The sequence below is a fragment of the Peromyscus californicus genome, unplaced genomic scaffold (assembly GCF_007827085.1).
Source record: "Peromyscus californicus insignis strain IS unplaced genomic scaffold, ASM782708v3 Scaffold_139__1_contigs__length_107683, whole genome shotgun sequence".
In the NCBI taxonomy this organism is placed as follows: domain Eukaryota; kingdom Metazoa; phylum Chordata; class Mammalia; order Rodentia; family Cricetidae; genus Peromyscus; species Peromyscus californicus.
Window position 1 is genome coordinate 36,622 of NW_026294423.1, and position 71,063 is coordinate 107,684.

At 39.4% G+C, this 71,063-nt stretch overlaps 1 protein-coding gene and 1 long non-coding RNA gene across 2 annotated transcripts; both read right to left on the reverse strand.

Moving 5' to 3' along the window:
- Positions 1 to 41,424: 41,424 nt before the first annotated feature.
- Positions 41,425 to 42,603, reverse strand: LOC128108179 (zinc finger protein 844-like; the record flags this gene model as incomplete). Its single annotated transcript, XM_052734397.1, is given in 1 exon segment — positions 41,425 to 42,603. A coding segment is annotated over 1 exon segment (1,179 nt), but the record flags the coding sequence as incomplete, so codon positions are not given.
- Positions 42,604 to 44,114: 1,511 nt separating this feature from the next.
- LOC128108178 (uncharacterized) lies at positions 44,115 to 60,332 on the reverse strand. Its single transcript, XR_008217355.1, has 3 exons — positions 60,218 to 60,332; positions 45,233 to 45,342; positions 44,115 to 44,560 (listed from the first exon to the last, which is right to left on the reverse strand). It is a non-coding gene; the product is annotated as an uncharacterized LOC128108178 (long non-coding RNA).
- Positions 60,333 to 71,063: the final 10,731 nt, after the last annotated feature.

A 71,063-nucleotide genomic window follows, 5' to 3' on the forward strand; every position in this document is an offset into this window, starting at 1 on the left:
TAAATATCATCTAAGGCCACGTCACCAGTTACAGAAGTGAGGATTATAACTGACATGAGTGCTTCTATTGCATTTTCTTAATAATGTATTTGTACAGATATTTGTATGTTCTTTCCATTTTCTTATCATATGTTATAATATCAATTAAGAGAATATCAGTGATTATCAGATGTAAGTTTGAAATACCAGAAAGATATCCCCCAAGAAACATTACCACTATTCTAAATATATAATGCATTCACAATTGTAGGATAGTTACATTGTGTTTAGGAATAATTATGACATGGTTATTATTTTTCATTTGGAAATTAATCATGACATAAGGTGATATAATTCTGTGCCAAGTTGACAAGGGGTGGATCGTGATGGCTATTTTTGGTTGTCAACTTGACTATATCTGGAATGTACTATAATTCAGAAATGGAGAGCACAGTTGCCCCCTGGATTTTAAGGCAAGAAGACAACATGCCTTTGATCCAGATCCTGAGGCTGAATGACATGAACCTTTAATCCAGACTTTCAGGCTGGAAGCCACACCTTTAATTTGGGTCACACCTTCTGCTAGCAGGACAATGGAAAAAGACTGCTTTCCCTCATCTTGTCAGCACATTCATTCCTGAACAGACATTGAAGCCTACTTCTTTTTTTTTTTTTTTTTTTTTTTTTTTTTTTTTTTTGGTTTTTTCGAGACAGGGTTTCTCTGTGTAGCTTTGCGCCTTTCCTGGGACTCACTTGGTAGCCCAGGCTGGCCTCGAACTCACGGAGATCTGCCTGGCTCTGCCTCCCGAGTGCTGGGATTAAAGGCGTGCGCCACCACCGCCCGGCGAAGCCTACTTCTTTGGGATTCCAGCATATACAAAAAGACCAGCTGAGACACCCAGCCTCATGGGACTGAGCAACTACTAAATTCTTGGACTTTTCATTCACAGCTAGCCATTTTTGGATTGCAGTCTGTAAGTCATTCCAATAAATTCACACACACACACACACACACACACACACACACACACACACACACAGAGGGAGAGAGAGGGAGAGAGAGAGAGAGAGAGAGAGAGAGAGAGAGAGAGAGAGAGAGAGATTTATTCCATAAGATTTGTGACTCTAGAGAACCCTGACTAATACACTGGGATTTCCAGTCAATTAAATTTCTATATTTTTAGGTCTTAATTTTTGATTTATACTCCAACTACACATCTGAAACATTTTTATCAAATACCTCCGTACCACATTGCATATATCTACAGAAAATAACCTTTCCTATTGTATAAAGCTAAAGAATATGGGAAACAGTGAAGCATAGGGTTGGGTGTTATGTCTGATAAAAAATTTAAAAAACAGTATGAAACATTAGACACATAGCAAGATTTGGTTATTTGTTTTGATCAGACTGATAGGTACTTGCTACTTGGTGGATAGCAACTTATTTATTAATTTAATCTTGTAGGCATTCGTTCTTTAAACCTATTAAAGTTCAAAAGTTAAGTAAAGTGATGCTTAAAAGGGAAACACCATCATCAAAGCTCCAATCACCAAGGAAGGAGAAAGTAAACTGTCTCCAGTTCTAAAGCTACCATTTAGAATTGCAGTTAAAGGACTGAATGATGGGGCTGGAGAGATGGCTTGATGGTTAAGAGCACTGATTGCGCTCTTCCAGAAGATTGAGGTTCAATTCTCAATACCGGTGTGATAGCTCACATCTGTCTGTAGCTGGCCAATCAGTGATTTATTTATTTCCCAATCAGAGCAACACATTTGACATACAGACCATCCCACAGCACTAACCCCTAACCCTAACCCTAACCCCAACCCTAAACCTTAACCCTAAACCCTGACCCTGACCCTAAATCCTGACCCTGACCCCTGACCCCAACCTTGACCCCTGACCTTGTCCATGACCCCTCACCCTCTGACCCTGACCCCTGACCCTCTAACCCTGACCCTGACCCTCTGACCCTCACCCTGACTCTCACCCTGATCCTCTAACCCTGAACTCTCACCATGACCCTGATCCTCACCCTGACCTTCTAAACCTGAACCTTCACCCTGACCCTCTAATTCTGATCCTCACCAACCCTCTAACCCTGATCCTCACCCTGATCCTCTAATCCTCAGCAACCCTCTAACCCTGAACCCTCACCTTGACCCTGACTCTCACCTTCACCCTGAACCTGACCCTAACCCTGAACCGACTGTGGTGATATATTCCTCAAAATATTGTGCACTCTAATAAACTTATCTGGGGTCAGAGAACAGAACAGCCACAATATTAAACATAGAGGTTAGGCAGTGGTAGCACACACCTTTAATCCTAGCATTCCAGAGGCCTAGATCCACCTAGATCTCTGTGAGTTCAATTCACCCAATACCTGGCATCAGGTTTGATTTTTATTAATAAGACCCTTCAGGATTCATGCTACACCAGACCCTGACTCTAACCCTGACCCTATACCCAACCCTAACCCTAACTCTTCCAACCCTGAACATGACCCTAACCCTTCTAACCCTGACCCTAACTCTTCTGACCCCAACTTTAACCCTGACCCTAATCCCTGACACTGACACAAACAGTGGAATGGAATAGAACAGAACAGAATGAAATGGAACAGAAATGGAAAGGAACGGAATGGAGGCCTAAACCTAACCATAACCCCTAGCCCCTAACCCCTAACCCCTAACCCCTAAACCCAACCCTAACCCTGACCACCCTGACGCTGACCCTGATCATCACCCTGACCCTTATCCTCTAACTCTGATCCTAACCCTGACCCTGACCCCACACCCTGACCCTAACCCTAACCTCCTAAGGCTGCTTGGGTAGGTCATGTGTGTACAGGTCATGGGAGTGGGATTGTGTAGATGCATACCCAGGGGTGGGATTATGTAGAGAGGATAATAGTGGAATATTTATTTTTGTTTTTGTTTTTTTTGAAGGGCATAATTTTATTTTAATTTTTCTTTATTAAGAAATTTTCTACTCACTCTACATAAATATCCCATCTCCTCCCTCCTCCCACCCCACAGCCCTCCCTCCCAACCTCTAACCCTAACCCTCTAACCCTAGCCCTCTAACCCTAACCCTAACCCTACACAAACCCCTAATCTTTACCCTAACTTTGTTTAACCCTAACCCCTAAACTCTCAACCCTAAACCCTAAACCATAACCCTAAGCCAGAAAACCCAGTTGCCAAGAGAAAAGGAATATGAAATGAAAGTTACAGTGAGCTCCATTTCTATGACCCTGTTCTGAACTGTAAAGTGTTGCCATAAGCTAATAGTGCTGAATTCAGAAGACTATGAATAAATGGAAATATTCCAGAAAAAATATTGGTCCCACTTTTGACACGTGTGTGCGTGTGTGTGTGTGTGTGTGTGTGTGTGTGTGTGTGTGTGTGTGTGTATGTATTAACTAAAAGCCAGATGTCAACTTCTAGTGTTATTACTCAAGAGACATCCATGGTTTTGGGTGTTTTTATTGTTGGTGATGATGTCCATACATGTATTTAGAGTACTTGCTTATAGCTACCCACCACTATCTCCCTCCAACTCTTGGATGCCATACTATTTTTTGAGTCAGGGTCTCTCACTGGGACCTGGACCATGTAGAGTTGACTAGTATGACAGGACAGTGACTTCCAGTGATTGTGTGCCCTGTGCCTCCCCAGAAATAGGGGGTGCACATTATCATGCTCAGCTCTTGGTGTGTGGATACTTGTACCATGAATCTTAAATGGTCTTATTAATTAAAAAAAAAAACCAGAGCCAGACATTGGGGTGAATGCTGAAAGATCAGAGAAACAAAACAAGCCATGGCCAACCTCACCTCGCCAATTCCTTAGCCAATCCTGTTTCCATGAATTCTCAGACTGAAAGCCTCTGAGTCCTCACCCTTGAGGGTCTTAGCTGAACTGCTGCTTAGTTCCTGTCTCCTCATGCCTTAGTTCACTTCTCCACCCATCCACATCACTTCCTGGGATTAAAGGCATGGTGTGCTTCCAAAGCAAAGACATGAGATCTCAAGTGCTGGGATTAAAGGTGTGTGCTACCACTGCTTGACCTATATATTTAATAGAGTAGCTAGTTTTTCCTCTGATCCCCAGGCAAACTTAATTTGTTACAGCACAAATAAAATATCACCACAGATACTAGACACTAAACTCAGGTCTTCATGTTTATAGGGCAAATACTTTACTGTCTAAGGTATCTACCCACCTCACCCCATTTCTATTTGGATTCTATTGAAAAGTAGAACTGATTTCTAAGGCCTCAGCCACTCCATTATTGCACATGTCAACAAATGATTATCAGCAAATAAATTATACCTCCTTATTTAAAAAATAATTTTATCTAAAGCAACAGTGGCTGCAATTACTCAAATTCAGTACATGCACTAGTCTATTCAATTGCTAACACCAGTTAGAAACTTCTCTATTGCCAGACATTAGCTAGATGCCTTTGCCACAGTACAAAGTTCAAAATTTAAGATGGATACAAATTATAATACCATCCATTGGTATAGGCATGTAACAGGAAAGTCCTTAAACTTTAAAAAATACAGAACACATGTACAAGCAAATAATTCCTCTAGTGTGAAGGTTCCACATGATGACAAATTGGGAGTTCCTCCTTCTGTGAAAACCTCTAGAGCAGCAGATTATAAATATCTACATTAAACCCATTTTATTTAAAATTCCATTTTCTAGGTTCCATCTCCTAACTGCTATGAATCAGAATAACTCATATGTTATTGAGTAGGCTGTAGTAAGCTCTTCTTGCTCTTCTGGACTAGCAGCCAAATTTGGTTACTATCATTCTACACATGTTGAGTTTTTCTTTTTAAACGCCCCATATCAACTATCGCAAATGTGTGAATGGAACAATGGATGTGAACAAATGCCCTCAGTCTCTGCAGCCTCTGTTACATAGCTCTCATTGGCTGAACCACTTTCCTTTCTAACTCTACAAGAAGCTGTAAACCTAGCTCTTCAGATCTGATGCTAACTTTTAACTACTCAGAGGACTACATGTCATATTAACCCCAGCACTCAGAAGCTGGGAGGAAAACTGCCATGAATCAGTGGCCAGCTAAGGCTAGATAACAAAACAATAACAAAATTCCACTCAGGATAGTAAAAGCAGGCCTAAGAATTTCAAGTCGCTGAAAAACTCTTAAACCTCAGAGTGGCTTGAGCTCAGCAACACTTTAACTAGATCACTCTGGTTCCTGGATAGGAAATAGCTATATAGCAAAATTGGGGAAAACACACCCAGGAGCTCTCACAGAATCACTATAGGAGGTAGCAGTGAGGATGAAAATCACCCCACTTTAGATACTAGGAAGGGTTCCACCTGAAATATAATCCGAGGGCAGAAATAAGGTTTATGTACAAGGAAGATTCTAGTTTGATACTTTCAACAATAGTGAACTAAACAGTTTGAATGATTTCACCAGTAGACCAGGACAAGCAATAAAGGGATTTCAAGGGTGGCTATGTGATCAGATAAGAATGAAAAGGGACTTTGCAAATATCAGATGAAACAGAAACCCTTAAAGGAGACTGTACATAGAAACCTGAACTACTAGGCACTGAAATGAATGAGAATTCGTGTCACAACACTTGTTATAGTTTCTCAAAGGTACTAGCTTAGTGTCACCCTCACTCTACCCCAAAATCACACTGCATACACACACAAGAAGAGCTGTTTTCAGAAAATACAACAATCATAACTGTCCTATGGTGATATTTTATTTGTGCTGAAATGTGATTTTATTTGTATGTTAATAAATAAAGTTGCCTGGGGATCAGAGCTAAGAGCAAGCCGTTTAGCAGAAGTCTAGCAGTGGTAGCGTATGCCCTTAATCCGATCACATGGCAGGCAGAGTCTGTGTCTTCAAGGACATAGCCAACTTGGAGACACACACCTTTAATCTCAATTACCAACCATAGAGACCTGGAGGTCTGTATAGACAGGCAGTGACAAGGAGGTCATGTGGTTGGGTTTACAACCAATAAGAAGGCAGAACAGAAAGTCAATAAAAATACAAACATACAGGAAGTAGGTCTCTTTCAGAGGGGAAGGACAACAGCGGCAGTGAGGGCTAAGAAGGCGGTCTTAGCTCTTGGCTGCTGCTCGATCTCTGAGCTTTTAACTCTGCATTTGGCTCTGTGTTTCTTATTTAATAAGACCATTCAGAATTACATCTACACTTTCCTGTAACTTATAGAGCAGAAACCCTTAAGTACATTACACTAATAGTTTTAATCTAGCTAAATAGAAATTAGTTTAAGATTGTCTTAAGCAGTAAAAGTGAACCATCCAAATGTTTGTATTATAAAACAGAAATTCAATAAAATAGTGCTCAATAGCAATTTCTCTCAAAAATAAACCAGAAACTTACCAGAGTTGAAACATCAAGACATTAAGAATACAGACTGTGAATATGCTTCAGCACTTCAAGTGTAGGTAGATGGATCAGGAATTCAAGGACAGCATGTGACACTGTTTCAAAAAGATCAAAAAATAAAAGCATTACTGAGAAGGCTCAGAGGATAGAGGGGCTTGCTGCCATGCCTGGCCTGAGTTCAATCCCCAGGTACTGCATGAAAGGAGAGAGAGATACACACATGCCACCAACACACAAATATGCAGCTGCAATTTTTAAAAAAGGAAAGAAATAAGGACAATAAAGCAGGAGAATCAAGACTAGGTAAGGCTTGACATAATAAAACCCTGTGTCAAGAAAAACCAAAATAAAAAAAAATCAGACTACTTATATTTCAGCCTCTGTTGATTACAAAATATTTCCTGTAGTTTTCTTTTTTTAACTCAAATGAGATTTAATGAATGCAATTCTGTATTGTTTTAAAGCATGATTTTTTAAAGAAAGAAAAGTATTTGTTTTCAATAAATCAAAAATACTTATTAGTCAATAAAATTATTGAAATACAAATATTATTATATTAAATTCTGTACCAAATTTTCAACTCCCTTTGTTAAAATGTAATAAAGAAGCTTTATCCTAAGAAGAGAGAGGGTTGAAACATCTTTTTAAATAGAAAACACCAGCATGTAAAAACCTGGCCTAGAGCTATACATGTGTACTGTACTGTAATGTCCATAGTCCTATTTCTGACATTACAAATTAGTTAGGTAAAAACTAACCACTGAGGAAAGTTTAATGAAGGCATTATAAGGATCAAAGCCAAGTTCTAAACTAATTCATCCCACAGTAAACACTACGAAATGTGTTCAATTTGTCTCACTTCTGAGTTTAGAACTTTCCAGCATAGAGAGAATTTCCAGACTTCACTATCAATAGTTTTCCATTTTATTTCCTTCTTTGTATAATTGTAATAATAGTGATACTATTTATGCTACTTTCCAATGTCAACATAAGGGTCAAGTGTATCTCAGTGGTTTCTACTGTTAGTTCAAAACACTGTTTAAATGTACCTCAATGAGCATAAGTCCACACTGAATACTATCTATTATAAAAAGACCCAGACATTATTAAATTATATCTAGAAAATTTAAATTATTTCCAATGATCAGTACTGAGTAATTCTCCAATATGTTAGTGTGTCACACAAAAGTTTTCAGCACTTTCTGATATTTGTGGTTTCTCTTTGACCTTTGCCAGCTGAGCCTGTATCACCCATAAGGCTTTTCAACATTTTGACAGGATTTCAGATTTTCTGATGAGGTATGTTCAAAATAGCATTGAATATATTAGAAGATGAGAACACAATTCCAGAAGAGATGGGACAAAAAAATCATATAGCTAGAAACTTAAAAATCCTTAGAAGCAATAATAACTCTCTAAAACATGCAGTTTTCCTATATTCTAAAAACAATTTCCAATTTTAAGTAATGAAGTATATAATTTACTGAGGTCTCACAAATTCAGGAACTAATAAATAGTCAACTAAAATATTGTTCAACATAAAAAAATGCCACCTACCACATACTCCAAATATACTTCTTCACAGTAATTCCTGGAGGGTTGGAATGAATATTTCAAAACTGAAGTTCTGTGAATTGATTCATGGAATCCCTACAAAGACACCACAGCATTCTCTCTTACACTATTTGTATAATTCTTAAGTTTCTTGTTTAAGTTTTCTAAAATTGTAAGAATCCTCTCAAGACTTTCTTTTCTTTTGCTTTTGAACACAATGAAAATAAAAACAGATCCAGAAACTGTGGATCATTGCTCTAATCCCATAACTCAGCAGGCTGAGGCAGTGGGGTAATCACATAGTAAGGTCCTATCTCAAAGAAAGACAAAGATATTATATATACATGTATAATGATCTTCAAAGATAAACTGAGTTCTAGAATAAAGAGTGATTTTATGAGAATCAGGTGAGTCTCTGTGAGTTTGGGCCAGCCTTGTCTACAATATCAAGATCCATTCCAGCAAGTTCTATTCTAAGAACCAATTTCTGAGTAAAATGAAAGATAATTTTTATGATATGTTTCATTCCGATTGTAAAGACCTATGAAAGAATGGAATTTTGGTATCTGTTATATTCCAGGAGAAGATAGATACATGGTGGAAGTGAATTACAAAGTGAGGTATAATTTAGCAAGTGACTAAATTTGATAAAATGACTAACAAACTGCTTGCCAAGGGAAGTAATCAACAAGGATACACATGAAAAGGAAACAAAAGCCAACAAGTACTTATGAGTGCACTTATGAAGGAAAATAAAAATTAATGAAAAAAATACAAAAATGTAAGCAACTAAACCACCATTAGGCCCAAGTGCTCAGTCAAAAATTTTAAGTTACAGCTCCTTTCTCAGGACAGGTAAACATGTCCAAGATCTTCAGCCTGACCCTCAAACAGAGACATGGTTTTGACTCAGGTACCATATATAATTTTTTTTTGGTATTTCAAGACAGGGTTTCTCTGTGTAGCTTTGCGCCTTTCCTGGAACTCACTCTGTAAGACCAGGCTGGCCTCGAACTCATAGAGATCCTCCTGCCTCTCATATATAATAATTAACCCGAAGATTACTTGCTAGGAATGACTAGGAAGCCATTAATGAGATTTCCATTCTTTCCTTTAACATGCCACAATTACAGTCAACAGATTATGAGATTACTAGGGATATTGAGACCCTGGGAGGACAGATAGCCAGAGTCCAATGTTTATCAGCTGTCCTCAAAGCAGACACCATTGCCTATACCCATAAAGTTACCAAGTTTAAAAAATGTGACTGGTAGGATATTTAGGACACAGAGGACACATCTGTGTGAACTGTGATTGAAGAAATTATTTCAGGAACTGTTTTATCTCCATGATAATACCTCAGGCCAGAGATACTGTATTCCAGATTCTTGGTTTGGCCACACAACGCCATTGCCATTTCTGCCAAAACAAAGGATTTTGGTTTGGTCCAAAACAGAGATTGGTTATCCACCACAGATAGATAGCTCTAGAGACTCAACAGACTTCCTGATGCTTTATCATATGTTTTTTTTCATAATGTTAACATACAAAAAACTGAGAAACAACATTGGATGCTAATTATGAAGATTCTTAGTTGCTCTTTTCATTAATAAAAAAAGAAATACCTCTCCCATGGCCATGAACCACGTGCTCCTACTTGACAATGATCAGGTTAGAATGATGCTATACAATGATTGGCTTAGCTCAGAGTCTACAGCTCCAACCCTACTATAACCCCCTTTTACAATATTTTTGTTTGAAAGTGATTGCATTTCCTTTTATTTCTGAATGTGTTTTCAACTTTGTGCATACCAAACCTGGAGAAAACATACATTTGGGAAAATACATATATACCAGAGGGATCACAACTATATTCTTTAATCTATATTGTTTCAACCATTTTGCTTAGTAATTGTATGTTTTAATGCCTAAGATTTGTTTTCCTGCATTTATTTGTCTATTATTAATTTGAATATATATTGTATGCTTTCTCCTTTTCCTGTTGTAGCCCAAATTTGAAAATTGCTGTGAAATTGTTAATTCTTATATGTTGTCCCCATTGGTACTGTGTATGCCTCAAGGACTAGGGGATGGAATGTAATGGGCATAAGGGGAAAAAAGCCTTTTCATTTTGTTTTTTTCCTCTTTTTATTAAATTTTTTCATTTATTTTACATACTGACCATAGTTTCCTCTCCCTCCTCTCCTCCCATTCCCTCCCTCCCCCCACCCCTTCCACCACCATCTAACCTCCACATCCACTCCTCCTCCATCTCCTTTCAGAAAGGGGTAGGCTTCCCATGAGAGTCAACAAAGCATGGCATGTTAAGTTGAGGTAGGACGAAGCTCCTCCCTCTATATCAAGGCTGGATGAAGCAACCCAGCATGGGTCCTGATCCTACTGCTAGGAACCTCACAAACAGACCAAGTTATACAACTGTCACACACATGCAGAAAAGCTAGATCAGTCCCATGCACACTCCCTAGCTCTTAATCCAGAATCCATGACCTCAGGTCAGCTGTTTCTGTGGCTTGATCCCCCTGGCTCCTCCTTTCTCTCTTCAACAGGACTTCCAGAGCTCAGCCCATTGCTTGGCTGTGGATCTGTATATCAGCTTCCATCAGTTACTGGCTGAAGGTTCTCTGATGACAATTAGGGTAGACACTAATGTGATTATAGGAGATGACCAGTTCAGGCTATATATCCACTATTGCTAGAAGTCTTAGCTGGGGTCATCCTTGTGGATTCCTGGAAGTTTCCCTGGCACCAGGTTTCTCCCTAATCCCAAATTGAACCCACATCAAGATATCTCTTTCATTACTCTCCCCTTCCTTCTTCCCCCAATCCAGCCAACCAGATCCATCATTTTCGCATCCCCCTCTGAAGTTCCAAGTTTACAAAGATCTCTTATACTGTACCCAGCAAAACTTTCAACCACCATAGATGGAGAAAATAAGATATTTCATGACAAACCCAGATTTAAGTAATACCTATCCATAAATCTAGCCCTATAGAAAGTACTAGAAGGAAAACTCCAACCCAAGGAACTTAGCTGCACCTACAAAAAGACAGACAATAGATAATTTCACACAAGCAAAACCCAAAGAGAAGAAATAAACACACACACACACACACACACACACACACACACACACACACCTACCTATCACTACCAAAAACCCAAAAAATAACAATTAACAAGTACTGGTCATTAATATCTCTTCATATCAATGGATTCAATTCACCAATAAAAAGACACAGGAGAACAGAATGCATATGAAAACAGGATCCATCTTTCTGCTGCATACAAGAAACATATGTGAACATAAAGGACGAGTAAAGTATTAGAAACAGATTTTTCCAATCAAATGAAAGCAAGCTGGTGTAACTATCCTAATATCTAATAAAATAGATTTCAAACTAAAATTAATCAAAAGAGATGGGTTAAAAGTCCATCAAGATGAAGTCTCAAATCTGAACATTTATGTCCCAAATAAAAGGGTACCCACATTTGTAAAAGAAAAATTACTAAAGTTTAAATCTCACACCAAACCACACACACTAACAGTAGGAGACTTCAACACCCCACTCTCACCAATGGACAGGTCTGCCAGACAGAAATTCAACAGAGAAATAAGGAAACTAGCAGATGTTATGGCTCAAATGGGCTTAACAGACATCTATAGAACATTCCACCAAAACACAAAAGAATATACCTTCTTCTCAGCACCTCATGAAACCTTCTCTAAAACTGACCACATACTTGGTCATAAAGCAAATCTCAACAGGTACAAAAAGTTGGAATAACCCCATGTATCTTACCAGATCACCACAGGCAAAAGTTAAAGTTCAACAACAACATAAACTACAGAAAGCCTACAAACTCATGGAAACTGAACAACTCTCAACTGAATCACCACTGGGTCAAGGGAGAAATAAAGAAAGAATTAAAAGAATTCCTAGAATTCAATGAAAATGAATCCATAACATATCCCACCTTAAGGGACACCATGAAAGCAGTGCTAAGAGGAAAGTTCATAACACTAAGTACCTACATAAAGAATTTGGAGAAATCTCACACTAGCGAATTAACAGCACACCTGAAATCTCTAGAACAAAAAGAAGCAACTTCACCTAGGAGTAGATGGTAGGAAATAATGAAACTGGGTGCTGAAATCAATAAGATAGAAACAAACAGAACAATACCAAGGATCAGTAAAACAAAGAGATGGTTCCTCAAGTAAATCAACAAGAAAGAAAAACCCTTATCCAAACTAACCAAAAGGCAGAGAGAAAATATCCCATTTAACAAAATCAGAAATGAAAAGGGGGACATAACAACAGACACTGAGGAAATCCAGAAAATCATTAGCTCATACCTCAAAAACCTGTACTCAACAAAGTTGGAAAATCTAAAAGAAATGGACAATTTTCTGGATAGGTACCACATACCAAAGTTAAACAAAGACCAGATAATGTTCCACAAAGCAGAAATGTTCCACACAACAGAAACAGAAGGAACACTGTCAAATTCTTTTTATGAGGCTACAGTTACCCTGATACCCAAACCACACAAAGATGCAACAAAGAAACAGAATTACAGACTAATCTCCCTCATGAACATTGATGTAAAAATACTCAATAAAATACTGGGAAATGGAATGCAAGAACATATGAAGAAAATCATCCACCCTGATCAAGTAGGCTTCATCCCAAAGATACAGGGATGGTTAAACATACAAAAATCTGTCAATGTAATCCACCATATAAACAAACTGAAAGAAAAAAAAAACACAATCATCTCATTAGATGCTGAAAAAAAGCCTTTTAGACATGTAAAAACAGCTTAGTCATGAACCCCACTACACCCATGGCTGTACCCGATGACTAGAACCCAGTGATATCACTCACTCCAGATAACCACACACAGTCCTAGAACCACATGGACACTGGACAGTATATAAACAGAGACCAGGAGCAATGTTCTACTCTGGACATGTGGAGGGATATCACCTTGATCAGCCCTAAGGCTAGAGAAGCTATCCCAGGATCTTGACCCTTGAATCAGAGATTTCTGTTAGAGACTGGACCTGAACTTTAGCTCAGATACATTGCACAGGTAAGCAGCCTTTGCAAGATAGGCATAGGATCATAGCTGGGAATTTAGAGTGAACCTTGTCTGTTCAGCATACTAAAATAAAACTTTTGTTATACTAACTATACTTTCTTGCTCACAAAAGTTAGGATCACTTTCCTTTAATTGATGATTAGATGTAAGTCTGCATCACAGTGAAGAAAGGAAAACTTTTCCAAAATAAATGCAAGATAACAGATTTTTTAAAAACAATGTATGATTTTTATTACACACTGGAAGCAACTTGTTTTGCTCTAATTGCTTTATAAGTCACAAAAACTTTTGAAAACAAATTTATCCACATTTTTTATGTGTATGTTTGTATGCTTGAGAGAATGTCTTCCATTTGTGTACAGGTGACACACCAGAAAAGAGGCTATCAGATCCCCTGAAACTGAAGTAGCAGGTGGTTATGAGCCTCCCAATTTAGGTGTTGGGATCTGTACTCAGGTCATCCCCAAGAAAAATTTACCAAGTACCAAGCAATGTACCAAGTCCCATAATATTTTTTATACAATAATCTAAAAGTCTTTCATAGGTTAACAGCAACAAAACCTAAATAAATAAAGTATATAAATGATCCTTGGGAACATGATGCATTAGGATTAAAATGTTGTGTATGGTCAATTTGCACAATGAATTGAATAAAATCCAAAGACAATGCCCAACAAGTTATAACAGGAAAGCTGATTCTAAAGTTACATGCAAATTGGAAACACTCAGAATGCTCAATGGAATTATGAAAAAACAGTATACACATTGATACAATGTAACTTCTATATTTACTGAAAAAGCTACAATAGTCAAGAATGGATACAGAATTTTTGAAAGAATAAAGAGGATGGAGAGAAAAAGCCAAGAACAAAAGCAGGAAAATTGAGTCAACTTTTAATCAAAAGACCAAAGGAAACTCAGCCAGGAAAAGTGTGATCTTTACTGGTGTTACCCAGCTAACTATGATTCTATGTGTATAGAAATTAAATAAACACAGATTTCACAACTCCAACAAAATTAACTCAAAGTGATCCTTAAACTGTTAACTTTCTGACCTTCCAGCTACTGGTATTTTTTCCAGAGAGTCCCCATGCTGTATAGCCCTTCCCTGCAAATGGAAGTGATCTCCTCCAGCCTACTATGGCTCTACAGAACCACATGTCACCCTGTGGTTTCAGGCAAACCCAGCACCAATGGTGGACAATCACAAAACAATGTTGAAGAATAATTTAATGTCTGCTTCCTGCAACATGGATTGTGCCACAAGATGTGGCATCTGCCCTATTTACCTGCCCAAAACCATGCAAACCTGAGATACCTCTACAGCTCAGAAACTCCTTTTGGCCCCTGCAACTGAACTTCACTGAATCACACCATGGAGGCTGACAGTAGCAGGAAGTTGACAACATTCTAATCCTGTATTGCTGAAGGAGGATGCCCATCACCTCCTTTCTACCAGTTTCTACACTATCTGTAACATTTATAAGACAAACCTAAACGTGGAATGAAACATTCAGAACTTCTAGAAACCAGGCCTTCAGTTTTCCAATCTGTCTTCCCACTGTATAACAAAATGCCTGTGTGTGCACAATGGACAGTGATATTACAAGCTCACAATCTCTCATTCCAGGATGGCAGAGCCTTCCCCTCCCCAGGGAATCCACACTCAACAGAGCTCAGAAGCCAAAGGCCACTGCCCAGGTTACCACAGGGACCAACAGAACCTCAGTTTGGCCCATGGTCCATACCAGTCCAAGCAGTTCAGATTCTGATAGCTCAGCCAACCTGCTCTTCCTGGTCTAGGAACAGTGGCCTATACACTCACCACAAGCAGGCTTGTGGTCTTCCTTACAGCCCCCTATAGCAGAACAAGAGAATCCTGGAAGGAATTTGTAAGCTACCTCCTACTGGTGCTCCTGATGGCTAAGCCTTCCCAAAGTTCCTCATTAGTTAAGACCACACACCTAGGCTTAAGGACATGGGCAGTTACCCTACTGGGTTAGCAGAGATCAAATGGTTCAGACTGCACAGGCACTCACAGCTTTGTCCTTCCACACTGCGGTGGAAGGACAGGGCCCTAATCTGGGAAATTTGTAGTTTAGTAAAATTTTCTAATCTCCCAGAGCCCTTCCTATTCCTCTTCCAAGGCACAGGATCCTATGCATGCAGATTCCATTACACTCAATGTCCAGTACAGCCAATCCTTTGTTTCATAGCTGAGAGGTCCTACAACCAAACACAGGTCACATTCAAACAGTAACTGTTGTTAAACAAAAAGAGACCAAGGTCTAAGGGAGGGCTTGGAGACAGGAAAGAGATAGTGGAAATAATGTAATTATAACCCCCCCCCAAAAAAAAATCTTAAAAGGTTGAAACAGGCTTTATGGTCATGTGCTCCAGAGACTAGGGATTTGTATTAAAGCACAAAGTATTACTCATGCCATTTCTCTTGGGGTTATCATCTTAAACCTGGAAAACAGTCACGATAGTTAGGGACACAACATTTTATCTACTTCTATTTAGGTTGAACTGGTGTAACTACAGCAATTTGGTTTCATGATAAGTTCAGTTCTTTATCCAGATTCTTGATTGCCTGGTCTGTGGACCCAAGAAATGGCCAGTCAGAACATTTATTGATCATCTAAAATTGATTACCTCAATACTCATTGCTAATGTCAACTACTGTAAAAGCAGGGAAGTTTTCACCCTCCTTCTGGCCTATCCCTTTCTGTGCTGTGACTACACCTGCTTTACAGGTGGTCAGTGAATGCAACATTCACACAGATCTCACTTCATTTTTAAGTTCACAATAAACTCTAGAGAACTTGGTGAATACTCATTCACTGGCCCATTTTTCCTCCCCACAGACAAGTCAAGTCCAAGCCTGGAAGGAGTGGCAGGACTGTCTTTCCAGCACCTGGCAGCAGAGGCAGGATTAGGTGTTCAAAGCAATTCTCAATTACATCGTGTGAGGCATGCCTGAGCTACAGGAGACATTGATCAAAACCAGTGGTTGTCAATCTTCCTAATGTTGTGAATCTTTAATAGATTACACAAGGATGTGGTGACCCCCTAACCATAAAATTGTTTTCAATTCTACTTCAATCTCCAGTCAGCTCTAAATTACTGGTCAGTGAAAGACCCTAGCCCTTCAGGCTTACACCCCCAAGCCTCAGAAAGAGAGAAACTTCAAGCACCAGGAAATGAGAAACTAAAAATCTAGTTCCCAGGGCAACCTGACTCAGCCACTACTCAATCATCCCTGTAACAATATAACAATGTAAAAAGATTTCTGTTAAGAGATGTGCTCAACTGTGACTGGGATAGTTGCAGGTGTTCCAGGAAGGACCACCGTGACCTGTGTGTAAGCTCCACTCCTGCCCTGATACCCCCCTTGAGGTTTATGTAACTGTACCCACTCTGTGATCACTCTGTGATCAGACCATGTTCTTGTGAAATGAAATTGTATGGGAATTGTAATCTTATGGCTTTTGTGGGTTTTTCCTTTAAAAGCACCCATGTGTCTACAGTAAGATGCGGCTCTTGCTCTTAGGAGCAGAGTTTGCCCTTCTATATAGAAGCTTAATAAATCCTCGTGCTGTTGCATCAACTGGACTGGAGTCTGGGTTCTTGGGGCACCCACTTCAGACCCTAAACTTTGGTGTCTAACAGTCAGCTTCTGAGTTCATCTACACATCAGCAGATACCTTCAGATGGGGGCCGACTCTCAAGAGGGCTACTGATTTTTTCCCCTTCAATGTTAACAAGGCTATTTCTAAGCACAGTGCTGCTCCCAATACTCTCTCTGCACAGACACAGCACAGAGAGTAAAGTTATTTAGAGACTGCCAGCCCAGCCCAAGGAGTTACAAGGACCACATATGATCACACTGGACCAGGCAGGAACATGCCAAACAGTGTCTGGCCACTGGCTCCCACCCAGCCAGGGAAGGACCCACCAAAATGGCTCCCAAACCTCAGCCGGCAGCTCCACCAAGCCTGGGTCAGTGGACACTCACTCACCAATACCAGCCACTCTTCCACACCTGGGGACAGCGGCCCCTCACTCACCTTGGCCCACCACTCCTAGTCTGTGGAGAGCAACCCCTTGCTCACCATGACATGGCTGCTGAGCTGACCCACGTTCTGCCCACAATGGAGCCCAAGGTGCAGATCATGCAGCAACTCCCTCAGAAAAAGAACTGAGCCAGAAGACTGGCTCCCGGAAGAACCCATCTGACTGGCAGGCCCGCTGGAAGTTCTGATTGGCTAGTGAGGCTTGAGTGACAGGACCAGGTGAGCAGAAGGGACACAGCACAGCGGTTCCCAGCCTTGGCATCCAATCTAAGGACAGACCTATTCCAGATTGACTGGAGATTTGTGCCAAATTCAACAGCAAGTCTCTTGTTAATGTGAATCAGTGGGTCCAGTTTTAAAAGGAAGTACACAAATTCAAAAGGAGGCTAGTCAGACAATGTTGCACCAGAGGCACACAGAGTAACTCAAAAACATTATAAACAAAATCTACAGTGGCATGGAGACTGATAACCATAGCCTCTTGTGTGGAAAGTGTTGGGTTCTAAGAATCTTAAGCAATACCTTTTCAAAACCCTGGCCCCAGACCACTACCAACTCTCCCAAGCATATTCCCAGTATTAGAGATGGAGCTCTGTTTTTGCTCTGTACAGCAGGGCCTTAGAGAAACTGCTCAAAGCCTAGGCAGATTGTCAAACTCGTAGAGACCTAGTTTCAAATATCTTCTAGAAGTTATGCATTTTGCTTTTGACATGTATATGTAAGATCCATTTGTTGTTAATTTGTGGAGGTTGTAAATGGCATCTCATGTACTGGGTAGTACTCCACTACTAAGCTGTGATATAGAAGAGTACAACTGGTGATAAAAAGGATTGACCAATGCTTAGGAGATAGTAATTTACGCAAAGTAGAATTTAGCTAAGGGAGGGCTGCCTCTGAAATACCCCCAAAGATAAGTAGTATGTTACCTAGGGCTGTTAGAAATTTAGATGCTAAGATGTAAATGTTTCTTCACCTTTTATGTATAATGTTATTAGTCATAGGTCTGTAGTTAAAAACAGTGAATGGGTTGCTTATCCATGGAGAGGATAGAGAGACACTCTGTGTAAAGATCTCTCTATAGTAAGCTGGGGCATCATAGTTTTAAGAAAGATTTCTTAGTTGTGTTATACTGGATGCTGTAACATCAATTCCATAATGTTTTGTTATGTTTTTGCTGTTTCTTGGTATCAACTGGATAATCAAATTAAAATCCAAAAGCATGGTTATAGTAGTGATTCCATGTATTATATGAAGAAAGCCTTGTGCTTTCTCTAAGGTTTAGTTTAACAGATTGTACCTATATTAATTAATTACATTATCTTACACATAGTTTCTATCCAGCTGTCTTTTATTTAATTGTTGTTGCTCAGCACTATCTTAAGACAAACAACTAGCACCTTCCTATGATCAGCTGTGCCTGCTTACGAAGGATGACAACCACCAGGTTTTCTGACTGTTGATATTTCATCATGGAAGGAGGTATCCCCCTCCTTCTGAGTATAAAGCCTCTTTCCCAGGCAACTGTATGCAATTCATCCCTAATGACATATGTGACCTTGTGGTTGGGGGGAAGGAGATAAAGTACATAGCCTGGGAAAGACTTGGGAGGAGGTGGATTGAGTGCTATCAGGCTCACTTTGTATGTCCACTAAGAAATGTAATTTAATGGAGAGTATATAGTCAGTGGAAGAGTAGAGAGAAGATGAACTCCACATATGCAGCTATGGGAGAGCCATTGTACATACTGGGTGGAGACATTTCTGTGTGGCTGCTTTTGGGTATCTTAGTTAGAGTTTCTATTGCTGTGAAGAGACACCATGACTGCAGCAACATTTATAAAGGAAAACATTTCCTTAGGGCTGACTTACAGTTTCAGAGAGTTTAGTCCATTATTGTCATGGCAGGAAGCATGGTGGCATGCAGGCAGACATGGTGCTAGAGAAAGAGTTGAGAGTTCTACATACAGATCAGCAGGCAGCAGAAAGTGACTGTAACACACTTCCTCCAACAGGGCCACACCTACTCCAACAAGGCCATACCTCCTTTAGTGCTATTCCCTATGGGAATTTGGGGGCCATTTTGATTTAAAACACCACAATATCAAGACCCTTGTAAGTATCTTTTCAACCATGTTAAGTAAGCTCAATAAACTCATTGGTTCCCCAGGATGGGCTTTGGTGAAATTGTACTTTGTGTTGTCATTGGGACTTATGGAGATGGGATAGACATTGCTTCCTTCCCCTCCAGAGGGGAGAAAATTCTCACAACAGATCATAAATATATTTGTTAATGTTCCTATGTCTCATGGTATTAGAAAAAGGAAGTAGTACAAAAAAGAATGTGTTAGAAGAATATAAGTGGAAATGACTTAGTAAAGAAGGACGTAGATACATGAAGATGATGATGACTGGATGACTCCAGAATAAAGAAGACTGAAAAGGTTTTGAAAGTTATGAAGGTCTGAGTAAGTTGTTTAAGGAACATAAAGGATGATATATAAAGATCATATATTTATTAAAGATGATAAGGTCAGATGTTGCTGGAGAGTTTCTCTCCAGCTCCCACCAATCCCCGCCAGTTCCAGAGCCCACTTATAAAATAAACACACCGACTCTTATATTGTTTTAACTGCTTGGCCATTAGCTCAGGTGTAGATGTAACCAACCTTCTTATTAAATAAGAAACATAGAACCAATGCAAAGAAGAAAGCCAAGAAGTCAGAGCTAAGAGTTAAAACCTTACCCTTCCTCCTGCAGTGGTCCTACCTCTCCGAACCAGAGCTACCCCTGTGTTAAAGTCTTTATATAGAGTTCCTGTTCTGCCTTCTCATTGGTTGTAAACCCAACGACATGACCGCCTCGTCACGGCCTGTCTGTATAGGCCTCCAGGTTTTCCATGATTGGTATTGAGATTAAAGGCATGTGTATCCAATAATGGTTGTATCCCTGAACACACAGAGACTTACCCAGCTCTGCCTACCAAGTGCTGGGATTACAAGCATATGCCACCACTGCCCTGCTTTCCTATGGCTTGCTAATAGCTCTGACCCTCGGGCAACTTTATTTATTAACATACAAATAACATTTTAATACAAATAAAATATCACCATATTTCCCCTTTTCTATTTTAATAAAAAGGAAAAAAAGAAAAAGCTTATAACTAACATAAGAAAAACTATATACAAAAGTACAAAAACTATATACAATATATACAAGTAATAAATACCTAAACAATGTCTAGTTCATTTGTATTTGACAAATTCAGAGAAAATAATTCCATTATCTATTCTATTGTATCTAATTCACTTTCTATACTAATCAATCTTCAACTATAACTAACTAATCTTCAACTCCCTCAGAGACCCAAGAAGGAAACAATATTAGCTAATGAAAAAATAAAAACAGGAAGTATATGCAAGCAACTTCCAAAAAATTGTGAGTTGACAGAAACAGCCAGCTGCCTGGACAATCATCTGAGGTTTCTCTGCAGTGTTGGGGCATCATCTTCAGCCTATAGGCTTAGCGTATCTGACAGACTCATTTGTGAAGTGGGATGTACACAAGGTCAACAGTTCAACCTCACATTGGGTGAGAGCAGTCTATATACCAGAAACACCTGAATTCCACTAGTGTCATGTCATGATTCAGAATTTTAAATTCTGGAAATTGTTGATGTTTTTTGAATTCAGCTGTCCATTCTTCTTGGCTATGTGTGTATGTGGCTTCATTTCAGCATCCCGTTCTTCTCCACATCCCTCTATTAAATGCCATTCTACTGTTGAGAGGTGTGAGCTTAATTACTCTTCAAGAATAACTGTTTCAACTACCTTCCCATTGCACATTAGAAGCCATCGGCCCACTGCCTGTTAAGCTGCCTTCGAAGAAAAGGGCACTGTACCTTTCCCGGATTGTGAAGGCCACTTCAGGGATGGTGCCATATTGTCCTGGCCTCAGAAGATGCCTTTTGATAAAGCCATAACCACACTTGTTTTGACAAGAATCCGTAGTCCTTTGTTTCGTGTCCTGTCTGTCCTGTTTGTCAGCAGTTGATTCGAGGATACTTTGTTGGCCAGTGGCTAACTTTTGACACAATGAAAGTTAACTCCAATTGCAGTTTTTTCAATGCCCATATTTTCTCTGAAGTAGATTGGTACTGCCAGGAGCCGACATGTCTCATAGTCATAACAAAAAAGAAAAATTTTCTAAGTTATGAAAACATTTTAAATGCCATATTCTGTAGATCTCTGAAGGATTTGAAGATAACCTGTCTATCTAAAATATATCTACTCAATCTTGAAAACATACCTAATATAACTACAAGTTCTATTATAATGTCTAACTACTAACTTTCATTTCTTTATATCCTAATAGTTGGTAATAACAACATTCAAGGATCAGAAAATTGCATTACATTGTTAAATGAATGGTACAATTAGAAATATACATATAGCATTTTCTAACAATATCAATTTCAATATATATAATTTGTATACAATATAAAATGATCCAATCCAATGTAAAGTATTTACATTTTTCTTTTCTTTTCTTTCTTTTTTCTTTAATAAGAACCTTAAATCTAATCTCCTTTGCTTAGCCCTTTTCCTATCCCTTGACAACAACTTGTAACCAACCCCCCAATCAATGAAAATTATTCCAGACCCAAAACCCATTAAAAGACCAAAAAAAACCAACCGCCCCACACCACCTCTTTGGGAATGTGGGCGTCATATTCTTGAAATTGCTTCCTGCTGGGTATGGGCGAAGGTATCTTTATCCTGAAAAGAAAAATTTTAGGTTAATTGTCAAATTCTAGGAAAGGTAACTATATCCTTCGTTATCCAGTCTGTGTATAATGCCAAAGTTCAGGGTTTATCTCAAATCCTTATTCAAGTAGTCTTTGAGACTGGATCATCTCAGCTAGCTCTCTCAAAATTGCTCTGAGCACTTTGTAGTTCAAAGCTGATCTGTAGATGATGTTTGTCAGCTTAGTGATGTTATTATTGTCCATGTGGAATTGTTATTGTTGTGGGGCCCCATCTTCTTCCTGGAGAGTTCAGTTGATGTTAGGCCTGACCGTGAATTCCTGCAGAAAACTGATAAGAGACTCAAACACAAAGACATATACATGCAGCTAATTGAAGCCTTTTTCCTAGAATTAGTTAGTACTCTATATGACCATTCATATCTTAACAAAGTTTAAAATGTATATATATCTATATATATTAATCTTGTAAATTTTGATATAAAATTTATACTTTAAGAAAAGTTTAAAGAATCAGAATAGAATCAAAGAGTTGAGATTAGTAATAGAATAGTCCCTTAATTAATTTGGCTTTTCTCCTGTCCCATAGCAGAAAATGGCTCTTTTCTTCTGGCATGATACAGGGAGTTTGCATTTTCCTTTTAACAACATGCTTGAGTTTAAAGAAGGAGAGAGCCATTCTCCAACTTCAAAGTCAGCTTTAAATTTTAATTGAACTGGGACTATTAGAAGACCAATAGTGTTAAATCTTTAAAGAAAAGCAGAAACAAACATTTAGGAAGACATAAAATTTTTTAGATAACATACCCATACTCCATTTCACTCTGTTTCTTAGGATAGATGATTTGTCCCTTTCCTTCAGTTGTCTCATTTGTCCAGTGTTCTTCAAATTCCTTAACCTTCATTCTCCTAAAAGACAAAAACAAAAACCTTTCCCCAAGGTTTTCTTTTGGGATGTTCCTTTTTGGCAAGTTATTATCTGATTAAATGAAAAGGCATGTGTTACTGGTATAAGTTAGTTTAAATTGGATGTTCATGATAGTTGATGAACTATCACCTCCTCTAATTAAGAGGTCTCTCTTGTTCAAATCGAACCTTTATCAATTTTGATGGTACCCACAGCTTATCTTCTCCTGTAGAAATAAAAGCAAAACCTCGTCCCCAATGTAACACATATCCTGGTTTCCATTCTGAGGTCAGCACATCCTTAAAGTATATAGGTTGATTTAATTCTGTAGTTTTTTCTATTATCCAATGTCTCTCTGCAGCTGTTGTTCCTTTCTCATTGGCACTGAGAAAATTCAAAGTTAATAGAGCATTATGTAGTCTATTTCTGGGGGTTTTTGTTACTCCTTTTTGTTTATTTAGCATATCCTTTAGAGTTCTGTTTGATCTTTCTATAACTGCTTGACCTGTATGATTATGTGGTATACCTGTAATATGGTTTATATTATAATAAACAAAAAACTGTTTCATTTTAACAGAGACGTATGATGGAGCACTATCAGTTTTGATTTGTGCAGGTATACCCATGATGGCCATAACTTCTAGCAAATGAGTGATTACAGAATCAGCTTTTTCAGAACTCAAAGCAGTTGCACACTGAAATCCTGAATAAGTATCAATAGTGTGGTGTACATATTTCAATTTTCCAAATTCTGCAAAGTGAAACACGTCCATCTGCCAGATTTCATTCCTCTGAGTACCCTTTGGGTTACATCCTGCTGGTAATGGCATTTGATTGTAGAAGGAACAAGTAGGACATTTCTTTACTATTTCTTTGGCTTGTTGCCAGGTTATGGAAAAATCCTTTTTTAAACCTTTACTATTGACATGATGTTTTTTATGAAATTCTGAGGCCTCCAGCACATTTCCTATCAATAATTTATCAATCTCATCATTGCCTTGTGCTAGACGGCCTGGCAGACCAGTATGGAATCGGATGTGAGTTATATATAAAGGATGACTCCTTTTTCTGATTGTATCTTGTAATTGAATAAATAGTGAAGTTAATTCTGAAGCATCAGGGATAAATTCTGCAGTTTCAATATGTAATACTACTCTTTCAGCATACTGAGAGTCGGTTACTATGTTGAGAGGTTCTGAAAAATCCATTAATACCAACAGAATAGCATACAATTCTGATTTTTTAACTGAATTATAAGGACTTTGAACCACTTTACTTAAATTTTCTGATTTATAACCTGCCTTTCCTTGTTTGTTGGCATCTGTACAAAATTTATGAACTCCAGACATGGGTTTTTCCTGTACAATTCGAGGCAAGATCCAATCAGCACTCTTTCTAAGATCAATTTTATTGCTTTTGGAATATTTGCTGTTAATTTCTCCCAAAAGAATTACTGCAAGCTCTTTGCCAAGGTTCACTTTCTATCCATAATTTTTCAATGTCCTCCTTAGTTAAAGGTACGGCAATTTCTGCTGGGTCTATTCCTGCTAATTGACAAAGTCTTAATTTTCCTTTCCAAATCAAGTCAGAGATTTTTTCCACATAAATTTTTAATTATTTATTTGGTTTATTTGGTAAAAATATCCATTCCAATATAATATCTTCCCTCTGCATTAATATTCCTGTAAAAGAATGCCTAGAAGGTAAAATAACCAAAATGCCATCCAGCTTTGGATCAATATGATCTACATGCCCTTCATGTACTTTCTTTTCTACCAAGGCCAATTCTTTCTCAGCTTTAGGTGATAATTCTCTTGGACTATTTAAGTCCTTGTCACCTTCTAAGGTTTTGAACAAATTATTCAGTTCATCATTTTTTACCCCAACAATTGTTCTTAGATGAGAAATGTCTCCAAATAATCTTTGAAAGTCATTAAGAGTCTGTAGTCGATCTCTCCTAATTTGCACATTTTGGGGTCTAATTTTTTGTAACTCTATTTTATATCCTAAATAATGAATAGAATCTCCTCTTTGTATCTTTTCAGGAGCAATTTGTAATCCCCAGCAAGGCAAAATTTTCTTTACTTCTTCAAACATTCTCTCTAAAGTATCTGCATTTGAGTCAGCTAGTAAAATATCATCCATATAATGATAAATTATAGATTTTGGAAATTTTTTACATACCACTTCCAATGGCTGTTGTACAAAATATTGGCACAGGGTTGGGCTATTCAACATTCCCTGTGGGAGAACCCTCCATTGAAATCTTTTAACCATTTGAGAATTATTATAAGTAGGCACTGTGAAAGCAAATCTTTCTCTGTCTTTTTCTTGTAAAGGTATTGAAAAGAAACAGTCTTTTAAATCAATAACTATGAGAGGCCATCCTTTTGGTAACAGAGTAGGCAAAGGAATTCCAGATTGTAGAGAGCCCATTGGCTGAATTACTTTGTTAATTGCTCTAAGGTCTGTTATCATTCTCCATTTACCAGATTTCTTTTTAATAACAAATACAGGAGAATTCCAAGGGCTGGTTGATTCTTCAATATGATGAGCATTTAACTGTTCTTCTACCAGCTCTTCTGAAGCCTGGAGTTTCTCTGTTGTTAAAGGCCATTGCTGAACCCATACAGGCTTGTCTGTTAACCATTTTAAAGGTAGAGCTGTTGGTGTCTTTGGAAGATCATCAATTGTTGTGCCCTGTTCTTGTATAACATGGATGGCTGGTGACCACTCTTTAGAATAATATCTTCTAATATTTCTCTCAGAAACATGTGCTAGTCTATGATTTGTTTCTGAGGTTGGAGGGATGTTAATCTGAGTATTCCATTGTTGTAACAAGTCTCAATCCCACAGGTTCATGGCTATGTTAGCCACATATGGTTTTAATTTTCCTCTCTGTGCTTCTGGACCTATACATTCGAGCCATCTTGCACTCTGTTTCACTTGAGATAATGTCCCAATTCCTAACAGTTGAACATTTACCTCCTGAAGAAGTCAAGTTGGATGCCAAAATTCTGGGGCAATTATGGTAACATCTGCACCTGTGTCTACCAGACCAGACAACAAAACACCATTTATTTTTATTGTTAATTTTGGTCTTTGTTCATTAATAGAAGTTTGCCAAAAAATTTTCCTTATATTTTCTCCTGAATTTTCTATTCTCTTTGTTTCATCATCCCAAGCAACATGATTTATTCCAATAGGCATTTGGTTATTTAATTGCTCTGAGTAGGGGTTTCCTCTATGACTATAGGAAAGGTTTGAACTTGATTTGCTGTAGGGGCCTGCCTGAGGCCCCTCTGGGAGTTTCCCAAAGACCGAGGCAAAGAATTACCTTGCCTGTCCCTGGTTGATCTACATTCGTTGGTCCAGTGTTTTCCCTTACCACACCTTCTGCATACTCCAGAAGGAAGGGGCATTCTGTTGCCATTGTTCCTTGAAGAAACATTGTTTCTAGGAATGACCTGTTTACAGTCCCTTTTCAAATGTCCTTGCTTTCCACATCCAAAGCATCTAACATTTCTCAAATCTTTTGAAATTGCTTATCCTACCCACATATCATCATGGTCATGATCCTCAACATTAACTGTGTCTCTAATCCAATCTTCCAAAGGTGCAGATCTTGCCTTTAATGGCCTGATTATTCTTTTGCATGTTGAGTTCATGTTCTCAAAGACCAAAGATTCAATTATTATCTGACTAGCTTCTGAATCCGGGACCACTCTCTCTACTGCTGAAGCCAGTCTTTGTAAAAATTCAGTGAAAGATTCTTTTGGGCCCTGTATAACCTTTGTAAATGACTCAGTTTTCTTTCCTGGTTCCTCAACTCTGTCCCATGCATTCAAGGCTGACATTCGACATAGAATTAAGGTTTGGACATCATATAAACATTGTGTTTGTGCTGAAGTATATTGGCCTTCTCCAACAAGCTGATCCTGGAAGACTTGTATTCCTTTATCCCTCCATTGTTTTTCTATGTTTTTAGCCTCCTCTTTGAACCACATTTGCCACTGGAGCCTCTGTCCGGGTTCCAGAACAGCATGTGCCAGCTCCCACCACTCCTGTGGTATAATCCTATTACAAGTTGACCAGGTGTTTAACATTTGCTTTACATATGGGGAATGCATGCCATAAGATACTATTGCCTCCTTAAACCTTCTTAAATCTAACATTTCAATTAGAGCCCAAATATTTTGTGTATTCACTTAATCAGGTAACTGCTGTATGGTTACCGGATAGATTAAGGGTGATTGTTTGAAAACAGGCTTTCTTTCTGTAACTTTTTGATCCAATCTTGAAACAATTTCATTGTTAATTTCTTCTGTCTGAATTTGAATTTCTCTATAATTCATTTTTATAGGTTTAACAGGTTTTTCTAAAACTTTTATCCTGGCACTTAAATTTTTCACTTAAATTTTGACTATCTTTTTAAATAGTTAAATGAGGATAAGAAAAGTGATAAAGTGCATAATTCAATCAACATTAATCTTCTCATATAGTTGTTCCATTGTCAGAGTGCCTAAAATTTCAAACAAAGCCCAATTTTCTTCCAATGTACACATAAAACCCATTTTTTTTAATGTGGAAAAAATTTCTCTTTTAAATAGTTTCCTTTAAAATATCTGATATCTTAATTGACTTACCATGTCTGCAGAGAACAGTAGAAATCGGAGAGAATTTCAAAACAGCCACCTAGTGTCCGAGGTGTGAATCCAGAGAGAGAGAGAGAGAGAGAGAGAGAGAGAGAGAGAGAGAGAGAGAGAGAGAGAGAGAAAGCAAGAAAGCATAGCCACAAGTTCTGGCCAAAAGCTTAAATTCAGCCATGTGTTCCTGCTTGAGTCAAGTCAAGCCTGGGCTCCAGCTTACTTAAGCTCTGACCACAAGTATTGGCTTTACAGGCAGAGGCCCTCTTCGGCAGGGCAGGCCTGAGTTGTTTGTAGCACCAGCTTTAAGCAAATAGCTCCAGCTGCAGCTAACCACTTGGGGCTACGGTCAGTCCGGCCTGAGACCAAGCCGACCTGGGCCCGAGCTAGGGAGCCAGGCCACCCAGGCAGGAAACCAGACCTGCCACCAAGCCAAGCCAAGCCAAGCAGTTTTTAATGGATTCTTATGGTGATATTTTATTTGTATTAAAATGTTATTTGTATGTTAATAAATAAAATTGCCCGAGGGTCAGAGCTATTAGCAAGCCATAGGAAAGCAGGGCAGTGGTGGCATATGCTTGTAATCCCAGCACTTGGTAGGCAGAGCTAGGTAAGTCTCTGTGTTTTCAGGGATACAGCCAGTATTGGATACACATGCCTTTAATTTCAATACTAATCATAGAAAACCTGGAGGTCTATACAGACTGGCCGTGACGAGGCGGTCATGTGGTTGGGTTTACAAACAATGAGAAGGCAGAACAGGAACTCTATATAAAGACTTTAACACAGGGGTAGCTCTGGTTCGGAGAGGTAGGACCACTGCAGGAGGAAGGGTAAGGTTTTAGCTCTTATCTCTGACTTCTTGGCTTTCTTCTTTGCATTGTGTTTCTTATTTAAAAAGACGGTTGGTTACATATACAGATTCTTGCCATGTTGGGTACCAAATGTAGAAGTAACCATCTTATTAAATAAGAAACACAGAGCCAATGCAGAGATGAAAGCCCAAGAGGTCAGAGCTAAGAGCCTTACCCTTCCTGCTGCAGCTTTCTTCTTCAGCCAAGAGACCTACTTCCTGTCTGTCTTTATATAGACTGCTGCTTTGAAATTCCCTTGGACTTCTACTGTTCTATACAGACTAGGTAAGTCAATTAAGATATCTTAAAGGGAGAATTAAAAGAGAATTCTTTTCCCCACATTAAAAAATGGGAAACATTTTTACAATGGAAGGAAATTGGTCTTTGTTTGATAGCACATTAGGCAGTCTAAAAATGGAACAATTAAATGAGAGGATAATTAATATTGATGGGATGTATGTACATCAATTATGAATATTATTTATTTAATTATCCTTATTTTAGTATTTAAAAGGTTGGTCAATTTAAGTGCCAAGATAAAAGCTTTAGAAAAATCTTTTAAAGTGAATCATAGAGAAATTCAGACCCAGACAGAAAAATTCAAAGGTGAAATTAACTCAAGATTGACTTTAGAAAAACCTGTTAAAATGACTTATAGAGAAATTCAGACCCAGACACAAGAATTTAAAGGTGAAATTATTTCAGGATTGAATTATATGGTTACAGAGAGACAGCCTGTTTTCAAACAACCAAACTTAATCTACCCAGTAACCTTACAGGAACTACCTGCTCAAGGGCATGTACAAGCTAATTGGAATCCATGAAAATGTTAGCTTTAAGGAGATTTAAGGAAGCTATAGTATCATATGGCATGCATTCTCCATTTGTAAAGCAAATGTTAAATTCATGGTCAACTTGTAATAGGATTATTCCTCAGGACTGGAAAGAATTGGTAACAGCTGTCCTGGAGTCTGGAGCACAATTACAGTGGAGAACACCGTTTGAAGAGGAGGCTAAAACAATAGAACACCAATGTAGAACCAGAGGTGTGAAGATTTCACAGGATCAGCTTCTTGGAGAAGGCAAATACACTGATATACAAAGACGATGTTTATATGATAACCAAACCTTAATTCTATGCTGCATGGCAGCCATGAATGCATGGGACAGAATTGAGGAAGCAGAAAAAAAATTGAATCATTCATAAAAGTTATACAGGACCCCAGAGAATCCTTCACAAATTTCTTACAATTTCTTACAATTGGCCTATTGGTATATTATATGTAAAATTTTATGTCTTCCTAAATGTTTGTTTCTGCTCTTCTCTACAGACATATAACATAAATGGTCTTTTTGTAGTCCCAGTCCAATTAAAAGTTAAGGCTGGCTTTGGAGTTGGAAAATGGCTCTCTCCTTCTCTAAACCCAAGCATGTTGTTAAAAGGGAAATGCAAAATCTCTGTATCATGTCAGAAGAAAGAGCCATCTTCTGATATGGGAAAGAAGAAAATGGAAAAATTAAGGGACTCTTCTATTGCCACTAATCTCAATTCTTTGGTTCTATTTTGATTCTTTAAACTTTTCTTAAGGTATGAATTTTATATCAAAATTTATAAGAATTTTATATATATCTATAACTTTGTTATGATATTAATGGTCATTTAGAGTACTAATTCTAGAAAAAAGATTTCATTTAGCTGTCTATACATGTTTTTGTGTTCAAGTCTCTATCGGTTTTCTGCATGGAATCATGACCAGGCCTAACAGTGAATTTGAAGTCTCCAGAAAGATGATGGGGCCCCACAACAACAATTCCATGTAGACAATAATATTACCACTAAGCTGACAAACATCACCCAAAGATCAGCTTTGGACTACAAAACTGCTCAGAACAATTTTGAGATGGCTAGCTAAGATAATCCAACTTCACAGACTACTCAAACAAGGACTTGAGATATGCCCTGCACTTTGGCATTATGCAGAGAGTGGACAACAAATGACATAGCTACCTCTCCCAGAACTTGAGAATGAACCCCAAATTTTTCTTTTTGGAACCCTCTAAAGATGCCTTTTCCCACAAACAGCAGGAAGCAATTTTAAGAACACAACACCCACATTCCCAAGACGTGGGGTGGGGTGGGTGTTTTTTGGTCTTTTAATGGGTTTTAGGTTTGAGATAGTTGTCATTGTTTAGGAGGGTTGGTTACAAGTTGTTGTTGTTAATGGTCAGAAATGAGGAGAGGCAAGCCTCTAAGATTAAGAAGAAAAAACTGTTTCTCCAGAGAAAGTCCCCAAATCAACAAAAACTCAGGGAACTTTTAACAGAGTAATTTTTCAGAATACAAAAATAAGTAAAGGTACATAATTTTCAGAGAAACATCAATATAAATTATAACTAATAAAATCCCACAACATAGATGGCACCACTGATAAAAGGAGACACAAAGACACCTACAAATTTAACATGGTCCCTTAGACAAGAGCTACAAGATTCTCGCCAAAATCAAAATAAAGAAAATCACGGACCATCACTCCAGCTGTGTTCTCTCCTTTGCCAATAATAGGAAATGGGTAGGGTGAGGAGGGATGTTCAAATAAAACTGGGTAGATTTGCTTGAAGCTTTCTGATGTTTCTACATTATAGAAAATAGTTTTGACTACTGAAAGTATCTCAGTCTCTTTTAATAAAGAAAAGCATGTCTGCTAGGATTACTTAGATACCATTTTGTTTCCTATGAGTGAAGATAGGATGTAAGTCTGCAACAGAGTGAGAAAATGAAAATGTTTCCAAACCAAATGCAAGATAACAGATTTTTAAATAAACATTGTATGATTTGTATGATACACCTAAAGCAACTTGTTTAGCTCTAATTGCTTTTTAAGTCATATGTGGTTTTGAAAACAAATCTTTCCTCATTTTTATGCATATGTTTGTATGTGTGTGACAGAGAGAGAGAATGTTTTCCCAGTGTGTACAGGTGACATATGGGAGAAGAGGGTTTCAGATCCCCTGGAACTGAAGTAGCCAGTGGCTATGAGTCTTCCCACTTGGGTACTGGTGCATGAACTCAGATCAACCCCCCCCCCCAAAAAAAAAATACTTGCTGAGTGACATCCCTAGCCCACATAATACTTTTTATCCAATAAACTGTAAGTCTTTCACAGATTAACAACAACAAAAATGTAAATAAAGAAGTAAGTAAATAAATAATCCCTGGGAATCTGGTGAATCAATATTAAGATATTGGGCATGGGATCAGTTAGGCAGCCCATGGATCTTCCCCACTGTTACCCAAGAGCCAATATTCAGGGTTGCCCCTGGAGCTGTAACAGAACACCAGCTGCAGTTTCTTCTCCCCAGTCCATGTCTCCTGTGGATGCAACAGACCATCCCCACCTGATCCGTTCTCTCCTTATCTCTGTGTTGCAGTCCCTAACTCAGGCAGACAATCCCTGCTCAACTATTTGTCATATCTGCCAGAAGACCAGATAGGCTGACCACAGATCTACTACATTATCTATTACCCCAGACCTGATTTTCACAGTTGCCCCTAGCACTGGAATAGATCACCAGAGGCAACTTCCCCTCCCCCCTCTACACACCTCCTGTGGATCCCTAGGAAAATCTCCCCCTGGCCTCCCATTCCCCTAGCCTCCAACACCAGCAAGCACTCTCCCTTGAATACACCAGCCAAGTGCAGTTTACTGCCTTAAGCTTTACCCTGTGATCTAGCTATTGTCTAGTCTGTTTCCTCCTGTAGTGTACACAGTACACTGTTCCTCCTCTTCCATTCTGAATGGAGAAGCCATGCTCCACACACAAATCCTTTTCCTGTTACTACAACAGACAAACCACTATGTGACTCAAATTGGTAATTTTAGAATTCTGTGGTGCTACAGACCTGTAATCCAATAATTTAAGATGACTGTTCAGAAACATAGCAAGGGCAATGCCCTGTGGGTCTACAGACAGGGTTCAAGTCCACCTCAATCAACATCAGCGACTTTGATTCAAAACCACTTTTTGTAGTAGGACAGGCCCATAGGGTGAGGAAATTGGCTCAGACCAGTTGCCAAGGCATGGACATAATGTACTTCCTTTTGAGTCAACCTAGTCTGCCTGAAAGTCTAGCAACAGGTGCTGTCAGAGTTCCTAGTTGCTGTCATCAGAGGTCCTGATCATGTGGAGTCTGCCTGAGGGCCTAGCAACAGTCACTGTCAGAGTCCCTGATCAATGTCGAGTTCCTGATCATGCCCAGCCAATGAGGGATGACCACGCAGACTGGGTGCTGGGAAGAGGGTATATAAGGCCTTCTCTGTTATTGAATTAATGAGTTCGTTATTTGCCCTCAACTGACTACTGGTGTCTGTGCCTTCTTACCCCCTCCCCTGAGGGAGCTGCTAAGATCCAGCAACATCTTGAATGTGGGGCTTCTGTCACTTTGTTTCTCCCAGCGCAGGTTCTGATTGTCTCCCTCTCTTCACTCACAGTGCTTGACAGTGCCCCCAAGACAGTGTGTTTCAGTGAGAAGGCCCCTCAGGGTTGTGTTCTTTAGATCCCTTTGGCAGGTAAGCATTGGGACCCCTACTTCTTTCCCTCTTTTGTGTTCTCTGTCATGTTTGTCTGCTCATCCCTGGTACCTCTACATAAGGATTGACCCCCCCAGGAGGTGGAACCAAGGCTCGGCTCCCAAAGGCCATCCCTCATCCCTTGTCTGGTGACACTGTGTGGGCATATGACCATGGCCTAAAAAAACATGGAAATCCCCCACTAAGCACAAGACATAAGGGTCCTATACTAATTCCATCCCTGTTGACTGTCATCTTCTGACTGTTGTTTGCTTGCTGTTTCCCTCTAAAAGATGGGTAATCTCTTCATCATCCCCACCACCTCCCTGTCAGATATCTCTATGATATCCAATGATGAGACAGACAGTTTGCCCCCCCCCAAATCTGTCAAGGAGAAAGTAGCTGTCAGTTTGAATCCCAAATATCTGTCAGTTTGGGTCCCACCAAATCTGTTAAGGAGAATGTAGCTGTCAGTTTGGGTCCCACAAAATCCGTGAAGGTGAACATAGCTGTCAGTATGGCCCCCCTGGAATCTGTCAAGGAGAACATAGCTGTCAATTTGGACCCCGCAAAATTTGTCAAGGAGAATGTAGCTGTCAGTTTGGGTCCTGCCAAATATGTCAAAGAGAAGGCAGCTGTCATTAAGTCATGTGCTGCTACCTCCTCTGCTCCACTGCCACTGCTGGCAGCTACCCCTCTGCAGCAGGATTCTTGGGGTGATCTACCCCAATACCTGACTGCCTCAGGAGGTGGCTACTCTTCTGTGGTGCCAGGTGTCTTACAACCCTCACAGCCTGTGCAACTGTCAGTCTGTAGGCCCATAAAAGCCTTCCCAGTCAATATGGGCCCAAACGCCAATGTCCAGCCCTGGATTCCCACCCCCATAGCTGATCTCTCCCTCATCTGGAAGACCACCAATGAGTCAGGCCCAGATTACCCCTACTTTCAGCAGGTCCTTGCTCAAACTTATTTTGATTGTAACTTATGCAGTTACAAACTTATTTCGATTGGTACTATTTGCTTAAAGCTGTGTTGGAGCCTGTAGTCTTTCTCAGTTGGAGATCAACCTATGATAATCATGCAGAATTCGAGGCCCAAACAAACATCTTACTTAATGTCCAGGTGACCTATGATATACTCACAGGGTGTGGGGAATATGTCCATCCTGTGCACCAGGCCTATTTTTAACAGGTCTTGGACCTGGCCCTCAAGGCCCTCATAGCCTGTACTCCCAGGGACCTCTTGGCTTACTTTGGCAATCTTATCCAACAGCCTGGGGAGCTCTTCAATGACTTCCTGGCCTGTGTCCCCAAGTAGATGGAACTTGCTGGGGATGTGGCAAACCAGGTCATTTGCAGCATGACTGCCCCCAGGCAAAACCTAGGACCCGATGCCCCAGATGCAATAAAGGATTTCATTGGGCAAAAGATTGCAGGTCTCAGCCTGCTGAAACACCAGCCTCTTTAAACTCCAGGTCCATGAGAAGGCAGGTCTTATGGTCCACAACCCAGCATGAGATCTGCACCCCCAATTCTAAGGGCCACTGTCCCCATGAGATCCACCACAATTGAGTCCCTAGCCCCATCCCATTGACATGGCTCTCAGATCAAGAAGTATGGGTAGAACAGTGACCTATAATTGAACCCAACCTGTCAATCCTAAAGGAATTAGTTGTAGAGCAGTTAAAGATGGGGCACATGGAATCATTCACAAGTAAACATAGTACCCCCATATTTGTTATCCCCAAGAAATAGGAACACAACCACCTCCTGCAGGACCTTTGTGTAGTTAATGGTCTAATGGAAAAAATGGTGTCTATACATCCAGACCTCCCCGACCCTAGCACTATTCCTCCATCTTATTATATATTAGTTTTAGATATTAAGGATTGCTTTTTTCAAATCCCTCTGATGCCACAGGATCAAGATCATTTTGCCTTTACTGTGTGGGAACCTAATATGCATAAACCAGCTAAGAGATATCAATGGACTGTTTTGCTCCAAGGAAGGAAGAATAGCCCCACTATTTGCCAGTTATGTTTCTCAAGCTTTGGTCAATGTTCCCAGGGATGTTCTTTTGATCCATAATATGGATAATCTCCTCTTGGCACACCCAGATGCAGCCTTTCTGCAAAAAGACTGCCAAAGGAGTATTAGAAGATCTTGCATTGTTACATCTGATGGAGGGTCTAGATAAGGTCCAAGTGGTACCCCCCCTTTGCCTTTTTAGGATTTTCCATTGCTAAGCAGGTCTGCCCCCTTTCCTTTATATTGGAAATAAAGGAATTGTACTCACTCTTAGAATTACAATTATGTGGCATGGATAATTGGCTTAAATCTTTCTTGCTCATCCCTAACCAAGAGATAAGACACCTTTCATTGTTGGAGGGCCTTACCTGCCCTTCCACTAAGGTTAGGCTTACCCAAGAAGCTAAAGAGTTGCTACAAAATATTTTGGCCATTTTAGCCATCTCCAGCCTGCAACACCAAGATCCCCAAAGACCCTTATTGGCAATAGTCCTCTGGGATTCTTGGGAGTATTATGGCAATCTGAGCCCCTTCTACGGGTACATCAAGCACATTCTAACCTGCACAAGATCACCTCTAAGTTTGACCAGTCCTTCCAACTTGGCCTTAAGGCATAGATGCTGGCACGGAGAACATATGGATGAGAGCCCAATAAGCTTGTCTTCCTTTAAAAAAAAAAAAGAATACTCAGTCCCTCTGGGCAGATTCTATCTTGTTCCAGGAAATGGTTGCAGGATTCACAGGAACTGTTGACAATCATTTGCCAAAAGACAGGATCTTAGCAGAACTCCCCACATTTCCAATACAGATACAGCCCCGTGTAGTCCCCTCCTCCACTCCCATCCCTCATGCCACTCTGATCTTTTCAGATTTCCAGTAAAAACAGATATGGTGTTCTTATCCAGTGTACTGGCTCCAAAAATGTTACATATGTTATCCCTAACCCAGGTTCTATTAAATTGGATGAGCTATTGACCCTCCTCAAAGTTCTAGTAGAGTGCTAGACTGAGCCCTTTAATTTTTTTTTCTGACAACCAATAGGCCATATAGACAGTTCGTGTGCTGGCCTTTTCTTGAGTCAAAAACTCATTGACCCCCATCACCAGCAACATATTGCTCATACAAGATGTCCTAAATCAGAGGACTGAGTGTTGGTACCTGTCCCATATTAGATCTCATTCCAAATTACCTAGAATATTGGCTCGAGGAAATGAGGTCACAGACACCATCATATTAACAGCCAGTATGGATCTTCTAGAGCAAGCCAGGGCTCTTCACCAGCAATTACATCTGCCTCCACAGAATTTGCATAGACTTCTTCCAGAATTACCTGTTTCCCAATGTAAACATTTATCCCGGGCATGTGCCACTTGTGTCCCTCTTGCCTCCTTAGGACTGCTTCAATGTGCAAGGGTTAATCCCCAGGGCTTGTTGCCTAATGCCATCTGGCAGATGGATGTCACACATCATGGCCCATTTGGCAATCTTAAATATGTTTATGTGATAATAGACACCTGTTCCTCCTTTGTTTATGCCCTGGCCCTTTCTAGGGAGAAGGCCATCAATGCTATCAAGGCCCTTAAGTCAGCATGGTAGTTATGAGGTACTTTGGGTACTTAAAATGGACAATGGCCCTGCCTATGCCTATCAACAATTCAGTGGCTTTCTCGAATCCTGAAAGATTTCCCATACCACTGGCATCCCCTACAATCCACAGGGACAAGCCATTCTAAAACAGCTTGATTCTCATAACATTAAGGATATTTGTATGTACACATGATCACCAAGACACCTATATGTGAGTACACAAATAAAAAAAACTCAGAAGCAATCTACAAGGTTGTATATTGTAGAACTGAATGAAAGCTATGCTGGACTGCATTAAGTCCTAGGATGGCAGGTAAATCTATGTACACTTAATGCATTAAGGATAGACAGGCAAGACCATTTGAGTCAGATCCTTAGACACACATGCAAATTAACCCTGACAAATAAATAAAAGTAATAAAAATATGAGACCTAAGGAATTGCCTCAGACAATAAAGGAAATCCCAAACAAGGCTAAAGACTAGTTTGATCCATAAGACCCATATGTTAGTTAGAAGGAAATAAATTCCCTATAGTTGTCCTCTGGCCTCCACAAAAGCACTGTGGAATGTGTGTGTGCACAAACAGTAGAGCATTAAACACATGTGTTTACATTAACAAGACAAGTAGTGTTCTTTTGTTCTTTCATTCCCCTAATGATAGGACACTTTCTGGTACCCTATAGACATTATTCTTAGCTCCACTAATTTACACTTAATCATTCCCACTAACTCTCTTAGCTTAAAAGGCTCTTATGAATCTTGTTCCCTCTCTAAGACTTCAATTAGCCCATTTATGTTCCAAAATTCAATTTGCCTTCTAGCAACAAAAGTGAGTCACACTAATGAATCTCTAGACATTTTCACTTCTCACTATTCCTAATCATTAATTTTCCTTTTTATTTTGCATGTGTATTCATATGAAGGTACACATGTGTGTATGAGTCACAATGTTCATGAGAGGGCAAGAGGATAATTTTGGGTGTCATCCTGAGATTTGATCATAGTGTATGATACCTGGAATAGATCCTACTCACATCCAAAGCACCCTTCTCTGTGTTATACCTCTGAACAAAATCATTGAGTTTCATTAAAAGTCAAACTTAAGATAAAAATAGTAGATGCTTTCATAACCAAGTAATCCAAAGTCTAGGGAAGAGAATCAAATATTTGAAAAGAGTAATGCTAAAAGATAAACTTATTGTGAGAGTTTAATTTTTTTTTAGTTAGTTATTTACTTTGATTTTATTTTCAGATAGGGTTTCACTACATAGCCCAAGCTGGCTCTTAACTCATGGTCCTTGTCCTGGTTGGTTCTTCCTCAACATGATGCAAGCTAGGTTTATTTAGAAAGAGAAATTTCAATTATAGGGTGTTTTCTTGATTAATGATTTATGAGAGAGGGCCCAGCCCACTGTGAAGCTGTACTATTCCTGGGCAGGTGGTACTGCAGTGTAGAAGGAAGCAAAGAGAACTTTTAGATGCCTGCTTATTTTCTAATGGGGGGGGTATAGTTTTGGATGGGAGGCAAGATCTGATTGGGGATGGTGAAGGCTAATCAAAATATATTGTATGAAAATCTATTTTAAATTAAAAAGAAAAAAAAGAATAAGGAAAGAAAACTGAAGAAGCCAGAAAGAACAAGGCAGTAAGCAATATTTCTCCAGCGTTTTTATTTCAGTTCCTGCCTCTAGGCTTCCGCATTGAGTTACTGACTGACTTGCCTGTATAATAGACTGTAAACTGGACCTGTAAACCAAATAAACCCTTTCCTCCCCCAAGAACTAAGTGAACTCAGTGAGTCTAGAAGCATACTGTGAAGTGGAGAAGATGAAACAAAAAGAGGCAGGGGCACAGAAGGGGAGGAAATAAGGGGTGGATTTGATCAAATTATATTATATTTATGTATGAAATCTTAAAATAATAAAGGTTGACTAATGAAAGGCTAACAAACCAAAACAGTCAATAACCCTGAGTTTCTCAATATGATTTTGGTCAGTTATGAGCCTAGAGAGAAGAGAAGCAACTGCAACATGATATCCCCCTAGTACCTATAAATTAAATGAGTGCTACTTAAACCAAGAAAACAGCTTTATTTTAAAAAAAAAAGCTGTACAGTAAAGTACTAGAAAGGTAACAGTGTGCTGATTTTTTCAAAAGTAAGCATTATTACAAAATTAAGATTCAAAACAGGAGTGGAAAACAACAAACACATGACAATAAGAATGTTGACACCAGTTCTTAAAATATTTTGTATTCCTTCAAAAGAAATCATTTCAGAGTCTCTAACATTCACTCAAATATAACCTAATCCCTTTATCACTAAGGGCAAGTATAACTACTGAAATCAGTGAACTCAATGAAAATATTGTGAAATAGAAGGCTACTTGGTTTACCATGTTTCAAGAGAAATTCAGATGTAACTAAAGACACAATGACTTATCTGCCAAGTGGCTTTGAAACATAAATCAGTCAAATCAGTCTCCAAGACTTCTAAACACTGAGCCATTGCTGAATGAGGAGAGCTTCTATGTTTTCAATGGGTTTACTTTCAAAAGTCAATTTATTGTAAAAATGTGCAAAAGCCAAAGTTTGCTCATATAGTACTGGCATTCTGTACACATATATTACAAGCATTACAGCCTTCCAGAGCCAGGGTGGCAGAGGCCCCTCCTCCCCAGGGAATCTATATCCAAGGAGGCTCAGACAGCTCAGCAAAAGTGCTCCTCCTAGTTTGGGGTCACTGGCCCCAACATTCACCATGACATGGCCTATGGTCTCTCTCACAGCTCCCTACAGCAGAAGCAGAACCCTGAAAAAAAACCTGCAAGCCACCTCCCACTGGTACTCTTGATTGCAAAGCCTCCCCAGAGTTCCTAGTTAGCTAGGATCACCCAGCTGGGCCTCAGGACATTAGCTTCTCCCTACTGGGTGAGGAAAAATCAAATGACTCAGACTCAGCACAGACTTTTCCAGCTCTGCCCTTCCACCCCAGGGACAGTAAGGTCCCTAGTCTGAAAAATTTGTATTTTAGTAGAAATGCTTCCAATCTCCCAGAGCACTTCCTGTTCCTCTTCCAAGGCACAGGGTCCTGTGTGCACATTCCATTACACACTCTATGTCAAGTGTAGCCAACCCATTGCTTCACAGCTGGGAAGTCCTGCAATTAAACATAGGTCACATTCAAACAGTAGCTGTTATCACTGTTTAACACTATTTAAAGCAAAAAGAGACCATGAATTAGAAAGCAATTGGGTTATCAAGAGTAGGTTTTGGAGGAAGGAAAGAGACTGTGAACATGATGTAGTTATAATATCAAAGAATTATTTTTAAAAAGATGAAACATACATTATAGTCATGTGTTCCAGAGACTAGGGATTTGTATGAGAACACACCAAGGATTACTCACATATTTTCTCTCTGACTGAAATCTTTTTTTTTGTTTCGTTTTGTTTTGTTTTTTGAGAAGGGTTTCTCTTTGTAGCTTTTGGAACCTGTCCTGGAACTTATTTTGTAGATCAGGCTGGCCTCAAACTCAAAAAGATTTATCTGCCTCTGCCTTCCGAGTGCTGGGATTAAAGGCATGCGCCACCACTGCCCAGCCCAGATTGAACATCTTAAATGAGGAAAATAACAGTCCTGTTAGGCAGGGTCACACCATTTTATCCAGATCATCTGTATTCGCTGAACTAGTGTTACTACAGTTATTTGGCTTCATTATAGGTTCAGACTTTTATCTAGATTCTTGATTGCCCTGATCTGTGGACCCCAAAAAACAGCCAGTCAGGACATTTACGGATCATCTAAAATTGATTACCTGATTCTACATTGCTAATCTCAACTACTGCCAAAAGAAGAAACCCCTTTCCTTCTCACTGACCAGTCAAGGCCCTGCCTGGAAGGGTTGCAGGAGTTTCTTCCCAGCCCTGGGCAGCAGAGGCAGGAGTAGGTGTGTTCAAATCAATTCTCAACTACATAGCTCAAAGCAAGCATGGGCTACAGGAGATATTGCTCTAAACATAACAAAATAAATCAGTAGCACTTCAGAAAAATGACATTCTAAATGACTGAGAAACACTGGAGAATAAAAATAAAAAAACAGGAATGCATTTAAAGAACATGAAATTTCAAAAACTATACCAATTGAGTTTTTACAATGATAAAAGTAATTTATTTCTAAGATAAAACATGTAGCTATATTGATTTAAATGAAGATTACACCCTTCCCTAGTAGAGGGAATGCCTTTAATAAGAGACTGATTGTCCTGCCCATAAACACGCGTTGGCTGCTGATATCTGTAACCTGACATGACAGTCAATAGCCTGTTTCTCAAACCTCTGAGCTGACTTAACTGTGTCAAACAAGACTAAATATATTTGAGTAGTAGAGTTCCCTAATTGGAAAAATGATTTATTTTTAAATCAGTAGGGCTTTTGTCCATATGAGTTTGAAGGTGCAAACAAAGTAAAAAATGGACATTATCATGCTAGACAAGATTGTTGATATTGTCAGATTTTTTCTTGTTCAGAATAAATAATCTTTTTTAACTGAATAAAAGTGTGTTGGCTAAAAATTTTACCAAATTTTTTATCATCATATTCCCTCTGGTATTAGTGTTTCAGATCCTCAAAGATTACTGTGATATTAACAGATTGGTTGCAAACTAAAAATTTACTCTTGTAAAAGGCTATCACGAAATGCAAAACATTACCACACTGACTACAATTACAGGGTTTCTTTGTAGTATGATTTTTTTCTCGTGATTTAGAAGATTTTTGATACATGCAAAGGCTTTACCACATTGAGTATATTCATGGGGTTTCTCTGCAGGATGATTTTTTCTCATGATTTAGAAGACTTCTGATACATGCGAGGGTTTTACCACATTGAGTACATTCATAGGACTTCTCTACAGTATGTGTTCTTGTACGTGCATGAAGATTATTGAGTTGTGAAAAGTCTTTACCACATTGATTACATCCATAGTGTTTCTCTCCAGTATGTAATCTTTTATGTTTTTGGAGAGTACTCTGATGTGCAAAGGCTTTACCACATTGGTTACATTCATAGGGTTTCTCTCCAGTATGTGTTCTCTCATGCATTTGAAGATGACTGTGTTGTGAAAAGGCTTTACCACATTGATTACATTCATAGGGTTTCTCTCCAGTATGTGTTCTTTTATGCATTTGAAGATTAGTGAGTTGTGAAAAGGCTTTACCACATTGAGGACATTCAAAGGGCTTCTCTCCAGTATGTGTTCTTTTATGCATTTGAAGAGGACTTTGTTCAGCAAAGGCTTTACCACATTGAGTACATTCATAGGGTTTCTCTCCAGTATGTCTTCTTTTATGTATACGGAGATTACTGTAAAATGCAAAGGCATTACCACACTGATTACATTCATATGGTTTCTCTCCAGTATGCGTTCTTTTATGTGCTTGGAGATGACCATGACTTGCAAAGGCTTTACCACATTGACTACATTCATAGGGTTTCTCTCCAGTATGTGTTCTTTTATGTCTTTGGAGATGACCATGACTTACAAAGGCTTTACCACATTGGTTACATTCATAGGGTTTCTCTCCAGTATGTGTTCTTTTATGCATTTGAAGAAGACTCTGTTCAGCAAAGGCTTTACCACATTGATTACATTCATAGGGTTTTTCTCCAGTATGTCTTCTTTTATGGATTTGAAAATTACTGTAAAATGCAAAGGCTTTACCACATTGAGTACATTCATAGGGTTTCTCTCCAGTATGTGTTCTTTTATGGATTTGTAGATAACTGTGATATGCAAAGGCTTTACCACATTGATTACATTCATAGGGTTTCTCTCCAGTATGTGTTCTTTTATGCATTTCAAGATTATTGATTTGGGCAAAGGCTTTACCACATTGACTACATTCATACGGTTTGTCTCCAGTATGCAATCTTTTATGTTTTTGGAGAGTACAGCGATATGCAAAGGCTTTACCACATTGATTACATTCATAGGGTTTCTCTCCAGTATGTGTTCTTTTATGTATTTTGAGACTACTGTGACTTGCAAAGGCTTTCCCACATTGGTTACATTCATAGGGTTTCTCTCCAGTATGTGTTCCTTTATGTATTTGGAGACTACTATGACTTGCAAAGGCTTTACCACCTTGATTATATTCAAATGGTTCCTCTCCATTATGTGTTCTTTTATGTATTCGGAGATGACCATGACTTGCAAAGGCTTTACCATACTGATTACATTCATAGTGTTTCTTTCCAATATGAGTTCCTTTATGTATTTTTAGAGTACTCTGATGTGCAACGGCTTCACCATATTGAATAACTTCATGGGGTTTCTCTCCAGTATAATTTCTTTTGTGTCTGCAAGGATAATAGGTACATATAAAAGCTTTACCACACTTAATGCATTCATAACTCTTCCTATAGTATGAGTCATTCTACATTTGCAAAGTGAACCAAGATGAACAGAAATATTTACCCATTCCTAGTACTCATAGGGCTTTTCTGCAATGTGAAGTTGTTGATGTATTACCAGTGAAGCTCAAAAACCAATTATTTGTAAACCTGAATCACATTCAACAAATCTACTCAAAGTGCAGACTACTACATATCTTCTAATTGAGACAGAGAGAAAAAGATACATTTTTTCCCATATCCCTATGCCCATATAGCCTATATCCAGAGTGACATATGGTAAATCTATTAAGCAAAGAATAACAAACAAAAGGTTTCCACACTGTATTCACAGTTTGACTATCTGTTCCTCATAGACATGTGTATAGGAATTAAGGTTTCTCCACAAAAATTGCCCCTTGACTCTTGGCTCTAACTTCCCCCTCCCTAAACTTAGCAAAGTCACAAGTATATGAATAACAACAGCTTTACTATGGATTATTTGATTAGTAGAAAGCTTTAGATATATACTTATCACCTATTCAATGTAGTATACCTTTTGCAATACCTGACTGTTATGAAACTAAATGGATTGGCAGTTCTACAGCATAGTTTTCATGGGCCTATGATTCAAATGGTGATATCTGTTAAGGCATTGTTTCCTTGTCTTCTCTCTTAAAAGAATGCCTTACAAACATAATTCACCTACCTGGTCTTAAGGTATATGGTTTTGTGAGAATTGAATAATCAACTATGCACTTTAAGCTGAGCTTATTTATATCATTGCTTTTCTTTACAACTTCCAGGACATATTAAAATTTCTTGAGAGGCACATTTGTATCAGCTTGTACATGAAAATTACCTTCTGTGTCTTCTAGAACTTTCACAATGTTCTTCAATGTTATGGTCTTCCCAACTGTAGCCTAAAATATAGTACCAGAAAAATGTATGGTATATTAATTGAGTGACTATCGTCAGTGAATCTTAGAACCATGTCTAATTTATTCAGCTCATCAATAACTAAGGAACAGTTGTCCCCTTATTTTAATATGTGAAGGAAAATTCAGTCTTACCTATAGTAGCGAGGTTCCAGTAGGTCTCCAGCATCACATCTTTATAGAGATTCTTCTGAGAAGGATCCAGCAAAGCCCATTCTTCTTGAGTAAAGTTCACATGCACATCATCATAGGTCACTGCATTCTGAAAGATCCCATACATGTGTACAACAAAAAGCATGATACTGACAACATTGTAAATGTATACTTCTTTGACAATATAGTCATATAATTCTGGTGTTTCCCACACTTAATCCATGACATGGACATTATAGTATCATCACAAAGGCACTTTAGAAGGAAACTGAATAGGAGGTTTACCTGTCATTTCTGCACCCTTTGAATGGGATATCACATTGCAAAAGAAATGACTATTAGCAGACAGAGAGACAAGCAAACAGATCAGCAGTACTGAGTACACATCGGAGAAATTGTGTTAACAATTACTAACTACAAAAAAAGAAAAATAGCAGGCAAGCTGGGTGTATTGGGTCATGCCTTTAATCCCAGTGCTCAGAAGGCAGAGAGTGATTCTTCTGAATTGAATGTCACTCTAGTCTATGCAATCAGTTCCAGGGCAGCAAGACCCTGTCTCCTCTGCAAAAATCAATCAAACAAACAAAAAAATTAGAAAGAACTCAGAAGTTTTTACTGAAGTTCCTACAAAGAGTTATGTATTCCCTCTAGTTCTGTATTCATCTTCCAGAAACCTGAAGTGCCCCAGTTTAACTCTAGCATTAATAAGATCTTATTAAAAATGAGTGTTTAAAGTTACAGATAGACAGATGAAAACATTAGCAATGCAAATATTGATCATAAATAATTAACATAAGGCAGGAAAGATGGCTCAGTTTGCTGGTCTTGCATATAGGTAGGCTGAATTGCCATTATGTACATGGGGGATCACAACTACCCATTATTCCAAGTTCAGGGGTCCATTTTTTGACTACTGTGAGCACCAGGCACATATGTGGTGCATATCCATGCATATAGGCAAAATGCCCATATTTATTTTGAAAAATTCAAAACACAACAGGCAGGAAGAATGTCACACATCTGCAATCCAATTACTCAGAAGGCTCAGGCAGTATTAATGTCATGAATACATGCCATCCTGGGAAAGAGAATGATATCCTCTGCCAAATTTCAAAATTCAAGATATAGGTGAAGTTCAGCACAACAGCACATGCTTAACATGTACAAAAACGTACATTCCAGGCCTATCACCCAATAATATAAAAACAAAGAAAGCCAGAAATGTTGTCCCACCTTTAATCCCAGCACTTGGTAGCCACAGTCAGGTAGATCTCTGAGTTAGGGGCCATCCTGGTCTACAGAGCCACTTTCAGGACAGCCAGGGATACACAGACAAACCTTGTCTTAAAAAACAACAAAATTAAAATAATAAAAACTGCAGGCTAGCAAAACAGCTTAGCATTGAATAGCAATTGTTTCTATTATATTTTATATGATTTAGGGATAGAGTCTATAATGATGGTGAAGGTATAACCACAGGAGATGGAAGCCAGCTGATCATTTTCAACCACAACATAGTAATGTTTCAACTACAATACCTACCGAGGAGGTTCTTCATTCAATCAACTACATTCTGAACCAGGTCACTATAGGCTCATGGCCGTCCATGAAGAAAGTGCATATAGTCACTTCAATAATCCTAAACAGCCCCTACACTATTCAAATGTCCAAAGTCCTTCTGACACTCAAGACAATCTCTTGATTGTGACATCTTGTGAAATCAGAAAACAAATCATATCTTTCCAACATACAATGGCACGCAATAGCCATTCTCATTCCAAAAGAGAGGAATGGGTACATAATGAGGGAAGATTGGGCCAAGACAAGACAAACCCAGCAGGGCAACCATCAAATCCTATAGCTCTGTGTCAGACAGATAGGACTTCAGTTTCAAAGGGCTTAGAAGGCCCTATTCCTGCAACTTCTCATACATCTCTCTCTCTGGCTCCTTCCACTCTCTATACATAGCTCTCCGTGATAGATATTTTATAGCTTAGGCATCACAACATTTTATGGTCTCAAAATAAAACCTAGGGTTCATCCTCATAGCATCATGCAATAAATTCTCAGTCTCCTCACTGAGACTCTTGACTCTGCCAAACAAACTGCCTGTAACTGTGCTGAACTGAAACCACAGACTAAGAATCCATGATGTCAAATCTTTCTCATTTCCAGAAACAGTACAACATCAATGATATCCCCAACTTTGGTTTCCAAGCTGTGATTGGGCCAGAATTGCAGCATGTTTTGTATGAAGTTGCTTACTGGAACTAAGAATCACTTTGCCTACTCCTTCCATTAATTGAGGGCACAGAAGGATGGATTCTTACCCTTAGGGTACCCTGCTAGGCATCCAATGTAGAGGGAAGGACTGCTGTGAAATGGTCTTTCTGTATACTGTGAATATGTGTTGCTACCACTGGTTAATAAAGAAGCTGCTTTGGGCCTATGGCAAGACAGGCCATAGACAGGTGGGAAACCCAAGAGAGACAGATACAAGGAGAAGAAAGGCAGAGTCAGGGGAAATGCTGAGAGCCAGCAGGGAAGCAAGATGTAATGGAATACAGGTAAAGTCACGAGACACGTGGAAATACACAGATGAACAGATATGGGTTAATTTAAGATGTAAGAGCTAACTAGCAAGAAGCCTAAGCCATACACCCAACAGTTTGTAATTAATACTAAGCCTCTGAATGATTACTTTGTAAATGGCTGTGGGACCACGGGGCCAGGCAAGATAGAGAAAAGCTCTCTGTCTACAAAGGACTTCCTCTTTAATGGTGATAATCTCCCTGAAAATTTCTGCCTCTGTTTCAGCACTTGACTGCCATCTGAAACTACCTAGTGCTGTTTCTCTGTACAACCCCATAGAATTTTTATTTACTTCTGCCCCACTTGCTTTTTTTCACTGTAGTCCTGAATGAGTCATCAGTAATAGCCATCCAAGAGATTCAATGTTCCAGCTCAGTAATCAGCCCATTATTTTTTAATTCCACCTTCCTCAATTTCTTGGGACATGAGTAAAATAAGAAAGGTTTGGGGCCAAAATATCATACAAATGACCTCTAGCCTAATTTACCACGAATTCTGCTTCCCGTTGAAATCCTAATACCTGGACCCCTACTGTCTGTCATTACTCTCAACACTCCCATCTTCCAGTTCCTACAAGAGCAATTTATTAAGCTCTGTGTAGAGCTTATTGTAGCTAGAGTTTTCCTGCCTGGCCCACAGTCAGGACAAATCTCTCTCAACCGCCAGTCCCACAGCCACTCAGACCCAACCAAGCAAACACAGAGACTTATATTGCTTACAAACTGTACGGCCATACCAGGCTTCTTGCTAACTGTTCTTACAGCTTAAATTAATCCATTTCCATTAATCTATACCTTGCCACATGGTTCGTGGCTTACCGGCAACTTCACATGCTGTTTCTCATCATGGCAGCTGGCAGTGTCTCTCCCACTCAGCCTTTCACTTCCCAACTTTATTCTCCTCCTTGTCCCGCCTATACTTCCTGCCTAGCCAATGGCCAATCAGTGTTTTATTTACCAACCAATCAGAGCAACACATTTGCCATACAGAACATCCCACTGCACTTCCCCCTTTCTTTTTTTAAAAAAGGAAGGTTTTAACCTTAACAAAGTAAAATTACATATAATTTGGGAATTTGGGCGTAGCTTCTCTTACTACTTCCTGCTGGAGGGGGGCGCTGTATCTTATGGGGACACAAAGAAAATTTTAGAATTATGGAATAGTCCATGAGGGTGTATCGTCTGAGCCAGTTGCCTTGAAACCATTCTGGATGTTGGATCATCTGGGCCATGGTGTCATTGGAGACCTTTCAGGGGGTCTTGGCTGGTCAAACCTGATGTATCTTAATCTGGAACAAATCCATAGCCTCTGGCTTTCTGTGGGAACAAAAGCAGAGTCTCCTTTCCAAAGCAACATATCCTTATATCCAAATTTTGAAGTCATGGTATCTTTAAAATATACATATTGGTTTAACTCAACATCTTTTATGATCAAATGTTTTTCTGCAGTTAAAAATCCCAAAGACAACACAATCCAGATTCTCTGTGTAATATCCATTTTTACGTGGCTTATTTTTTATACTACCTTTACTGTCTCTTTAAAGACTTTATTTTTTAAGACTATGTATTTGTTTCTATAACTCTATATATCACCTTTTTTGTCTCTTTCAAGCCTACGTATCTTTTACACACATTGTAAACTATTACATCTGAATCTGTCTTATTGTGAATCTACTGCCTTAAACTGTAGCAGCTGTGGCTGCTGGCTCCGCCCACCTCAGCTTCCCAACATGGCGGTGGTTTACTGCCAGCTCTGGGAGCTATCGTGGGTCTATGCTTTTAGCCAAGCAGCGTGTAGCCCAGAAACCTCTTTTTTTTTGTTTTGTACTAGAAAAGGCTAAATCCACCATGCAGCTTAATGTGCCACTTGCAGAGGCCTCATTCCTGCCATACTGCAGGTTGAGCGTGCACACTAGGAACCCACCAGTAGCTCAAACTGGCAGCTGCTGCTCATTTGAGAGAGACAATTAGGAAGCTGTTTTTAGCTCCGTTTTAGAATCTTTTCTCAGGTTTTAGGTGGAAACTCTTGCCACCATGTTGGACGCCATTTGTAGCTAGAGTTTTCCTGCCTGGCCCACAGTCAGGACAAATCTCTCTCAACCGCCAGTCCCACAGCCACTCAGACCCAACCAAGCAAACACAGAGACTTATATTGCTTACAAACTGTATGGCCATACCAGGCTTCTTGCTAACTGTTCTTACAGCTTAAATTAATCCATTTCCATTAATCTATACCTTGTCACATGGTTCGTGGCTTACCGGCATCTTCACATGCTGTTTCTCATCATGGCAGCTGGCAGTGTCTCTCCCACTCAGCCTTTCACTTCCCAGTTTTATTCTCCTCCTTGTCCCGCCTATACTTCCTGCCTAGCCAATGGCCAATCAGTGTTTTATTTACCAACCAATCAGAGCAACACATTTGCCATACAGAACATCCCACAGCAGCTTATGGCTCTTGACATCCAAAGTCTTGATATCTTCCACATTCCTCTAAAAGATAGTATTCCCAGGTTCTGCCCAGCAACAGAGTCACTTTTGGTATACCATTTTTATTCTAACTTGAATCTCTGATGCTGAGATTAAATTCTCTAACCAAAAGCTTCTTAGGTAATAAATAGGTTTATTTGGATGATTATGTCAGATTACAGTCCATCATTGTGGGAGCTTAGGATAGAAACTCAAGCTAGCAAGTGAAGGTAAAAACCACAGGGAAACTTTGTTTCTTGGCTTTCTCTCTTACTTGTTCATTGTTTCATGTCCAACTAGCTCTCTTATCCAGCCCAGGCATACTTTCTTTGGGATATTGCCACCTTCAATGGAAGGTCCTTTGCACATCAATCATCAATCAACACAGTCTCTCACAGACATGGCAACCAGCCATTCTGATGGAGGCACATCCTCAATTGATGTTCCCTCAGAGGACTGTAGGTTCAAATATGTTGACTGCTGGTGCTAACTAGGAAACAGAGACAATCATATACAAGAAGGTTTTAAAAACCAAAACCAATGTATTAACCACATCAATGATTTAAATAGCAAAAATGCAAACATTGATGATAGTAACAACTGGAAAACACAGATAAACCAAGAAATGAGAAGAGGCAAGGCTCTAAGATCAAGAAGAGAAAACTAAAACTGTTTCTCCACAGAAAGTCTCCAAACCAACAAAAACTCAAGGAACTCATAACATAATGTAGTAATCTGTCAAAATACAAAAATAGGTAAAGGTCCATCATATAACACAAAAGGCACCACTGATAAAAGGAGGCACAAAGATAGACCTACAAATTTAACATGGTCCTCTTAAACAAGAACTACAAGATTCTAGCCAAAATCAAAAGCAAGTATCATCCCTTGAACACACCAGCCAAGAAGGCCAGTAGAAAAAGGCAACACTCAGCTAATACATGCTCTAAAAATCCAGAAAGCAAACAGAAACCCAGTAACAAAACTCTTAAATATTTTCTTTAAATGCATTACTGCTCTAATCTCTTATTTGTTTTTATTTTTCAATAGTTGCCAGTCATTAAGAATTTCATTCTAGGGGCTGGAGAGATGGTTCAGTGGTTAAGAGCACTGGCTGCTCTTCCAGAGGACCTGAGTTCAATTCCCAGCAACCACATGGTGTCTCACCATCTGTAATGAGATCTGGCGCCCTCTTCTGGCCTGCAGGCATACATGCAGACAGAACACTGTATACACAATAAATAAATAAATCTTTAAAAAAAAAAAAGAATTTCATTCTAGCTGGGCGGTGGTGGCGTACGCCTTTAATCCCAGCACTCAGGAGGCAGAGCCAGGTGGATCTCTGTGAGTTCGAGGCCGGCCTGGGCTACCAAGTGAGTTCCAGGAAAGGCAAAATAAAATTTAAAAAGTTATACCAATAATTGACTTGTTAAAGGGATAAAAATAATTGGAGCAACATTTAGCTACATTGACTTTGAAAAAGACTAGGTAGGCCTCTCCCTGGTAGAGAGAATACCATTAACAAGAGACTGTATGACTTGTCCCATGTAAAATGTTAGCTGCTGAGTGCTGTAAGTTGACCCAGAGCTATAGCCAATGGCCTGTCTCAAGCCTCTCAGCTGACTTAACTGTGTCAACCAGGATTGCACATATCTGTATAGAAGAGTCCCCTAATCAGAAACCGAATTACTCAATGGTTCAAGCTACCCTCCCTAAATTGCACCAATTCTTTCTGTCTTCATTCACATAGAAGAAATTAATACATACTGGAAAATTACTAGAAAGTCACCCACCCTCACACATCAGGCCCTTCTTTATGATGGAGACACCTGCAGCTCACTGCCTTAAACTTCAGTCTGTGATCTAGCTATTGTCTAGTCTTTTTTTCCCCATCAGTGTATACTACTACAGGTTTTCTTTTAATTGTCACACATAGGACAAAAATTACATTTTAAGATTTAAGCATTATAGTATTGTGAAAAGTGCCAGCAGAGCTGATACTAAAAGATATACAGTGGCTCAGAAATATTGACCTGTGCCTGAACTAGAGAATCTGTGACACTGCTAGAGTCTTTTTGTCTAAAACTCAGCACTCTGCAGGCAACACTGAGATCTAAAGGGAATCAGAATTTATGATTCCTGATTGCAGAGTGCTAGTTAAAAATGTTTATGTAGTCATTGAGTTAGTTTAATTTGCCTGTTTGAGAGAATGCAGGGGCAAAAAGTCGAAGAGGCTATATACTCAGATAGGTTTTGAGTATACAATTTTCTCATCTTCTTGGGCTCTTCAGTAATTTAGGTTATGATTCTTTTAAAATTCCTTATAAGATTACCTCTCAAGATAGATAATAAAGTAATAGATTCTTTCTTTACAACTACAGTTTACAGCCTGTCAATAAAAGGGTTGGCTGAGAAAATATGCTCCTTGCTTACTTACACATGACAGGCTACTTAGATATATTACATGAGAGTTGTTGGGATGACTGTTTTTAATTCACGTCTTTACCTACGGAATGTAACCTTTCTTAGGACTCTTGAATTGCCTGAAAGATTTTGTTGGGGTATATAAGCAGTGAAAAAAAGAGAACAACATGAGAGAACAGCATGAGGAGAAAATATGAGTGAATAAAGAAACCATCAAGAGAGTGCATGAGTGTTTTCAATTCCCTAAAACCCCTCAGATAGAAAAGTCTTAGATTTGCTGATGCTGTGGAATTCCCTTCAAGCCCTGAGTGCTGCCTTGGAGGCTGTCTCTCTGAGGCAGTGTTATATTAGGATCACTCATGCTGTCCCAGGAACATTCCAAGACTTTAGCAATTTCTGAAATCTCAGAAGGCAATGGGGGCCCCATGGAAAGCTCTGTAAAGCATCTGGGCACCAGGAAGTATTTGGAGGGCATTTGGGCTCAAAGAACAGTCTGGAGAGTGGCTTAGAGACTAAAGAATCAGAAGGCAACCCAGTGGCAGGAAGGTCCTTAAGAAGGGTAGGTAGATGCCTGCCTTACTTTCCCTGCATCAGGGTCTCACCTATATGACCATGGCAAGCTGTTCCTGGGCTGTTCCCAGCATCCTGCTACTCCTAACAGCTACAGCAGCAGCACTATGTCCTCTATCTCTCTGGGTTTCATCATCAGGCCTGATTGACTCTAGGGACTAGTCCTAGGGCTGCAAGTGATCAGGCAAGATGACACTGACACTCTTTCAGGTCCACAAATATTAGAGATAGGCAAGACAGGAGCTGAGTTGGTGCATAGGTGAGCTTGTGCAGCCCCACCTCCCTGCCTTCCTGGGCCACGCCTGCCAATCCCTACTAAACACACCCTCTCCCTGAGGCAAACCCAGCAGAAATCACTCAGCTCATCTCCTCACAAGCACAGCAATCTCTAGATGCACCCCCAGGCAAATCCCTCACATGCTCACAAACATTCTCCCCTCTCTGGAAATGCCCTTCCAGACATTCTTTCAGTCTGATTCAGAGGACCTGAGAGTCCTGTGGTGACCTCAGTTTTGAGGAAAGAGGCAGAATGAAGAGTGCTTGGCAGCTAAACTGGAGAGCTGCTCTAGATCAAGGCCAGTGGAGACAGCAGGGCCACCCATCCATAGGGCTCTGGAAGAGGAGACCTGGAACTCCAGAGCAGAAATCATATAGGAGCTGGAAAGCCAAAGCCAAGTTGGCAAGGCAGACAGACCCTGAGCCCTGCAAGAAGATCTCAGATGAAAGGGAAAACATAGCCAGTAGACATATTAACATAGAAGGATTTGGGGAGGATTTAATGAGATCCTATTCCTAGACAAAGTACTATAGGAAATTAATAGTTGGTTATCCAAAACAAAGTGGCCTGCCTTGAAATCATATAAATTGAAGAAATACCAAATGGACTTAGCAGCTCATATTTATTTCATGTGAATGGGCATATAAATATATATGCAATAATAACAAAAGGGAAACAATCAGTTTGAGACAGAGTAAGTGGGGGCATGGAGCAGGCTTTCTTTTAGGCCACCAATCAGCTCTCAAATCATGACATGGAGACTTCCTATTAGTTATGAATGCTCAGTCTTAGCTTAGACATTTTGCTCCAGGGCTTTTTACATTTTTTCCCTTTCTTTCTTCCTTTCTCCTTTCCTTTCTCCCTTCCCTTCTCCTTCCCCTCTCCCTTCCTTCCTTCCTTCCTTCTTTCTTTCTTTCTTTCTTTCTTTCTTTCTTTCTTTCTTTCTTTCTTCTTTCTTTCTTTCTTTCTTTCTTTCTTTCTTTCTTTCTTTCTTTCTTTCTGTCTTACTTTCCTGCTTATGGTAGCTGGCTAGCTGGCTGCTGTCTTGCTTCCAATCCCAAGCATGTTCCTCTTTCTCCCTCATTCTTGCCTTCTTTCTAGATTCCTCCTCCTATTATTCTTTTTGTCAGTCAACCCTGCCTATCCTCCTTCTGCCTAGATATTGACTGTTCACCTTTTGGACCAATCAGGTGCCTTAGGCAGGCAAGGTGAAAAGAGCAACACATCTTTACATAATTAAACAAATGCAGCATTAAAAAAGGACACATTCTTACATTATTCAAGCAATATTCCACAACAGGGGCATGAAGTGATTGGAGAGAGGAAGGTGAAGGGAGTTGCTATGTGTTTATATTTTAAATATTAATCATGAGGAATAGAGGTAAATAGAGAATTCTCAGAAAATAAAATACAAATAGCTGACAAACATTTAAAAGTGTTTAACATTAATACTTAGATATTGGGGAAATGCAAATTACAACTTCTCTCTGAATTTATCTCACCAAAGTCAGAATGCCTAAAATTTTAAAAAATGACAAGTGCTGGCATTGATGTGCAGAAAAAAGAAGCCCATTTCAGTGCTTGAGGGAATCAAAGTGGTGCAACCATTTTAAAAATCAGTATGGAGGTTCCACAAAAGGCTAACTCTAGATATACCATGTGACCCAGCAGTACCACTCCCATATTTATATACAGAAGAAATTTCACATAATATTCCAGAGACATCTGCTAATTCATGTTCATTGTGATTATATTTACAATAGTCAGGAAATGGAAACACCCTATATTTGCATCAACTGATCAATGAATAATGAAAATAAAAAGGGTAATCTTATTTAGATACTGAGAAAAATGAAACTATGGAACTCACAACTAAACAGAAGGAGCTAGAAACAGTTATTTTGAGTAAGGTACTCAGACCAAAGAAGATAAACATCACATGTTTTCAGCCACTGTGGAGGTTGATATTAAATCTTCAGATACGTGTTTCAATTGTAATACTCATACAGTTCATGAAACTGATAAAATGCCATGGGAATGGCTATGGAGAGAAGGGAGATAAAATGCACAGATACAAAGGGAAAAATGGACTAATGAGGGTTAAACTGTAATGGGGGGTGAGATGGAGGTAGGATAAACAAGGGAGAAGGGAAAGAGATAAATAAAACAAATGACTTTTTGAAAAAGTTAAGGAAACTTAATACACTTTTATATCACTAACATACACTCACACACAGAGAGACACAAACACACACATAGAAAGGTGAATAGAGAGGAGAGAGAGAGAGAGAGAGAGAGAGAGAGAGAGAGAAAGAGAGAGAGAGATACAGAATTAAAATGGAGGTACTCTGAAACAGAACAATGCTCCTACTGGACACCAGAGAGAGACAAATAAAAATTCTTTGCCATGTATAAGTTACTTCTTTTGGAGTTTTTGCCAACTAGGTCCTCCAAATCCCTCAAACATCACACTGTATTGCTATTGCTCTTGGTTATCCTCAAGAACTTGAGGAGAAGACCCTACTGATGAAGACATGATTGAGTAATAAAGCATAGCAAAATCAAAGTGGCAAAGAGGCAGAAGCTTTATTGCTGTGGATATTGCTCTGTATGCTGTGAATGTGTTGCTCTGATTGGTTAATAAAGTGCCGATTGGCCAGTAGCCAGGCAGGAAGTATAGGCGGGACAAGCTGAGAAGAGAATTCTGGGAGGAGTCAGGAGTCACCAGCCAGACATAGAGGAAGCAAGATGTGAAGGCAGAACTGAGAAAAGGTACCAAGCCATGTGGCTAAACATAAATAAGAATTATGGGTTAATTTAAGTGTAAGAGCTAGTCAATAGTTAGCCTGAGCTAATGGCCAAGCAGTTTTAATTAATATAAGCAGCCATAGGGCCATGGGAGCTGGGCAGGACCAGGAAAACTTCAGCTACAAATGGCACCCAATGGCTCGAGTTTCCAACTAAAAACTGAGAATACTTAATAAGCAATTCTAAATGGAGCCAAAAACTGGTTCCTGCTTCATGTCTCATGTGGGCAGTGAGACACTGCAACATGCAGTCTTGAACTACAATATGGTGGGTACGTGGCACATGGGTTTGACCTACAGCATGGCTGCAGATTCCTGCCACAGTACACAGAGGCATCTCCAAGATGCACAGTTTGGTGCCTGGTGGATTTAGCCTTTACTAGTTAAAAAAAAAAAAAAAAAAAAAAAAGGAGGTTTTTGCGCTACATGCTGCTGGATGGAGGAATGGACCCACCCAGAGCTGGCGGTAAACTTAGTTCCGCCATGTTGGGAAACAGTTGGGCACAGCCAGCAGCCAAGGCTTCTGCTTCAGTACTAGCCACTGCAGTTTAAAGCAATAGGTTCACAATAAGACAGATTCAGATGGAACAGTTTACAATGTGTGTAAAAATGTACATAGGCTTGGAAGAGAAAGAAAAAGGAATATATACAGTTATATAAAGAAATAGAGTTTTAAAAAATAAAGTCTTTAAAGAGAAAGTAAAAGTAATATTAAAAAAATAAGCCACATAAAGATGGAAATCACATAGAAAGTCTGGATTATATTCTCTGATATTTTTAACTGCAGAAAGACATTTGATTGTGAAGGCTGCTAAGTTAAACCAATATATATATTTTAGAGGTATTTTGACTTGAAAGTTTGGATCTAAGGATATGTTGCTTTGGAAAGGAGGCTCTGTTTTTGTTTCCACAGGAAACAAGAGGCTATGGATTTGTTCCAGATTAAGATACATCAGGTTTGACCAGCCAAGACCCCCTGAAAGGTCTCCGATGACACCATGGCCCAGATGATCCCAACATCCAGAATGGTTTCAAGGCAACTGGCTCAGAGAATACAGCCTCATGGACTACTCCATAATCCTAAAATTTTCTTTGTGTCCTCATAAGAATACAGAGCACTCATCCAGCAGGAAGTAGTATGAGAAGCTACGCCCAAATTCCCAAATATACCAAGCTGGCTTTGAAGATGGAATTGGCTCACTCCTTCTCTAAACCCAAGCATATTGCCAAAGAAAAGGTTGAGAGATTCTTCTGTCCTGTCCCATATCAGAAGAGCCCTCTGGTGTAGGACAGAGGAAAACCAATATTTTTATTTAAAGCAGGTTGATTATAAATGCAATCTCTTTCTAAAGAAGGGGATAGTAGAAATATGATAGTATGAAAGGGTAGATTAATGAACCTACTTTAAAGAGTAACAACTTGTTTAGAAATGTTTTACATTGCTATGGATTTTAGATTATTGATACAAGTGTAAACTTAATTTTGTTATACTGTATACATATTTCTACTCTCATTTGAGGTATTATACATAGATATAATTCAATTAGATAGGTAATCTTCAAACACTTCAAAGACCTACAAAATATGGCAGTTAAAATGTTTTAAAAATTTAGACTTTCTGGACAGTGAGAAATGACTGCTCCTGGCAGCACCAATTTACTTCAGAGAGGAGGATGGGCATCGAAGACACTCTATATGGAGTTAATCTTCTTCTTGCCAAAAATAGCCATGTGGGCAAGAAACTGTTCTTGCCCAGACTGCTTGACAAAATGATGTATCGAATGGACATGCAGGAAGAACATTTAGCTATACTGACTTTGAAACAGAGCAGGCACTTCCCTGGTAGAGAGAATGTCCTTAAAAAGACACTGTATGACTTTGTCCCATAGCCACTAAGGGCTGTTAGCTGACACATGGAGTTACAGCCAACAGCCTGTCTCTCAAACCACTGAGCTGACTTAACTGAATCAATCCAGATTGCACATACCTGCATGGGAGATTTTGCTAATTGGAAACTGAATACTTAGTAGCTCAAGCTATCCTCCCTAAACTGTGCATCCACCAATTCTGTTTGTCTTCCTTCACATGGAAGGAATTAATGCATGATGGGAAATTACACAGAAAATCACTCACCCTGTCCCATCAGGTCCTTCTTTGTAATGGAGAGGCCTGCAGCTCACTGCCTTCAACTTCAGTCTGGGATCTAGCTATTGTCTAGTCTGTTTCCCCCTGCACTGTACACAGTACACTGCTCCTCCTCTTCTGTTCTGAAGGGAGAAGCCATGCTCCACACACAAATCCTTTCCCTGTTCTGCAATGGACAGCCTACTATGTGACTCAAACTGGCAAGTTTAGAACTCTGATGTGCTGCAGACCTATAATCCAAGAATTTAGGGTGGTTAGTCAGGAGGCTAGCAAGGGCAATGCCCTGTGGGCAGCAGAAAAGGTTCAAGTACACCTCAATCAATATGGGAGACCTTAACTCAAAACTGCTTTTCAAAAAGGCTGGAGATGCAGCTGTTCAAGAATTATAATACCTTCATAGCACACCAGGACTTGATGTTGGTTGTGACCCTGTAACGGCTCCTTAAGCAGCATGTTGGAGGCCTTTGAAGGTAGGTGGGCCTTTAGGTAGCTTGTAAATCTGGCTTGTCTCATTTGTTATGGGAATGTAGCTTAACAGCTGATTAATCCTGGTGAACAAACATTTACATCTTACCATACTAATTTCTAACAACAGGCATGATTAGCATACTACTTATCTTTGGGGTATTTGGGATGCAGCCCTCCCTCAGCTAAATTCTACTTTGTGTGACTTAATGTCTCCTAAGAACTGGTAAATCCTTATACCATCAATTCTACTTTTCTACATCACAGTTTAGCAGTGGAATGCTACTCTACACAGGAGATAGTGTTTACAAGCTCCACATAGTTAATTCCAGATGGATCCTAAACCTAAATGTTAAATGTTAAAAGTACAGAACTTCTGGAAGATACTAGAGAGGCCAGTGCTCTCTGAGTTTGGCAAATCTGGTGATGTCTCTCTCTCCACATGTGACAATATAAGCACTATAGGCACCAGCATTTCACAGTGATGTTAACAACAAGGATATTTCTAAGCACAGTTCCACTCCCAATGCTCTGCACAAACACAGCCCAGGGAGAGAAGTTATTCAGAGGCTGCCAGCCTGGCCCAGGGAGATGCGAGGACTAAACAGGACCGTGATGGACCAGGCAGGACCAGGTAGGAACTTGCCAAACTGCTCTAAGGTAGTAAAATAGAAATGCCTCAGAGTAGCTAGGGATAAGAAACTTTTTTATCTGAGGGCAATTAAGAATAAGTCTCTGTCTAACTGACTGGTAAAATAAGGAAGCATACATGCTTTCTCTTTTACTTCATCTTAAAAATGGTCTCTGACTCTTTCTGTCTCCACACAGTTACAAATCTCCACATTGCTACACTCTGTACATACAGCTACATATCTTTCTTATGGCCATACACTTCTATACACAGTTACATCTATTTTCACATGTCTGCACATCTTTCTTTTACATACATTACTCTTCTACTTTTCTTTTTTATGTAGTGTCTTCTTCCTTGCCTCCACACAGTTATAATTCTCCACACAGCCATAGCTATACATCTCATATACATAGCTCTCTCACCATGTAATACCTTACACCACTCCTACACACTCTCATACAGCTCTTTACACAGTTTCTATATGTAGCGGCAACTCTTTCACACACTCACTCACACACACACACATGCTTCTTCTATATCATTCACTCACTCTTAGCTCACTCACTCTCTCATTAATTCATTCTCTCATCCTCTCTAGGCTTCTTCATCTCTCACTCAGCATACATACACTTTACTCACATTCTGCACAGCTTCATCCCTACAATGATGCTGTTCCTTCCTTAGCCAAACTCTGGACAATTATTTGTTACATTTTTCAGGGCCCAACCTATTCTCATAACACATGAAGTCACACAGTTTTTCTCAGGCTAGTAGGGACACAAAGACCGGCCAATGAGAGTATACACTTGGCCTTGCACTTAACTTTTTCCCAGACGGAGAACGACATTGAAATTCAGGACTAAACAGTAACAGTAGGAGGTAGAGCAGAAAGAGAAGGACTGCAAAGAACTATGTCTCAATGTAAACAGCCTAGCCTTGATTTAGCAATAAACAACACCTGGGAATTAGTCTTTGTGTATTTTCTACAGGGGCAGTTTAGTCTGATTGAATCTGTTCTCAAGTCTAAAATTAGCCGTCTTTGAGAATGAAAATATTGTTACTTTCCTGTGTCAGTAAAGAGGAATATTCTGGTATTACTTCTATACATCAGAATTATACAGCTTAAACAGAAATCAACTTCCCGACCATCCACAACTGTAAGTGTGCCCAAAGACGTAAAACACACTACCAAAGGGCTGCGCAAAAACCCTCCACAGCTGTTCTTATTAGGGAGGTAAGGTGGTGGCACATGAGGAAGTTACAGACAGAAAACAACCAGTCAGTTACAGCCAGTGACCCCACTGCTTTACCTAATGGGGACACCCCGTGAATTTTATTTAGTGGGGCTCCATCATGGACTTTCCCTAGTGGGACTCCCCAACAAAGAGTTATACATCTGGTGGGTCCACCTGTAAAACGCGCGCTGTCACCTGCTGTATATTCCCACAGCCTCCTGCAAACAAGGATATTTCTAAGCTCAGTTCCACTCCCAATGCTCTGCACAGACACGGCCCAAGGAGTGAAGTTATTCAGAGGCTGCCAGCCTGGCCCAGGGAGTTGCAAGGACCACTTAGGACCACTTAGGACCAGTAAGGACCAGGCAGGACCGGGCAGGAACACGCCACGCGGAACTCTGTGTCTGGCCATTGGCTCCCACCCAGGCAGGGGAGGACGCACCAAAACGACTCCCGTGCCTCAGCAGGCCGCTCCACCTAGTCTAAGGACAGCGGCCCCTCACTCACCACGACCAGCCACTCCTCCCCGCCAGGGGGCAGCGGTCCCTCGCCTCACCAAGACCAGCCACTCCTCCCCGCTTGGGGGCAGCGGCCCCTCACTCACCATGGCCGGCCAATCCTCTTTTCCTGGGGACAGCAGCCCCTCGCTCGTCTTGGCCCACCATTCTTCCCTATCTGTGGAGAGCAACCACTCGCTCACCATGGTGGGGCTACCGAGCTGACCCAGCTCTCCACACAATCGAGCCCAAGGTGCAGCGCAAACCGCAACTTCCGACTTCCTCACAAGAGCTGAGCCTGTAAGCCTGGCTCCCGGAAGAACCCTCCCATCTGACTGGCAGGTCCGCTGGAAGCTCTGATTGGCTAGTGAGGCCTGAGTGACAGGACCAGGTGAGCAGAAGGGACACAGCACAGCGGTTCCCAGCCTTGGCATCCAATCTAAGGACAGACCTATTCCAGACTGACTGGAGATTTGTGCCAAATTCAACAGCAAGTCTCTTGTTAATGTGAATCAGTGGGTCCAGTTTTAAAAGGAAGTACACAAATTCAAAAGGAGGCTAGTCAGACAATGTTGCACCAGAGGCACTCAGAGTAACTCAAAAACATTATAAACAAAATCTACAGTGGATACATGGAGACTGATAACCACAGCCTCTTGTGTGGAAAGTGTTGGGTTCTCAGAATCTGAAGCAATACCTTTCCAAAGACCCTGGCCCCAGACCACTACCAACTCTCCCAAGCATATTCCCATATCAGAGATGGAGCTCTGTTTTTGCTCTGTACAGCAGGGCCTTAGAGAAACCGCTCAAAGCCTAGGCAGATTGTCAAACTCGTAGAGACCTAGTTTCAAATATCTTCTAGAAGTTATGCATCTTGCTTTTGACATGTATGTGTAAGATCCATTTGTAGTTAATTTGTGGAGGTTGTAAATGTGTGTCATGTACTGGGTAGCACTCCACTACTAAGCTGTGATATAGAAGAGTACAACGGGTGATAAAAAGGATTGACCAATGCTTAGGAGATAGTAATTCACACAAAGTAGAATTTAGCTAAGGGAGGGCTGCCTCTGAAATACCCCAAAGATAAGTAGTATGTTAACCAGGGCTGTTAGAGATTTGGATGCTAGGATGTAAATGAGTCTTCACACCTTTTATGTATACTGTTATTGGTCACATGTCTGTAGTTAAAAACAGTGAGTGCAATGCTTATCCATGGAGGATAGAGAGACACTCTGTGTAAAGATCTCTCTATAGTAAGCTGGGGCATCGTAGTTTTAAGAAAGATTTCTTAGTTGTGTTATACTGGATGCTGTAACATCAATTCCATGATGTTTTGTTTAGTTTTTGCTGTTTCTTAGTATTGACTATATACTGGAATTAAAATCCATAAGCATGGTTATAGCAGTGATGCCATATATTATATGAAGAGTGTCGTGTGTTTTCTCTAAGGTTTAGTTTAACAGATTGTACCTAGGAAATATTAATTTATTACATTGTCTTAAACACAGTTTGTATTCAGCATTCTTTTTTTAGTTGTTGTTGCTCGGCACTGTCTTAAGACAAACAACTAGCACCTTCCTAGGATCAGCTGTGCCTGCTTACAAAGGATGCCCACCACCAGGTTTGCTGACTTTTGATATTCCATCATGGAAGGAGGTATCCCCTTATTCTGGGTATACAGCCTCTTTTCCAGGTACTATATGGGATTTAGCCCTAATGACATGTGACCTTGTGGTTTGGGGGAGGAGCTAGAGGACATAGCCTGGGAAAAACTTGAGAGGAAGTGGATTCTGTGTATGCATCTATGAGAAAGTCATTGTTAAAAGTGGAAAATTGCCTTGAGTGCTATCAGGCTTACTGAAGTGAGAACCCACAAAAGACTGTTCAAGAGTTTATTAGAGGGTTAAACAGGAGTAGCACACTCACGAATACAGAATGTAGGATTACAGGTTGAATAACTGGCTCTTCATCTGCCATGGAAGAATGAAGAAAGCTCCATACTAGGTCACCAAACCATGGAGTCAGGACACCTTCCAAATCCAAGAGAGCAAGCAACCCTCTCCTCACTTCTTATGTGGTCACATACACAGAGAAAACAATGCCCATAGGACTCATTACCCTAACGCCATTGGCTGAAGGGATCATATTCCCACAACTGCTTACTTCCTAAGTCCACTAAGAAATGTAATGTAATGGAGAGTGTATGTGCAGTGGAAGAGTAGAGAGAGGGTAAGCACACCTGCAGCTATGGGAGAGCCATTGTACATACTAGGTGGAGACATTTCTGTGTAGTTGCTTTGGGGTTTCTTAGAGTTTGTATTGCTGTGAAGAGACACCATGACTTCAGTAACACTTATAAAGGAAAACATTTCATTGGGGCTGACTTACAGTTTTAGAGGGTTTAGTCCATTATTGTCATGGCAGGAAGCATGGTGGCGTGCAGGCAGATATGTTGCTGGAGAAAGAGCTGAGAGTTCTACATCCAGATCAGCAGGCAGCACAAAGTGAGTGTGACACATTTCCTTCAACAAGGCTACACCTACTCCAACAAGGCCGCACCTCCTTTGGTGCCACCCCCTATGGGATTTTGAGGGCCATTTTGACTAAAACCACCACAGTATCAAAACCCTTGTGTAGTGGCATTTCTGTTGAGCTCCTGGCTTGGCTCCAGAGAGCAGCACCTAGACCTAATCCTTCCTTTGTTAAGCCACACCTTTTGTTTCTCTTACTTTTTGTTTTTCTTATCACCCTACGTGAATCTTGTCATCAGAGAGTCCTCCAAGGATCAAAGGCCTATACAAAACTTGGTCCAGGAAACCCAGAAAACCGAGGTACCTGAGAAATCAAGTAATTTGCACCTGGCATTTGGTCTCTGGGAACTTCTTTTGGGTTGCTTTGAAGGTATGGAAATTAACTGTCTAAACTGTAAAAAAGAGTAAATAAATATGCCCTAGGTGAAGGGAAGAGTGCTTCAGTCCTTCAAGGCTGGACTCTCCTACAGCCATGAAAGGCTAGATTCATTCTTAAGATGCCTCTGTGTCTTCATTCCACGGATCCGCGTGAACCCACACACTCGTGTAGCGAACACACAGCTACACCCTTGTAAATATATTCTCAACCATGCTCAGTAAGTAAGCTCTGTAAACTAATTGTTTCCCCAGGACTTTGGTAAAATTGTACTTTGCATCATCACTTGGAATGGGATAGACATTGCTTCCTCCCCCTCCATGGGGGAGAAAATTCTAACAGATCATAAACATATTTGTTAATGTTCTTATGTCTCATGGTATTAGAAAAGGAAACAGTACATAAAAGAATAGGTTAGAAGAATATAAATGTGGAAATGACTTAGTAAAGAAGGACTTAGATATATGAAGATGATGATGACTGGATGACTACAGATAAAGAAGACTAGAAAACTTTTATAAGTTATGAAGGTCTGAGTAAGTTGTTTAAGGTACATAAAGGATTGGATTTAGAGATCATATATTTATTAAAGTTGGCAAGGTCAGATATCAACTATTTCAAGAACAGCCTAAAATGTATATAAAACAAAGTTTATTGAATTATGTCTGGCTATTGAAATAGTTGACAGTAGTTAAAAGTACCAAACCAGTGTAAAACCGATCTTCTGGGTGTTTAGTAATCATTCTTGGAGGCTATTCTAATGTGTTGAAAGGGACTAAAAGGGAGACTATTTCTCCCCCTTTCCATACAAGGTCAATGAGGTCCCTGGGAACAAAGGCTATTGATCACTTGCTGTCTTTGAAACATTATTGAGTCAACACAAGGCATATCAATATAGGAAAAATTTCTTCAAGCCTTCAAAGGAAGCCACAGTAGATAAAGCAAAGCCTTTGTCTTATCCTCACATTGATGGAAAACTTGTAAAAAGAAAGACTAGAAGAGTCTGAGGTTCCTTTCAAGCCCAAGTGACCCCTGAGAACTAGTTGCTCAACTGGACTTGAAAACACAAAAAAAGATTAATTTTGGTAACCTGCATGGTCTTTAGCACTCAGGAGGAAAGTTTAACCAAAGACTAAAAGGGATCACATTCCACAGACATTAGATGTTAAGTCTACATGAGATGTTATTTAGACAACCAATCTCACTAATATTTTCTTCTTGATAAAAAGATGTTGCCCAGATGTGAGATATTAGACCTTGGCTCCCTGAGCACCTGCCCACAGCCAAGGAAGACAGGCCCATGATTATTTTAACCCCAGATTAAATGATGCCAAATACCACTTCTTTCCCTGTCCAGAAGCCACATGGGAAGGGCTTCATGATGCCTTTTGGCTGATGAAAAGGATGTGAAAGCTGGTTGTGGGTTCACCACTCTGGGGACCAACTGTAGAAGTTAAAAGGAAACATCTAATGGGGGACATTGTGAGCCAATCAAGAATGTCTTATGGACTTTGCATATTTTAGTTCTGCCTAGACACCAGTAAAGGAATTCCTTTCCAGGCTATATTTGAGAGTTTAGTCTTTACAGGAGGCCCTCTGGAAGGATATCCCAATATTGCCACCTGATACCCCAAATTCAACTGGAAAAAACCAGATCAGTCATTGCTCCAATCCCACAAAGGCAGTTAGGGTTACCTCTTCAGAGGGAGGTGGGATAAGAACTTGAGGTAGAAATCAACTAGACAATTTAGGGTTAAAAAAAAAAACCAGAAAAGTAACTTGTTGCTTTCTTGACTAAAAGCTAGAAGTGTCACTGGGACTCTTAGCAGTTTCATCCTTGCCAGAGACCAGAAATGCCAAAAGTGTTTTGGGAGCTCTGATCTCGGATGTTGAGTGATTCTAGGGGCCTTAGGAAGGAGGAAAGTTAAAAGTAGTAATGAAGGCCTGTTAAAAGGCCCTTAGTCAAGAGAATAGAATCTCTGTCCTGGGTGCAGACCTAACATTAGAATGGGGACAGGTCCATCTCCTGGCCAAGGAATGTGGTCTGGGGAGTCCAAGAAATGGCCACTCAGGACATTTATATATCACCTATAATTGATTAACTGATTGCCCATTGGCAATCCCAACTGCTGACAAAACTGGAAATTTTTAAGGCTCCTTCCACCCTTACCTTTCTGCACTATGGCCATGACAGCTTATAATGTGTGGACAATGAATTCCCATTCTTACACAAGCATCTCTGCATCACCACTCCCCAATAAAAGCCTGGGCTGCATTAGGACACTCATTCCTGTCTCCCATATGCAGAGGGCCTAGTCCAGTCCCATGCTGCTTCCACAGCTGTTGGTCTAAAGTTCCTGAGTTCCTACAAACATGGTTTAGTTGTCTCTGTAGATTTCCCTACATAATCTTGACCCCGTCCCCCTTGCTCATAGAATCCTCTTCCCTCTCTTCTACTGGACTCCCAGAGCTCAGCCTGCTGCTTGGTTGTGGATCTCTGCAACTGCTTCCATCAATTACTGGATGAAGGCTCTATGATGACAGTTAGGGAATTCACTAATCTGAATACCAGGGTAGGCCAGTTCAGGCACCCTATCCCCTTTTGCCAGTCTTCTAATCTGGGGTCATCCTTGTGGATTCCTTGGAAATTTCCCTAGCACCAGGTTTCTCCCTTACCCCATAATGTCTCCCTCTATCAAGATATCTCTTTCATTGCTCTCCCACTCTGTCCCTCCCCCAGCTCAGCCATCCCATCATCCCCTCATGTTCTCATCCTCCATCCCATCCCCTTTATTGCCTCCCATCCCCACTTTACTCATGGAGATCTCCTCTGTTTCTCCTTCCCATGGCAATCCATGTGTCCCTCTTAGGCTCCTTGTTTCCTAGCTTCTTTGGAGCTGTGCATTGTAGTCTGATTATTTTTTTCTTTACATCTGGTATCCACTGATGAGTGATTACATATCATGTTTGTCTTTCTGAGCCTGGGTTACTTCACCACAGGAGTCTTGCCTGCTGGCCTACAACTGGGGCTGCAATGGGTGGGGGTAAGGGGGCTTGGGTTGTGCCTCTGAAGCAGGGTGACTGGCTGGGAGTACAGTAAGTCACCTCTTGGTCCAGTGGGAGCCAGCCAAGTCTGTGTCTCAGGGAACAGCTATGGTCTTGGGGGATGGGTGGATTTGGGAGAGCAAGTGGGACTTGTAGATAACAGAGTCTTATGTGGAGTGGAGGTAGTTAGTTCTGCCTGCAGGAGACTTTCCAACTGGCCTGAAATTGGGGCTGTAATGGGTGGGGGAATGGGGGCATGGGTTGTGCCCCTGGGCCTAAGGCCTAGAGGCTGGGTGACTGGCTGGAAGAGCAATGACTCACCTCTTGGTTCAATTGGAGCTAGCAGAGTCTGTGTCTCAGGGAGCAGCTGCAATCTTGGTGCGGTGGGTAGACAATATAAGATTCCATCAAGTCATCTGGACATACCCTTCAAATTTATTAGTTCTAAAAGATTTTTACAAAGTGTCTCATTTTAGAAGGAAAGAACAGAGTGAAATGGTGTAGATTTACTCTGGTTCAAATCATCTGGATTATCTTGACAGGATGGAAAGTGCCCTAATATAGGAAGGAGTCCACTATTCTATATGTACAGTAATGCCATCCTATTTGACAGTTACTGAGTGGACACTCCCTCATCTTCTAAAACATCTTAGGCTTCATACTTTGTTCTCTGATGACAAAATACCATTCTCACTCCTACCCTGTTTTAATGACAATTTTACCTAAATATCTCTCTGCACCATATGTTTTCTTTATGACAAAATGCACCTATCTGAACTAAAACAGTTGCTTTTTACTTGTTTTGTGTTCTATTACTATAGCATATTAGGCTTCCCTCTGAAATTCTCAGTTCTTGATTTCTCAACATAGAGTAGATATTGACTATACAGATTTATGTAGGTTTAAAATATTAAAAATGTCTTCAGACCATACGCCTACTTCAGTAAGTACCTAACATTGTGTAAAAGGGAAACTATAGTGTCTTGAATCTATTTGAATTCTCTATATTAACTCAAATCCATATATATATATATATATATATATATATATATATATATATATATATATATTAAGCATATTGGACAATAATGTGGAAATAATAATTAATTTTCTTCATTGAATTGAGCAAAATAGTTGAGTTTTTTCTTCACAATTAAGCCTCTTTTATGGAATAAAAAATTCTTTCTGTTGGCAGATTAGTTGACTATATGTCCATATTATCTTCTCAAATGAGGACCAGGAAATAACCCAGTGACCATAAGGAAAAAATTTCTGCTTGACATAACTGAGTATAATCATCACATAACAAATTTAGTTTCTGCAGGAAGAATCAACTTTATGAAATAAATCCAACTCTGAAGTCACAATTTTATATCACCCACTATTTTAAATAGAGAGCCATAAGACTCTCCAGCTACGTAAAGAGCTTAACATAAAGCACAAGTAATAATCACATAATTATTTACTAAATTACTTATAAAAGACAATGATTAGCTGTGTGGCTGGATTCTAAGAATACCCTGTGTTTTATAATAGGTAAAAGACTTTCATCTCAATGTTAAATCATCACTGATGGACTGAATATAGTAGCCTGAAGTGTAGTTTCTTTTGGCCTATGGTAAGATCATCAAACCAAACAGTATTAAGTGAGAAATTTAAATTTAAATAGTTACATACCAACTTTTGATAGTCTTCATTCTTATTATAAGCATTTTCATTTTCCACTTTTAAATCCGGTATTGTTTCTAATTCTAGTTCTTCTGACATATCCACATATTTTATTTAAAAAATAAATATAACAATTAGATACACAATTTTCTATGAAAATAGATTGAAATACACTCACAATTAGAATTTAGAAAAAAATTACTCTTATCAAATATTTCAATTAAATGTACTTTATAGATATATATTTACATGCTTAGATAAATGCCCAAGTTGTAGAAATACCTGTATGTCACTTGTACAGAAACTGCATGTTGCCAGCTTCAAGACATCCAAATACTTGACTGATTCATCTAGTAGTTAACATACCTCTCATAAATGACCAAGCTCTCTAAAATCTACATTTTCAGACGTCATCGATTTTTCAGAACATTCATCATGTGCTCACACCCACAAGCACATTCAAAAATGTACAAATTAAGGAAACTGGACAAGGATTATGAAATAATTTTTTGTATTGAAACTGGCAAAATAGTTTTAGTTGTAAGGCCCTATTGCTCAAGACTCCACACTTTAGACACAGAATTTGGAGTAATTTAGCTGGACCTGACATAGAAACCTGCTCTCATACTCTGAGAACATGCTATGCAAAGTGCCAAGGGAGATAAGCAATCGGTAATCCCACCACCAAGATGTTTGAAAAGCCTGGCAAAATAACGCTCACGATAGGATAGAGACACTTTTATCTTTGGGGTAACCAACAGCTGTCCTATTGGTCCGGAGACCCACTCAATGAGAAATTCATTCCTGGTACTGGGAAACTAATCAACTATCCATGGATGGAGAAATCATAAACACTAGGAGTCATCAATTACTCCCATTTTCTTAAACAGTATACTTATTGTGTTCTAAATATGGTTTTTATAGTCACGGTTATATCCACAGAGGAATGTAGCTGTCATTTCTCCTCAAAGAATTTACTTTACATAGTACATAAAAGTATTACCGTATATACAATTAATCAGACTCCAAGGAGTGACCATAATATGCCCCAACTCCACTTATAAAGTCCTAAATCTAAGGATCAGGAAAAATAGCAAGAATTGGGTAGATAGATTGTAAAATCAAAGTACCAGCACGCTTGAAGCTACACAGCATCTTCAATGCATGACTTAAATATTGCTACCATGAAATTTCAAAAGTATGATATCTGAAAAGACACCTGTATAAGGACAACACCCGATGAAATGCTATTGTGGGTGAAGTGAATCTCACAATGCACAACCCCTAGATGAAGATCTGCAGGCAATCAGTGGCTGATAAACAAAGACAAATCAGGTGATTTTCCAAAGATGAGCTCATCCTAGTAGGATAATAGGTTGTGCAATTCCAGTGATCAGTCCTGAACATATGTACATACAAGCAACACACTAAACAAATACACACAAGCATGCATGCACTTATACACACACACGCACAGAGACACAAACACGCATGCACACACATATGCACGCGCGTGCGCGCGCACGCGCGCACACACACACACACACACACACACACACACACACACACACACACAAACATAGTGTGTCTTTACTAATAGTATAGAAGTCACACACAGAGTTACTAAGGACTTGAGCACAGGAAAGGTTGTAGGAATAGCCAGACACCTGAAAATGATGTAAATATAGTACACAAGCATGAAATTATCAAAAGCTAAGTAAAATAAAAGGCAGCTCTTTTACTGACATTCTTATTTCAACCTTTGCATGAAAGTTTTTCTTGTCTACCACTACATTTTTACTTTTGTTTGATTTAATATATATTACGTGGGTTAATTTATTTGCCTAAGGTATTTGTTGCCATGTTTTAAACAAACCTCTCTGCCAAGTGATCTTACAAGTTAAGCATGTGCATTACCTTCTTGTTCTTCTATATTTTCATATTCTTTGGAAGCTATTGGTAAGTCATCCGCACTACTTTTCATACTATTCTCAGGAACATCTTGCTAAAATAATGAAAATAATAATGAGAATATAGTTGAATTTCCTATTTTGAATTCAAGTAAACTTAAAAATAGGATAGAATATTTTCATAGATAACCTTTTGCATGCTCTTGAGATCAACCTGTCTTTTTACCCCATACAGTAACATATTCTAAAATCAAGCCTTGAAGCAGAAATAGAAAAAGATCATCTGCAGAATTCAATAAGGAACTAAACTCATAATATGAAACTTCCATTCCCCACCAAAAACTAAACTGTTAAAGGATACATTTAAATAATAACTATTAATGTGCTTGCCATACCAAAGTATTTGATTTAAAAATCAATTCCATGAGAAAATCAATTTAATATTATAATAAGGCCCTTTGATTAGTATGAAAATACAAACTATGCCAGGTGGAGAAGAACTGAAATATTTTAGAATCAGTTTTGTTTATGAAAAGAAGGATGTACAAAAAATAGTTTTGTTAAAATCTTAGATAGAGAGAAAATAGTTTCATAAAATTAAAAAGCAATTAGTGATTCTTCTTTGTTTATATAATGCATGTAATTATTCAATGAAATCTTAAACTCTTTCACAGTAAAAAATGGGTATCATTAGAGCATAACAAGCATTAACATGAAGTGAAGCATCACAACATTCATTCGATGTCTGGAATGTTCCTGGTGCTTATTTATACTTGAAATAGTAGAGATGTCCTTATGCAATTACACACTCAGCATTTTTAGTCATTTACTTGTGAGATAGGTAAGAAAATTTAAAGTTCACATAGATTCACTATTCTCTAAATGGCATAACACTTATGGTTATCACTTCATATTTAAGTCATATGAACTGGTAGTTTTAATTCAGAAAGATTCTGTGATGAAACATCAATGTCATTATGTCAGTTGAGGATTTGTAAGTCTTCAAATACTGTTGAAATATATGTCAGTCTGGTCCCAACATTCATAAAACACATGAAGAAAGGAATAAAAAGCCTAATTGACTGTATGCTGAAATCCACATTTGAAGAATTTATGTATAGCTTATCACAATAAGACTCGAAGGACTGGGTGTGTGGATGAGTGGTAAAGAATTTGCCTTGCACTCATTAATTTCATAGTTTATGTAATAAATGAAAAAACAAAAAAGAAAACTACAAAACCCTAATCACAAGTGATCTAGGACACCCAGAAACAGGAAGCCTAACCTCAGGGTGATTTTGGAGATTTAAATGAGCAATGAAACCACTGTGTAGGCATCCTTTAAAATTTCAAGTGTTACATATGATGCAAAGAATTTCAGGTTACTTTTAAAGATTTTGAGTGCAAAAATAAGATGAAATTG